This window comes from Xenopus laevis, chromosome 7L (assembly GCF_017654675.1).
Source record: "Xenopus laevis strain J_2021 chromosome 7L, Xenopus_laevis_v10.1, whole genome shotgun sequence".
Classification (NCBI taxonomy): Eukaryota; Metazoa; Chordata; class Amphibia; order Anura; family Pipidae; genus Xenopus; species Xenopus laevis.
This window is the reverse complement of record NC_054383.1, coordinates 65,451,438-65,523,526: the sequence shown is the minus strand read 5'-3', so window position 1 is coordinate 65,523,526 and position 72,089 is coordinate 65,451,438. Positions and strand designations below refer to the sequence as shown.

Below are 72,089 nucleotides of genomic sequence, written 5' to 3'. Positions count from 1 at the left end.
AAAAGATGTGGGAAGAGGAATTGAAGTGACGACATATCCGGGTCTTGTTAGTAACTGGAGGACAAAGGTGTTGCAAGTAGTTGTAAAGTGTATAAGAACTGGAGTATGTGGAAGGGAGCAGGGAAGAAGATATATAAATAGAATACTGACAATAGGACGGTTAAAGGAATTAACTACCTTAGGGAGCACTGTGCATGCAAACAGAGCAAAAACGATTAACTTTGCCATTGCAGTTCATAGCAGGTAGCAGTGTTATGTCCTCAATGGAGTATGACGGCAGCGGGTGAGTAGCTCACAATCAATGTATTCTAAGTTTGAAATTACTCAATTTACTGTTGAAAAAAAGAGTCTGTGCTGTCTCTCCTTGTAGCCCTCCTTGTTGAACTCTTCCAGATCACTTGTAAATGAATCACTTCGAAATGAAGCACCCTTGCAAATGCTCACCCCAGCAAATGCTCCCCCCTAAAGAGGTCTTAATAAATAGGGAGAGTAAAAGCTGGGAGCTGCTGCACACAGGTTTGGGGAGTTACAAATTCTACATGTAAATTTTATAAATCCAGTCTAACTTCTTAAATCCGGACATGCCAAATCCTAATCTGCACCAACAACTGTTGCTTGAATTCCTCCTTCAGCTCAGGCCTAGATATTTAAAACACCTATTTTTCTTTCAAATAGCAATTAGATGTAATTGATTAACAATTACATCTTTTGAAATGGATGAGCACTAACCTTAATCAACATTTTGCTTTTCTAGTCACTTCCTGTCCTATTGTTTTCATTCCTCCTTAACTTCAGTTCAGGCCTGTGCATTTAAAATACCTTTTCCTTCCAATAACCATTAGAGGCCAGCACACATCTTTTGAAATGGACGAGCACAGGCTAAATACAGGTTAAAATAATAAAGTCAGAATTAGAGGGAGTCTAAGGTATATGGAAGTCATTATGCTATTATTAGGAATGACCCTCTCCATAGAAGCCAAAAGTTTTGAATAGAAACAATCAATTAAAACTGCCTTTATTCACAGAAAATGTTGCTGTGCAGACCTCTGATAATGTACCATGTCTGTGCTGTTTAATCTTGTGACTTCTAATGATGACTGCAGGAAGGTGGCCAATGAGGAATGTGTACCAAGAAAAACGCTATTTTGAGGTAATCCACTCCATTGGTGCAGTCTTTAAAGCAAACTAAAATATGCAAGCATGTTAATTCTTTCCGTTGCTCCTTGTATATAACTGTGATTTGCTTTATCTAAAGATGGAATAAGTTACATCTCCAATGAGTAATGGCTCTTGTGTTTTCTCTTAGCAGTAAAGGTAAAAGGACCATCATGTTTGCTCTAACAAAGTAAATAAAAAAAAAATAGAAAAGTGAATGTCCCATAATGAAGGATAAAGGAAAAATAAAGGTGGGAGGGTTGGATGAGTATTTATATTTTGTACCACTGTTTTTTTTCACATGTAAAGAGCAGAATCCCTGCACCTATTGGTATCATTACCCAATTACTGGATTTAATGTCCCATAATGAACTGGGAACTCCCATGTTTTAAGGAAGGGTAAAGTCAGATCTGAAAAGCACAGGTGACATGTGGCAGGTTGAGCAAGTAACAGCAATGTTTCTGCCATGAGGCAAGAAGCTTCCTTCAGGTGGCAATTTATCAGTGCCTGCATAACTTTATGTAATATTTTGTGATAGACACTCTTGTGTTCTGAGTGGAGGTGTGACAGGGTGGGGTGGAATTAGGTCTGCTGCAGGCCAAGAATCAAGGTATATAGCCAGGGAAAGAAGGTGACTAACTACTTTGCTAAATGTCATATGGTCCCAGAAATAAACACCAACAGTTGCGTAAAGCAGTCAGATGAAAAATCTCTCTGTGGAGGAGGGCTTCAACTAGAGGAACAATAAAGGGACTGTAAGTCCTATAAAGTAGACTTTCCTATAGTAGCCCTAGGACGCTTAAATAATAGATAGCAATGGGTGTAGAGACCTCCAGTCCAGATTGTTATAGCCAGAGCTGCTAATATATAGAGATCACATGTTACATGACATCAACGGGAGCTGTGCTGGGATGATAAATCTCCCACAGTAGAGGTAGATTTGTCGATGTGCAACTAATCTCCTCTCCTGCCACCACCTTAAATGGATAGTATGACAGCCAAGAGAAGCTAAAGCACTGTATGCTGGATACTGTAGTAGGTAGAGTCGGACTGGGCCGGCGGTGAACCGTGGAAAAACCCAGTGGGCCCCTGGCTCTTGTCGACCCAGATCCGCTCCCTGCCGAATCTCCCTGCCACAACCTCCCTTTATCGGAAGGTTGTGGCAAATACAAAGTGCGCGCATGCACCCCGGGCCCCCCAGTCCGAACCTGGTAGTAGGAGATAGCTTTATTAGGAAAGATAGCCCATCATTACACACTCTATCAGTGCATTTCCACATGTCAGGGGGTGCAGTGTACTGAACAAGATGTTTATAATATGGCTCGATGGAAATCTGGCTATGTGAATTTTCACTGAACTGTAACCTGCTCTCCACAAAAACAGCTTCATTATTATGTATTCTACAGTTAGGAGTAGCAGTAGGATAGCTTACCCTTTACTTGCCAAACAAGAAATGTGCAGCTGGTAGCCTTGGTAGTTTTTTCTTTATACTTCTTATACAGAGCTCTGGGAAAACAACCCCCCCATCTGAGGGTATAACACTACAGGCAAAGTAAAATTTATTTACATTTTTTGTGCATCGCTACCTGTTCCTGTGGAGTGGTACTGAACCATGCAAGCCTGCTCATACCCAGTCAACAGGAGTTCCTTGGGGTTTAGAGCCATGCTGTTGCTGTAACCATGCATGCATCAAATAAAGCTGAGTATAATCTGATTTATTGCTGTGTTGTATAGTCTCTGTACACAAATACACGAGCTGTGGTAGAAGATAAAAAGATAATATTATATTCACTGATATCAACTGCCTTACCGTGCCAGTGGTTAGGGAATGGCAGTCATAACCAGGAAGGTCTGCAGTTCAAATCCCAGCAAAGCCTCACACTGGCTCTAAAGCTGGCCATAGACGCAAACATCCGATTGTACGAATCCTCAAATGATCGGACTTCCCCATCTCCCAATCCTGCCATTAACCATTCAGATCAAAAAAAGTAGAAAAGAGCAGATCAGCTGAGGTTCTGCCCCTGACAGCAATCGTACGATAGTTATGTCCAACAAAAGCTAGTGACAGTCTCACACTGAAAATTGTACGATCTGCAATACATGAAGAGATATTATTGGCAGCTGATTTTCTAACCTGTCCGATCGACCAAACGACTGATCTCCGCTGGACGAAAAATGCCGGGACTCTCCACAAACGGTCACAAAATCGTACGAATCATCGATTCGTACGATCGGTTCTTTGCGTCTATGGCCAGCTTAACAGGAGCAACATCAGAAGCTAAGAGACACAAAATTTAAGTCCTTAAGCTCCCCATAGACGCGACGATTCTTCTTGCCGAACGACCGATTTTAGGGAAGCCCGACCAATCCTTCGAAATTATCGTGCGGTTAGTGGGATTCGAAAGATCGTACATCTTACGATTTTTCGGACGACATCTGTCAGGAAATTGATCGGCCAGGTCAAAAAATCTTTGTCGGTCCCAGTGCAATATATCTATGTTTGCAGGGCCAAACAGGCAGCTCCCCTTTGTTTTCCTGGCAAATTGGTCTTTTTAGTTGATGGTAAATTCGTACGATCGTTCTGAGAAGATCGTGGTCTCACGATCAGGATCTGATCTTTTAAAAATCTCAACATCTATGGCCAGCTTTAGAGACTTGTATACACTTGCCTAGACTTTGTACAGTGCAGCCTGTATCTTGTGTTGATAACGCTGCAGCATTTTTAATTACTGTTTTTTTTTGACTGTAAGAGTAAGTCCACTTCAGCTGTCTGTCAGGTTTCTTAGTTAACAGACTATTATGGGTATATTTATTATGCTGTGTAAACTAAATTTGCCAAACAAATAGTATAAAAAGCTGTGTAAAGTAAATGGCGAATTTATCAAGTGTGTGTAATTTTACACAAAGCGAACGCCAGATTTGCCAGCATTATTTTATATTTCTTCCGGAGGAAGTCACTCTAAGAAAAAACACATAAGAATTAGACGCTGTTTTTTACACCATTTTTTATATGGCTAAGCCCGGCTATGTGTGGTATATTATCCTGCTGTTTTTACACAGCATAATAAACATGCACCTTACAGTTTATTGTGCAACACTGACAGGTGCAACTGAGCCCTGCACTTATTGCCAGTCAAAATCTCACAGTATATACAGTGCATTCTAGAGCAATTTACTCCCTAGCTGTCTAACTGTTCATCCTCAACGACACACAAAAAATGTCTTGACCTCCATTTTTTAATACTAAAAAACATGAAAAAACACTCTTGGCTCTTCCCCCCCCCCTTCAATGCACAGTCTGGCAAAGGGGAGAGGAGACAAAGAGGTCAGAAATCAGGAGACTCGCTGATTAATCTGGTATTTGAATGGACAGACCGATAGGGGACTTTCTAGCATATAGCCGCCACATGAGAAAGCATTGCAGAAATGCCGTGGTGGTAAAGTATACCCTGAACACCAATGAATGAATGTGGAATATAAAAGCGGCTAAAAATTTAGACCACAATTGTTAAAGCCGGAGAGTTGTTGTGTGCAACAAAGGAAGCGCTATTTTATATGTAAAGCTCCAGAATACATTGTTTCACTGTTTGTTCTCCTAACCATAACAATACTGTAACAAGAGCGGAAATGAAAAGTTACATCATTTAAAAATACTCCCATGTTAAATAACTGCCAGTAAAAGACATTTACAGACATGCAAGAACTTGCGATTATTGCCTTGACTTAGAGATATTGATTGCCAATTTGCTATTACCTCCACAAGTTGCATTTTTAACAAACATACAATAATAGTTCTAATCTAAATTATTTTTGAAAAACAATATTAGCAACTTATGTGTATCTATGAAATTCATTATTGGTTAATATATTAGTAGTTGATATATATATATATATATACATATACATATATATATATATATAATATATATATATATATATATATATATATATATATTGTGGGGATTTGCTCAATCGGTGGCTGCAGTGCTTGCATAACATGAAGGGAACAGCAAGTGGAGTTGTAAACAGGACTGGGCCTGCTCGTTTATTCAGCAAAAATAACACAGTTCAAGTGTAAAATGAAACAGCTTACTTCAGCATGGCATAAATCCAAACAGTCAGGAACTTTCAATGCCTCCTTACAAGCCCCAGTACTTCTCTCAATGAGTGTGGCTGGCTTGGTTTTAGGGATCTCTCCTCTCAGTGCTTCCCCCTTCTCACTGTTCTGAATTCTAACACTCCTTTTACCATTCAGTCAGCTGAACATGCTCCTGGCACAAAATCCGTAATGGACCTAGGAATGGAAGCTTCATCCCACCCAATGCTCTACAAAGCCTCCGGACTCCAGGACCCAGACCAGAAATTCAAAACAACTCAGAGAAAACCCATAAGCTGGTTTTCTCCCTATATCTATTCCCTGGAGCCCCTCACCATGTATAGGTAAGAAACCTAGGTGAAATATAGACACCATTTATAACTTTTCCAGCTGGTGTCTCACATACCCTCCCCCTCTGCTCAGACCTGTGGGGTAGATCACTTTTGGCCAACAAGCAGTGGACTCGGGATAAAGCGTCAGCATTTCCTTGCTGAGACCCGGGTCTGTGCTCTACAGAGAACTTAAAGTCTTGCAAGGCCAGAAACCATCTCATAACCCTTGCATTATTCCCCTTATTTCTAGACATCCATCTTAAGGGAGAATGGTCAGAAATCAATTTAAACTGTCTACCCAACAAATAATACCTCAAGGAGTCCAAAGCCCATTTTACGGCTAGACACTCCCTTTCTACTATGGAGTAGTTTTTTTCTGCTGGAGTTAACTTCCTGCTAAGATAAACTACAGGGTGCTCCTCTGAATTAACTGCCTGTGATAGGACTGCTCCTAGCCCAACATCAGAGGCATCTGCCTGTACCAGAAACTCTATCTTGAAGTCTGGTGTAATTAACACTGGCCTTTTGCATAATATTTCTTTTAACCTTTGAAATGCTTTTTCTGCTTCCTCTGTCCACTTGACCATGGCAGACTTTTTTCCTTTTGTAAGGTCTGAAAGTGGGGCGGCTATAGTAGCAAAGTTGGGCACAAATCTTCTGTAATAACCTGCAATCCCAGAAAGGCTCTAACTTGTTTTTTTGAAATAGGCTGGGGCCAGGTTTTAATTGCCTCAATCTTATCTATTTGGGGTTTTATAACTCCCCGTCCTATATTCTTCCATGCCTATTGTGCACTTTTTTGGATTGGCTGTTAACCCAGCTTCCCGTATGGAATTTAGAACAGCCTGTACCTTTGAAAGATGGGAAATTCAGTCCCTGCTAAAGATCACTACATCATCTAAATATGCTGAGGCATACTTACTATGTGGCTTGAGTATACGGTCCATCATTCTCTGAAAAGTGGCGGGGGCCCCATGTAAACCAAATGGCAGAACAGTGTACTGAAAATGGCCTTCTGGGGTAGAAAAAGCCGTCGTTTCCTTTGCCCTGTCTGTCAAGGGTACTTGACAGACAAGTAAGGTCAAGAGTAGAGATGTATCTAGCTTGGCCCAACCTTTCAATTAGTTCATCTACCCTTGGCATGGGGTAAGCATCAAATTTGGAGATCTCGTTTAACTTTCTGAAATCATTGCAGAACCTTAAGCTGCCGTCAGGTTTGGGAATTAAGACAATAGGGCTGGACCACTCACTGTGTGACTCTTCTATTACCCCAAGACTCAACATATTTTTAACCTCTGTTGAAATTGCCTGTCTTTGAGCCTCAGGTATCCGATAGGGCTTTAACTTAACTTTTACCTGAGGGTCAGTAATAATGTTGTGTTTTATGACATTAGTTCGACCTGGCAATTGAGAAAAAACATCTCTGTGTCTTTGTAGAAACTCCCTTACTTCCTGAGACTGAGCTGAAGACAGAGTTTCAGCAATTTTAACATCAGGTTCCTCTTGGGAGTGGGACACTCTAGGACATCCCACCGCTGATAAAACCTTGCGATCTTTCCAGGGTTTTAGTAAATTAATATGGTATATCTGAAGAGGTTTTCTTTTTCCTGGCTGATATACCCGGTAGTTTACCTCATTCACCTTTTCCCTAATCTCATAGGGTCCCTGCCATTTGGCTAGGAATTTACTCTCGACAGTGGGTACTAGGACCAACACCCGGTCCCCTGGGTTAAAGGCACGCACCTTAGCCGATTTATTGTAAACTCTAGCCTGCCCTTCTTGAGCTTGACGCATATGCTCTCAAACAATCGGCATAACTGCATTTATCCTCTCCTGCATCTGCATGACATGTTCAATTATACTTTTATGGGGGGTAGTTTCTTGTTCCCATGTTTCTTTGGCAATATCTAATAGGCCTCGGGGATGTCTACCATATAGCAATTTGAATGGGGAGAAACCTGTGGAGGCCTGTGGTACTTCCCTTATAGAAAACATTAGATAGGGTAACAAATAATCCCAGTCTTTTCCATCTCGGTCTACTACTTTTTTAAGCATGGCTTTAAGAGTTTTATTAAATTGCTCCACTAACCCATCCGTTTGGGGGTGATACACAGACGTACGAATGTGGGTTATTCTGAACAACCTACATAACTCTTTCATTATTTTAGACATGAAAGGTGTCCCCTGGTCAGTTAAGATTTCCTGTGGTATTCCCACCCTGGTAAACATTTGAAATAGCTCCTTTGTAATGAGCTTTGATGATGAGTTCCTGAGAGGGATTGCCTCTGGGTAACGGGTGGCATAGTCTAGGATTACCAAAATATGTTGGTGGCCCCCGGGCTGATTTAGGTAGAGGGCCAACTAGATCCATGGCAATCCGCTCAAAAGGAACCTCAATAATAGGAAGTGGTATTAGTGGGCTCCGAAAATGTGGTTGGGGTGCATTCATTTGACACTCGGGAAAGACTCACAAAACTCTTCAACAGCTTTATATATCCCTGGCCAAAAGAATCTTTGCATGATTCTCTCTTTAGTTTTTCTTACCCCTAGGTGCCCCCCCAAAATGTCTGAATGAGCCAGGTCTAACACCATTCTTACATAGGGCTGAGGTACCACCAGTTGTTCTAGCACCTCCTCCTGTACCTTATCTACTCTGTACAGTAAATCATTTTGCACCATAAAGTGAGGATACACTATGTTGGTCTCAGGCTCCTGAGGCACCCCATTTATTACCTTAACCCTTCTCCAGGCATTAACTAAATTGGGGTCCTTTATCTGGGCACTTCCAAAGTTGTCCCTTGAGACTGGCAAGTCAGGCAACTCTGTTTCAGGAGGGGGTTCCTCTGGGTCCCCAGCCATAACCTCTAAAGGGAAGTTATCAAGGAAACTTGTAAAGGGTGCTACCGAGTCACCTGTTCCCAGATTCTCCTCTGGGATAGGGCCATTACCAATATTTCCCTCCAACGTGTTTATGGGGGGTACTACCTGTGTTTTACCCCACAATTCCTAAAACATAGGAAAATCACATCCAATAATGGCACTGTGTAACAGGTTTTTAACCACACCCACTGCATGCTTTACAGTGCCACAAGGAGTCTCAAAAGTTAGTGTAGCCGTAGGATAATCTTTAGTGTCACCATGTATACAGATGACTCCAATCTGCCTTGGCTGAAGCTTTCCTGTGTCAACCAGACTGGCATGCACCAGGGTGACCAAACTTCCTGAGTCTAATAGAGCCCTCAGTGGATGCTCCTCTATTTTGATAGAGCACATTTGTCTGTCTATCTCGCATTCCAAGTGGGCTGTGCACACAGGGCTTGCAAACATCGACATGCGTCTGCCTAGTTCACACTCCATTGGCTCATGAAGTAAAGGACACTCAGCGGCCATATGTCCTAGTCCTTGGCACCGCCAACACACAGTTTGTGCCTTGTCTCTGGAAAAAGTACCACTTTTAGGGCTAGGTGCCCTTTTGGGCCTGACTTGTACAGGAGTCTTTCCCCTTTCCTTAGGAGCCTGCGCCACCCCTTGCCCAAAAGGAACAGTCTTACCAGAGTCTGTGGTCTTGCCGAACTTAGAGAATACCCTCTTAGAATACAGCTCCTGGACATACTCCTCTGTAGTGGTATAGCATTCCACAACGGAAATAAGCTCATCCACATCTTTGGGATCCGTACATCCAATGCAACGCTGTAGTTTTAGCGGCAGGGCTCTGATAAAACGGTCACAGACAACTCTCTCCACGATCTGACTGGAAGTAAGTGCCTCTGGCTGTAACCACTTGTTGGTAAGATGGAACAGATCAAACATTTGGAATCTCACCGGTTTGGTAGGGTTATACTCCCAGACATGGACCCTCCGGGCTCGGACAGCGAGGGTAACACCCATCCTGGCCAGGATTTCCCCCTTCAGCTTGGCATACACTTTGGCATCCTGCCAGCTAAGATCATAATATGCCTTTTGGGGTTCACCTGTTAGAAAAGGAGCCAGTACTTCCGCCCACTGATCCTCTGGGAGCTTCTCTCTCTCTGCGACCCTTTCAAAGATGGTCAGGTAAGCTTCAACATCATCATCAAGTGTAAGCTTTTGCAGGGAGGACTGGATCAACTTTCGCGACCTGGAAACTGACCCCACTTGTCTCTCTGCCATAACTTGAATCTGCTGCTGCAACGACTGATTTACCAGCTGCTGTTCTTTCACAGAGGCCTGATAAGAGTCTGATAAGTGTCGCATCTGTTCAACATTTAGTCGGTTGGTCTCTTGCTGCAGTTGGTTTGCTTGCTGCTGGTTAGCATTTGCCAGTACTAGCTGCTTTACTAGTTCCTCCATAATTGCTGAGAAATTCCCTTTAAGAGTACTGTCTCTTTAAGAATCTTGCCCGCATCCAAACACCATATGTGGGGATTTGCTCAATCGGTGGCTGCAGTGCTTGCATAACATGAAGGGAACAGCAAGTGGAGTTGTAAACAGGACTGGGCCTGCTCGTTTAGTCAGCAAAAATAACACAGTTCAAGTGTAAAATGAAACAGCTTACTTCAGCATGGCATAAATCCAAACAGTCAGGAACTTTCAATGCCTCCTTACAAGCCCCAGTACTTCTCTCAATGAGTGTGGCTGGCTTGGTTTTAGGGAGCCTGATCTCTCCTCTCAGTGCTTCCCCCTTCTCACTGTTCTGAATTCTAACACTCCTTTTACCATTCAGTCAGCTGAACATGCTCCTGGCACAAAATCCGTAATGGACCTAGGAATGGAAGCTTCATCCCACCCAATGCTCTACAAAGCCTCCGGACTCCAGGACCCAGACCAGAAATTCAAAACAACTCAGAGAAAACCCATAAGCTGGTTTTCTCCCTATATCTATTCCCAGGAGCCCCTCACCATGTATAGGTAAGAAACCTAGGTGAAATATAGACACCATTTATAACTTTTCCAGCTGGTGTCTCACAATATATATATATATAAATTACATTTTATAATACGTAACACAGCTAATTTTTTAATGTTTTGGTATAAAGATAAAAAACCTCAAATAATATTTTCTAATTAGTTAATAAACAATTAATAAAATATTTAAATTAAGTAATTTACTGTGTGCAAACAAGGAGATTCAGTCACTCTACCCATATTTGTTTACACCTGCCTGTATAGAGAGAAGTGAATGCAATTAATTTCTCCAACCTTTCCTACCTCCATCTTTATCAATCCTTTACTTTTTCGTGCCTACTTTTCCATGTATATAATGTAGTCCACTAACTATCCACATATAGCAATTACTTTTGCTCATGTTCTCCACTAAAACTATTGACAGACTGACTGCCACTTACAGAAAAGAAATGTATATTTGCAAGTACAGTGAACAAAGTGCAATTTGGGTTCAATCGCAATATTCGTTTTCCCAGAATTCCAGCATTACTGGGGTTGTAATGGGGCAATGCTCTTAAATCAATTATACTGCACTTACAGCAACTGTGTTTTTGTCTGCTTTTGAGTGTTTGATAGCGTCATTACTGGAGTTTAGCGTGCAAATGACGTGTGCCCTTTTCTGAAACTTGATGATCGACACAGGATCCTGAGGGAAATGTGGAGCAACCGCCTGGTCCAGAGGTGGCAGTAGCCCCAGGGTTCCCCTGAGTCAATAGGTTCTCAATAGTTCTCAATTTAGAATGGAAGGCAGAAATGACTGAGAGCAACTATACGGAAGTGTAAGGAACAAGTATTTTAGTTTTTGTCACTAGAAAATTTTTAGAGAGAAAAAAACTCAATTTTTTTGAGATGTATTATACCTCGATGCTGCAAAAAGCCAGAATCTGAAGATCTGCTATCTCAGACCTGTCGAGGTCCTGTATACGTCAATGGGAGAGGCATCTATATCAATTTGAAGTTTTCATGGTCTGCTCTGGGTTTATCCTGAAAATCTGACTAAAAATTCAAGCAATTTGGGGAAAAAACAACAATTCAAGCGATTTGGGTTTTTGGTGGATTTTATCTTTTTTCCACAATCTGATTTAATTGCGTTTTTTTTATTAATAAGCTAATAAGTTTGGTCATGTTTTTTTGTAATAAAATATGAGAAAAATTTAGGATATATTTTTTATTCTATTCCTTCACTTGAGCTACGTAAATGTGCGCCCATGTGTAGGTAATGTCATGGGCGTGGCTGGTGATGTTGGGGGAAGGGGTTGATGGTGTTGGGGGCAGGACTGATGACGTGGCGATCAGCGATTGGCTGATCAACATGCCATTCACTTTAATGTCCTTTAAGGATTTCCTAGTTTGGAAATCTGGACAGGCTGTTTTCACCGTTTTGCACCTTTCAAAAGCCGGGCTGTCTGGGTGAAAACCAGACAGGTGGCAACCCTATCCCAAATATATACCCTATAACCAACTAGTAAACACACATTTGCATACATATAAAAATAATGCCATTTAATATTATGCCAATAATGCCAATTAATATTATTATTAAGAATAAATGACCACAAAATGGTAAATTAGATTCAATGCTGCACAACATAGATTCATCCCCAATATTCAGTTTTCCCAAAATTAATGTTTTGTATATTGTAAGAAAATGTACTTCTATCTATATAATATGCTGTAATAAATATTTTAAATTATTTCAAAGCTATTTGTAAATGTTATTATTCGTAAATTGAAAGCAGTTTATGTGTCTTACAATTCTCTTCTTTCTCAGATTGCTCATATTATTGCAGGATTGCATCTGCCTGTGAGGAAGAAAGGTATTGTGGGAACTGGAGTGTTGAATGGAGCGAACTCAATAGATGTTTTTATAGTCTGAGAAAACTGAGAAGGCAAACTGAGAAGACAATAACATATGGATGGAGATAAACATCACTGATATATATATATATATATATATATATATATATATATATATATATATATATATATATATATATAGTCCCACTGTCAAATTCCAGCCAATTTATTTTTCTCTAGCCCCCGCTGTTGACCTGAACCTAACCTTAGTTCCTATGCAGGTACACTGGGGCACAACTACATTCCTTGCATGTAATAAGGGTTTTATTTTGAGTATTGCTTTGTTTTGTGTAGTCTCCTCAATTTTCGATTTTCCTTAATCTTTGTGGTATAAAAAAATTAATGACCAAAAAATTTAGCATGCTAAATGATTCCATTGTTACTTTGGAGAAAGGGATAACAAGAAAGGGATAACAAGCAGAAAGGAGTAGAACTAAATAACTAGATTTATTTCCCTTAATACAGTAATAAGTGTGCATGTATCCTCAGACAGAATCGAGGAGATAAATAATGGGTTACATTTTGTACATATGGCTTATGTATATTAAATACATTTGCATGCTTTGCTATATATGCATAGGCAACTGCAGTTTGGGAGTAAGAAGGTTAATACACACTTTTATAATGGTGCAGTGAGAAGGCGCAAAATCATTATCCTGAGAAAGTGAGTCGGTGATTAATCTTCCTTGTGTTCACCGGCCATGGTTCTCAGTGGAACACTGGCAGCCTTTTGATTTCTGCAAGCCTCGGATCCTCCCCAGGAGTGCTGATTCCTGCTGACTCCAAAGCTCTGGACCTTCAATCCCCCTAAAATCCCACCAAGGGGCCAATGTGCTGCTCTGTCAAAGATGTACACTGACAGCATAGGCCAAGTGTGGTACACACTACTCTTTATGATTCTTCTACAGGGACTCTCTGTAGATACTAAATTCTACTTCAGCAAAACAATGCACAGCAAACAGCCACAAAGTACAAACAATTCAATAATAGCAAGCAGATCACAGAGTCCTGTCACTCATAATAATGGGAATTCCAGAAATGGTATTGTTACTATATTTCTTTAATTTTACAGCATTACATGTCTGTTATAACAAGAATATTGTTGAGAGAATGTCCCTCAATCAGTAATTTTACCTCTTCATAACCACCTATGGTTGTACCTGGCCAATAAAAATGATGCTCCCCTATTAATAGGGAAGAAAAATATAAATAAAGGAAGGCTGTTTTTTCAGAAAAAGGTAGCAACCCTATAACTACTTTATATTTTGTATATGTATCTATTTTTCCCCTCTATTTCTAGACTTGTGCCTGACCCAATCTGTGGTGACATCATGAGGAAATGGAAGCCAGAAGTTTGAGGTTGTGGGTGAAGAGAGCGGAAGGGAGTGCTCAACCAGAAGATTTTTTGCTGTAGCTGACCAACCCGTGGGTCCTATGGGTTTCGGGCTGCTGCGCACATCAATAGTTTTTTAAGAAAACAAAGTGGACCAAACTCCCTTCCACGAATTGAACTCATTTATCAATAATTTGAAAAAACAATGGAGTGACAAAACATCGCGACAAAGTCAAACTTCAATTTGTGTGATTGATACTCTGAAAACACAATTTCATGTGCGAAAACTCTACTTTTCTGGATTATCGAACAAAAACCAAACAAAACCCCAGACTTTTTTTGGATTACCGAGCGCAGATCACTATGTCAAGAAACAACTGCAGCGAATTCTGTCATTGACTTCTACATGACCTCGACAGGTTTCAGATGGCGTATATTCTGATTCAGATTTTTAGCAGCTTTGGGGTATGATAAATCTCTAAAAATTCGAGTCTTCTATTTTTCCATGACAAGTTTGAGCTTTCTCCCTAAAAACCTTGACCATAAAAAATTAAGGTTAAATAGATGGACCGATAAATGTAATTCTTCTAAACTTTCAGGAGAGCTTCTATAGTCTCATTTCAGTAGGTGTTCTGCTTACATTAGTTTGTGTGATTCAGCACCTCATAGCACAAAAAAACATTTATTTGCAGGATTTTTAAAAATATCTGTGTAATTAATTTTATTTCTTTTATAATTTCTTTTTTGGGGCAGAAGAAAGACCCCCTTATAGTTTAACCTGAACCTTTTTTATTCCAATAGATTTGGTGCAAAGGTGGGACCTCCCCTATATAAAGTGAGTGGGGAGTGTTGGCTTATAAACATATCGTGCAAAGATAGTTTTTTTCAAGGTAATTTCAAGATAATTTTCAGGTAATTCAAGGTAATTTTAGTAGGCATTTATTTATCATTTATCTATTTAAATGCAGAGAGTGTATTATGGAAGCTCTTCTTTTGGACATTATGGTAATGGATCTCTAGTAAAATAACTCTGTTACAGACTTGGTAGGTCCTAATCAGAGATTACAAATGACTTTTAAGTGAAGTGTATAATTCTAAAATTGGGTGCAATTCACAAGGTGCACAGTGCAGCCATTCCCCTGGGCAGAAGTACTACCTAAATTAGCATGACAAAGTGTAAGATATAAGAAGGAAAGGGCAGGCTGAAAACTATTTATACAAAGAATAATAATGCATCATCATCAGATTGAATATTGCCCATTGTAGTTTATTTCTTTCCTGACCACCGCAACATTCACCAATGCAGCATTCAGCAAGGACTTGCAGTTACGTAAGACAAATGGTAGGGGTCTAAATGTAAAATATGTGTTAAGACAACACATTTTCAGTGGTGGCCCTGCATCTACATAAATAAATATTCTCCATTTCTATTAGCCTAGTTATGCTTTTCCTGCACACTCAGCAGCCTGAATTTCATATAATCACTGCTGATCTGTGAGCCAGGATGAAACTCCTGAGCCTTTGTGATCCTCTGAATTGGCTTCCACATCTCATTCTCAGTGACAGTTTAATTACTTGGGGCCTGTGCGCTGGCTTCAGAATAAGACAGGACTCTCGCCTTGCTCATTCATTAGTTTTTAATTAAACCTTTTAATTTTATTTATGTTGTCACTGACTGATTAACAGTCTGCCAGCTCTGAAAAAATAGACATAAAGTGCACCTGGAGGATCACCAGGACTCAGGCCATGTGTCACATTGCAGTCTACAGATAGAGGAAGAGGAGAAAAAAGTGCACTCCATAGATAGCACGACACACACCTACATCCCATATCACAATGTCAGATCTATCATGGAATGTCACTCTCACAGTCATATGGGGGTGGTTTAACTCACTGTATTAGCACAATTCTTCTTCTTAAGAAACAAACATCATTTATTAAAGTAGAGTTGCAGAAACACCAATAAATCCAAGATATAAAGTCTGGCTGACTGTTCTAGCACTGTAAAGACAATAACAAAGTTTTTCAGTGAGATTAACTATTTTGCATGCAGATAAAGAGGATAGCATAATGTATGGTGTACTGGGATTTCAAATTTTTTTTAATGCTAATACCCTTCAAATGCCTTATGCAAAATGCCCTGATGGTAACAGAATTTATAAATATAACCAGGAAAACTGTTGCACAAACAGGGTCTTGCAAAACTGTCTTATAAGATCAAAGTTTTATAATAAAGTTTGAAGTTTTAAAGTTTGAAGCTGTTTGTGCAACAGCCTTCCTGGTATATATATATAAGTATATATATATATATATATATATATATATATATATATACACACACAGTTATGGGACCTATTATCCAGAATGCTCAGGACCTGGGGCTTTCCAAATAACGGGTATTTCTGTAATTTGGATCATAATACCTTAAAACTGCTAGAAAATCATGTCAACATTAAATGAACCCAGTAGGCTGGTTTTGCTTCCAGCTTCCAATAAGGATAAATTATATCTTAGTTGGGATCAAGCACAAGCGACTATTTTATTATTACATAGAAAAAGGAAATCAGGTTTAAAAATTTTGATTATTTCATTATTATGGAGTCTATGGGAGACGACCATTACGTAATTTTGAACTTTCTGGACAATGGGTTTCCTGATAACAGATCCCATACCTGTATATAGAAAAAGGAAAAATAGCTGCACTCATTATTGGAGCAAATGCCTGGTGCAAATCACAGAAAAGTCACATAGAATATCATATAACGCAAGGCACTCACAGGACTTTACAATACGTTGAAAAGAGATAAAGTTTATTTATTATTCCAACGTTTTACCAAGTTTTAAAGTCCTTGAGTGCCTTGATTTACATGATATTATATGTGACTTTTAGTAAAGCATGTATATCCATACATATATAACTCTACATGCTTCACTAAATACACTTTTTCACTTTCAAGAATATCCCGGTGTTGCTGGTTCTTTTTGGAGATTTTATTTGGTCTTGTGCTTTTATACAGGTCATGGAACTTCTAATATCCTCATATTTTCCAACCAGGGGTACTTTATTTATTACGTTTTAGAGAGTCATGTGATATAAATGACATCACTACTCACCGTATATAACTGATGACATCACTAGTCACCATTTATAAGGATAAATTTTACAAGATATTGTGGCTTTTGTGTAATATATATATATATATATATATATATATATATATATATATATATATATAATTTCTTCACACATAATGAGTAGTCACTCCAGGAGATTAGATACAATTACATAGATTTTGATACATATATTTTCTTTCTTATCAGCGGCATAACTATGGAGGAAGCCGACCACCTTTATATAGACAACTTGCCTGGAAAGTGTATGCCACTTTTTATAGTTCTATATATTACATATATTACATTTGACCCTGTTTATCTGCTAAGGCTACTGCCACACAGGGATTGAAATCGGCCTGATGAAATACACAGGCTAAGAATCAGCCCCTGTGAGGGCATTAGCCATCTGTCATGCCTGCACACAGAACCATTGTATCGACTCAGGTGCAGGAACATGCAATGTATTTCAGCAGGCCAATTTCAGCCCCCATGTGACATTAGTCTAAGACTGCTGTATTCTACAGGGCTCTGATTTACAAACCCTATTTTAACTTGAATGGCTGCCACCATGGCTACATAGAAAACTTATTTATATAAACTATCTTTAAACCTCTCAAGCAAACCTGTGGTTTGTACCAGTGAAAGGTAAAACGTACATATGCTTAAAAAAATAAGACAGAGAAGTATAAACAAGAACAATTCCCATTTTCCATTGTACAACCATTCTTTGCTATAATGAGGGTTTTGCACATCTGCTCTTTTGCATGATGAACAATGGGGACCTGCCTTTTCCAGCAGTGTTTTGTTATTTTGTGCACTATGAAGGCAGAGGCTGCTCTGTTCCATACTAAATCTCTCAGTAAGCGTGAGACACCCGACTTTTAATTACCGGTCTGCGACAGGAGCATTAGCTTTCACCAAGCTGTTATCCAACTCCTTGCAGATCACACATCATCAGCAGCATGCCATTAAACCCAAGCTGCAGCTGCACTTCCATTGCCAGGGGGTTAGCCATGTGCCTGGAAGGGGTACACTTCCACTACTCACAATATAACATACAATTGTTGTACGATATAACATCCAGAAGCACCATACAGTATCTACAAATCTCAAAATGTTAAATCTTTAATGCTATATATCAATTTTAGTGGTAATGTACTATCCACCATTCTAGTTATACAGTTATGTATAGAGATTTGCATGTTTCACTGACACATCAAGCTAAATACACAAAGGGGCAAATTCACTAAGCGCTGAAGCGCCTAACGCTAGCGTCAATTCACAAATTCACTAACGAACGCTGGCGTAACTTCGCTAGTGTTACTTCACACATTTACGCCTAGCGAATTTACGCAACGGACGTAACTACGCAAATTCACTAACATGCGCATTGTGCATTGAACGCTACCTTTTACGCTAGACTTCCTTTGCCACCTCAGACCAGGCGAAGCGCAATAGAATAGATAGGGATTGCTTCAAAAAAAGTTAAAAATTTTTCTAAGTCCCAAAAAACGCTGGCGTTTTTTCTATATTATGGGTGAAAGGCTGAAAAAGATCGAAATTTTTTTTTGGGGCTCCCGTCCTTCCCCCCTACATTTCCTAACTCATGGCAACTTAACTATACAGTGGGCACATGCGTAGGGCAAAATAAAAATTTTATTTGATTTCCCAAGCATTTGTAGTGCTGCTACATATTCCACCATTGAAATTTGAATTTGCCGCCGTATGCAAATTAACCATTGCTAGCATAACTTCGCTTAGCGAATCAACGCTAGCGCAACTTCGCAGCCTTACGCTACCCCTGAGCACAACTTCGGATTTTAGTGAATTTGCGGAGCGCTGGCGAAACTACGCCTGGCGAAGTGTGGCGAAGTGCGGTGTAGTTACGCCTGGCGCAACTACGAATCTTAGTGAATTTGCCCCAAAGTGAATAAGACAAAGTCTCAAATTAACAATAATTTCACATGTAGAACCCTAGGGGGTAAATTTATCAAAGAGTGAAGTTCCGCCACTAGAGTGATATTCCGCAGCTCTCAATTCATTTCTATGGGATTTTGAAAAGCCTATTTATCAATGGGTGAAAGTGAAAGTTCACCCTTTGATAAATACGCCTTTAAAAATCTCATAGAAATGAATGGGGAGTGGCGAAATTTCACTCTAGTGGCGGAACGTCACTATTAACTTCACTCTTTGATATATATACCCCTAAAGGTGGCCATAGACATCACAATTCTTGGAAAAGATCTTTCCAAGACTGATCGTTCATTTCAAAACACACGTGTAGAGCTGATTCAGCACTAACAATGGGCAATGTTTGGGTGCCTTCAAAAGCACCCGACCAAAATTTTCCGTCCAGCCCGATCGATCTTCTGCCAATAACATTCTGCCCTTTTCCCCACCATACACGCTCCGAATATCGTACGAAAATTATCTGTGCGTCTATGGCCAACTTTAGTTATATTGAACTATAAATATAAGCCACTAAACAGCACTAATTTTGCACCACACGGGAACATTTTTCATGCTTGCTTGCTCTCCAACTCTTTTTACATCTAAATGTTGCTCACAGGTAAAGAATGTCAAGGTTTGGAAGGCTTTTTGCCGCGCCTGGTAACTGGCGGGGTGTTGCCGCCTGAGCACAACTCGCTTCATTGGTCAGCAACCCTTTTCATATTGGTATGACAGTAGCACTATTTGGTAAACCATATATTATATAGAAGCACCTCTTCATTAGAAGTTAAATCATTTAGTTCAACCAACTGCCTCTATTCATAAAATGATTCTTCTCATTATTAAAGCAAGTTTATGACTCCTGCTTAACTAAAAACTAAACTTGGGGTGCACGATGCACATTTTCATTTAATTACTAAAAAGCTTGAGTAATTCAAACCGTGTGTCAGACTGATGTACGCCAGATTGATGTACGCCAGTGGTAGCATTGTTGCTCTGTATCGTACTGCTTTCGTTTGGAGGAGGTATGACCAATGTACAAGTGACAGCCTTACTGCTTGCAGTTCCAGAACATTTATTGGCTATCTGGACTCCTCCTGAGACCATAGACCTTGTGCAGACAAGTTGCTCCATGTTGCTCCCCAGCCGCGCAGGCTAGCATCTGTGGATATCACATTCCATTCCGGTGTTGCCCAGAATTGGCCTCTGGACAGGTTGTTGGGACATAACCACCACCTTTGTCTGGGACAGTCGGCAAATCTAAAATAGAGATATCCCTTTCCATGCTGACAGGATGTTGCCCCGGAGGGGGCACAGATGAATTTGTGTGAATGGTACTGCTTTGATGGCTGACACCATGAGCCAGAGTACCCTCATAGTGAAGTGGACTGAGGCCTGCCGGGAGTGAAGAAGTAGATGAACTTGCTCCCTGATCAGCATCTGCTTGTCCCTGGGAAGGTGTACCATCTGTGGGAGTGTGTTGATTTTGAGTCCCAGAAATTTCATCTAATTGCTGGGGTGAAGATCTCTCTGAAGATGGCACTGGTATTATACCTCCAGATTCCTCCATCTTTGTGACGCATTCTCGGAAGGCCTGAGCTTTGATAGGGTTGGGAGGAACCCTGGACATGATGAATTTTCTGGGGGGAATGGAAAGAAAGTCTAGGTGATATCCCTCGGAAATGATTTTGTTGACCCAGGCATACAAAGAGTGGCAACTCCACACCTCCCAGAATCATAGTAACTTACCCCCTATAGTTTCCCATAACTCCGAAGGGGTTGACCCGTCATGCTGATGAAGACCTGTTGGCTGCGGGCTTAGTGTGAAGCTTGTTAGTTTTCCATGGCGGGCGGCCTTTTCCCCGGCTTCGACCGAAACGGCGAGCATTGTGGTGAGTTGCTTCGTCTTGCAAAACGTCCACTTTGGCCACGAAAAATGTTTCCCTGTCTAAAGGATGAGATGAATCTGCTTATGGACTGCAGAACAAATGTACTTTTTCCGCCTGTAGCCTGTGAAATTATCGTCTCTAGTTCTTCCCCAAAGAATCATTGGCTCTTTAAGGGAAGTGAGTTTAGAGACTTTTTGGAGCTAAGGTCTGCTGACCAGTTTTTGAGCTATATGGTTCTTCGAGCGGCTACCGACAGAGCCGTTGTGCAGGCGGTTATTTGGGCTGAGTCCAATGTGGCGTCACATAGGTAGACGGCTGAGTCCGTGATCGATGTAGCGGCTGATAGCAGGTTAGATCTGGGGACTCCATCTTGGATGTCTTTAACCTGGGATTCGGACCAGGACTGTATGGCCCTGGCTACCCAGGTAGAAGCCAGTACTTTGCGTATAGCTGATCCCAATAAAGAGTATATTGCCCTCAAGAAACCTTCCAAGCTCTGATTGGAGGGTTCCCTGAAGGCTGTAGCATCGGTGACCGGTAGAGCTGTATACTTAGATAGCCTTGAAACTGGGGCAACTACCACTGGGGGGTTAGACCATTTGTCCACCAGATTCGGGGTAGGGCCTGGAAAATTTCTTTGTGGCCTGGAACTTCCGTTCTAGGGCATTCCACGTGTCTTGTATTATACCAAGCAACTGTTCGTGTGATGGGAAGCTGGCTGAAGAATTGTGCTTTAGCTTGAACAGGCTGGAATTTTGCCCGTTGGTCTGGAGTTGGTGAAATATTCAGCACTCCCTTGATGATACTGTCAACATCATGCTCCCGGAGGGGGAACTGATTGCGGCAGCTCTCCCTCTGGATAATTGGATTGCCCAAGCGGGGGCTGGTGGTTCTGTGGAAAGGGCCCCCTCCAAGTCCTGGGAAGTCCCCTCAAGGACCAAGTCTTACATCTGAATGGTAGTGGGACTACCCCCTGGGGCAGCCACAATATCTTGTCCCTGGGAACAGCATCTGCAGAGTGGCTCGCTCAGGCCCCCTGGTATCTTATATTGGTATTTGGTGCATGTAAAATAAGTCACCTGTGCTTTAACTGGAGCTCCCCCCCCCCGGGGAATAATCCCCCTGACCTACCTTCTGCCATAAGTGAGGACCTGAATGAATGGGTAGGGGGTGGAGGTAAGATAGCTGTTATCGCAGGAATCCACCGCTGGAGGTGGTTTGACCATGCAAGTACCAGCAGAATGGCAGGTAGTTACTCATGGTTTTTTCCCGCCACTCGGCCAGACCCTCTGCCCTCCTACCAGATTGCAGGAACTGCCTGGTTGGTTTAGCCTGGAAGGGCTATTCGACTGAACCTGGTGGCCAGACCCGGAGTGGCTATCTGTCAGTTAGGGCAAATGCCCGATGGGCCTTTCTCTATGAAATTAAATTGGGCCACTTGGGCTGCTGGTAGCCATGCCCCTGAACACAACCAAAGTTAACTGCAGTTCACTTTTAAGCCCACCCTCATCTTACTAACCTGATGATAAAATGCTGGCCCGGCAGCGTGAGAAGGCACTTGCTTGTAATGAGAGGTGGCTGTGGAAGGAACAGCAGGCTGGGCCAGACAAAAGCAATACACAGATCAGCTACAAAGGTTTAGCTTAGCTGAAATGCTTTCTATATGAGCAGAGACTTCAACATGATCTGTTCTAGGTAGGGGAATCCCCAACCCAGTTGATACAATCTATTAAAGTTTCCAGGCCTGGCTGCCACATAAAAAGCAAGGGACAGCAGGGCTGGAGTCCTACAATTTCTTTAACAGAATGTAAAATCTTAGCCAAGATGATTGTTTTTGTTTTTATGCCACTGCTACTTAACTATTATTTTTTTGCTGTTGAGTTTTCATTTGGGGCAATAAATATACAAATCACCATTGTTTAGTTCCAACATCTCTAATACATCAGATTAGAGGACATTATAGACAAATAGTAGGGGACCTTTTTACCCATAAAGAGGATCACCGTACCAGAGGCCAACCCTTCAGACTAGAAGAAAAGAACTTTAATTTGAAGCAATGTAGGGGGTTCTTCATAGTCAGGACAGTGAGGTTGTGGAATGCACTGCCAGTTGATGTTGTGATGGCTGATTCAGTTAATGCCTTTAAGAATGGCTTGGATGATTTTTTGGATAGACAGAATATCAAATGCTATTGTGATACTCATATAGTTAGTATAGGTATGGGTATATACAATTTATCTGAAAGTACGGAGGGGTGTGCGTATGGATACTGGGTTTTCATTTGGAGGGGTTGGACTTGATGGACTTTGTCTTTTTTCAACCCAATTTAACTATGTAACTATTGTTTAATTATGATATTCTTTTGTTATCAACAATATTGTGAGCTTTCTAGACTGCCCATTTAATTGCCAATGAATGTCAACTTCCAGCACGTAGCAAGCATTGAGGGCACAGAGGGCCACAGTGGATCACTCTATACACTATTAACACTACACTATTAACATTAGTGTTTGTTTTAAGTGGGCTATAACAGTATTGTGTAAGGTAGCTGTAACGCTCATGTTATCTGGAACCTTGAACAGTGTTGGGTACACTCACATGCACAGGGAATCCCTGTGGATTCCGGTGTTCAACTACGCCCTTTTGGGGCCCCGGGCTTTCTGCTGCGTATACTAGTAACAAGTCTGTAAGTGAGGTACCAGCAAGGATTAGGCAAAACGTACTCGAAGAACAGGCAAAAGGATTGAGGCAGGCGGCTTGATTCAGAGTCAATAACAGGCAAAAGTCAAGATCCAGGAAATTCAAATCAGAAGAAATGCTTCAGAAGCCAGCTTGGGCACTGCATTTTAAAGGGACTCTTGGAGCCAAAAATTCAAAAATCACGATGAATGATGTCAACATGACGCACAGTGTGATGACGCAAGCACCACAACGCCACTTGTTTGTGATGTCAGCGCTGGATTCACCGCCACAACCTGGAAGAGACGCGCCGGGAGGTAAGGATGCTTGAAGATCTCCCAGCGCGTCTTACAGTATCCCCCCCGTCAGGAGTAACCTCCGGGGGCTCCCAAAACTTGTTAGGAAACTTTCTGTGAAAGGTCTTAATCAGTTGAGGAGCATGAGTATCCGAATCATTAACCCAAAACCTCTCTTTGGGCCCAAAACCCCTCCAATGAACCAGATACTGAACCTTGCCTCTCAATCTCCTAAAGTCCAGAATCTCATGCACTTCGAATTACTGATGATCATTAAGAACAATAGGAGCAAGAGGAATTAGATCATTCGAAAAAATATTCTTCACAAAAAGTTTTACCAAGGAGACATGGAAGGAATTCGAAATGGTCATGCTAGGAGGAAGATCTAGCCTAATGGATACAGGATTAATGATTTCTTTAATCTTGAAGGGTCCAACATAACGAGGTCCGAACTTGGGAGATGGCAAATTAAGTTTAATGTGTTTCGTGGACAACCAGACTAAATCCCCGAGTTGATAGGGAGGAGTAGCAAGATGATGCTTGTCAGCAGTAGCTTTCTGAGAAAAAGAGGCTTTGAGAAGAGATTGATGGGCCTGGGACCAGATGGTCTTGAAATCACGAACCAGTGCATCAGCCGCAGGTATCTCTGTCTTGAAAACATCAGGTGGAAGGGCAGATGGATTATAGCCAAATACGGAGAAAAATGGAGAGCACCACAGAGACTCATGTTGTAGGTTATTATGAGCAAACTTGGCCCAGGGAAGAAGTTCAACCCAATTGTCATGATTTTGGGAAATAAAACATCGTAAAAAATGCTCCAGGATCTGATTGGTCCTCTCTGTCTGACTATTGCTTTGAGGGTGATAAGCCGAGGAAAAGTTTAGTTTGATACCCAAATGTTTCAAAAAGGCGTGCCAAATCTGGATACAAAATGCACCCCACGATCGGACCCGGCAGTGGATAGACGTTTCTTCAACGGGATAAAATGGGCAATCTTGGAGAATCTACTACTTCTAGAATAGTAGTCATATCCAAAGACTTAGGCAAGTCCACAATAAAGTTCATAGGCACATCTAACCAAGGTTGAGTAGGTATGGGTAAGGTTTGAAGAAGGACACATGGTAGAGAATGAGGACTCTTCTGTTGTGCACAAACTGTGCAGGCCGAGATAAAGAGTTTGACATCCTTTACCAGTGAAGAACACCAACAATATCTTGAAACAAACTTGTGGGTCTTTTTGATGCCGGGATGACCAGAAATCTTAGAAGAATGAGCTCATTCAAGAACTTGAGCAATGCTTTGCTGAGGTACAAATATCTTCCCGGAAGGACATTCAGGAGGATGTTCCAAATTGGACAAATCAGACAAAGATAGTGAAGTAGGCACCACTACTAAATCAGGGGAGATAATAGGGGTGGGTGGGATCGGATTACCTTCTCTCTGCACCAGACATCTGGATAGTGCATCCGCTTTCATATTCTTTGAACCAGTCCGATAGGAAATGAAAAAATTAAACCTAGAGAAGAACAAAGACCAACGGGCCTGACGAGCTGAGGAAATGTATTCAAGTTTCTTGTGATCCTTTAAGATGGTAATAGGTTCTTTAGTCCCCTCAAGCAGATGGCCAAGAGTTCACGGTTACCCACATCATAATTCCTCTCAGCAGGAGACAGTTTATGAGAAAAATAAGCACAGGGATGAAGGGTCCCTCGGAACTCCACTCGTTGAGACAAGGCGGCACCAACTCCCACCTCAGAAGCGTCAACCTCCAGAATAAACTGCTGGCTAGGATCAGGATGAAAAAGAATTGGAGTGGAACTAAAAAGTTTCTTTAGAGTCACAAATGCCTCCTGCGCTTGAGCGGTCCAAGAAACTTTACAAGGTTTCTTCGTGAAAGCCGTAATAGGAACCACTGTCTGGAGAAAATTTTTATGAACTTGCAGTAGATATTGGCAAGTCCTAAAAAACATTGAATGCCTTTCAGACTCGTGGGAACGGCAGAAACTTTAGCAGGATCCATCTCAAACACAGAGGAAGAAATAATATATCCCAAAAAAAGAAATCGCGGACTTGTGAAACTCACATTCTCCCTTAACTAGAGTAGAACTGGTTTCACTCAGAAGATGATCAGACATTGAGGATGAGTAAACTAAGATATTGTTCAAATAAACTATGACAAAAGTCTGTAGAAACTTGGGAAGGACATCGTTAATGAGATCTTGAAAAACAGTGGGGGTGTTGCATAAGCCGAACGGCATGACCAAATATTCATAATAGCCATCCCGGGTGTTGAAGGCTGTTTTCCACTCACCCCCCTGAAGTATACGAATTAGATTGTACGCACCTCGCATGTCTAACTTGTTGAAGACTTTGGCCCCTCTCAATTTGTCAAAAAGTTCTGGAATCAATGGTAAAGGGTAACGGCTCTTTAACATTATCTTATTCAAGGCTCAATAATCAATGCATGGTCTAAGAGAGCCATCTTTTAACTGGAAAAAAAAGAAACCAGCTCCGGCTAGGGACGTAGCTTTCCTAATGAAACCTTTGGACAAGTTCTCCAGAATGTATTCTTTCATGGCTTTGGTTTCAGGTATGGCCAAAGGATATGTTCTACCCCTAGGAGGAATGGAGCCAGGGATTAAATCAACAGGACAATCGTAGGGACGACGAGGAGGTATAACTTCAGAATTCTTCTTCTCAAATACATCAGAAAACCCTTTATAGACATCAGGAAGAAGAGGATTGGATGATGGGAGCAAAGACGAAGAGGCCAGTGGAACCACTGAAGAAAAAATACAATTGGACAGACAAAAGGAACTCCAGGCCATAAATTCCTCAGACGATCAGTCAATGGACGGATTATGAAGTTGGAGCCAAGGAGAAACCAAAATTATGGGAGTTTCAGGACACTGAATGAGCAAGAATGAGATGATCTGTTCATGAAGACTGACAACCCGAATCAGCACTGGAGAAGTAGCAGAGGTGACGACACCAGGTGAAATCGGTCTGCCATCCACAGCCCAGGCAGAAAGAGGAATCTTGAGCGGCACAGGACTTAGGCCACATGATTTAGCTAAAGAATGATCAATAAAGTTTCCTGCCACTCCGGAATCCACAAAGGCTTGGCAGGAAAACGTACTAGACAAGGTAGAAAGGGAAGCAGGGAGAAACATACGAGAACTGTAGGTAACTGGGAATGCAGAAATCTTGCCTAGGGGAGACTCCCCCCCTCACACCTAGGCTAGAGTGTTTCCTTGATGCTGAGGTCTTGTAGGACAAGATCTAACAAGATTTCCAGCAAGGCCACAATACATACAGAGGCCAGCAGTTCTCATACGGGTTCTTTCCTCTGGTGTTAAACGTGTAGCTCCAATCTGCATAGGTTTATCACGAATCGGTGCTGTGGGAGCCAAAGGAGGAGGAAACTCAGACCTAACAAGTGTAGACAGCGAAGGTTTGCAGGCACGGAACTTAAGCAAGGACTTCTACCTCATTCTTGACAATGACGATAACGAATTCTTCAAAAGAAGTAGGTAGATCCTGAGTAACCATCTTGTCCTTTAGATCCTCATGAAGCCCCCCTTAGAAAGCTGCAATAAGCGCCTCGTTATTCCAAGATACTTGGCATATTCGGAGTCCGCATTGGATCCTTGATTGATTTTCATGAGCTGATCAGAGGCATTCAATTTCAGACCCAGAACATCAAAAATTTGGTGAAAGGTGGAAAGGAAGGCCGTGGAGTCATGAACCAGAGGATCGTCTCTATCCAGTAATGGAGAAGCCCAAGCAAGGGCCTTCCCCTGTAGAAAGGCAATAATATCCGAAGATCTCTCAGTTGTAAATTAGTCAGGTGCCAGATCAAACTGGATCTTGCATTGCGTCAAGAATCCTAGACAAGCATCCGGATCACCCCAAAACAAACTGGAGCCGGAATCTTGGGAATCTTTGCAGGTGCAGGGTGTGAAGATTGAGCTTCCCAGAAATTTGAAGTGCCTCTAGACGATATATAATGTGCTGCAATACTTCAGCAAGATGAGCCTGTTGAGCCTCCTGGCTGTCCAGACGTTTCATCATTACGTCAAAGTATCCCTCCATAGCCGAGGAAACAGCAGCCTGGGAAGTTTCCATGTTGGCCTAAGCAAATTGTAACCTTCATGTTATCTGGAACCTTGAACAGTGTTGGGTACACTCACATGCACAGGGCATCCCTGTGGATACCGGGTGTTTACTGACACCCTTTTGGGGCCCTGGGCTTTCTGCAGTGGAAATGAACAAGGAGTAAGTGCGTATACTAGTAACAAGTCCATAAGTAAGGTACCGGCAAGGATTAGGCAAAACGTAGTTGAAGGATCGAAGCAGGCGGCTTGAATCGGAGTCAGTAACAGGCAAAAGTCAAGAACCAGGAAATTCAAATCACAAGAAACGCTTCGGTAGGATCTGTAAACAGAAGCCAGCTTGGGCACTGTCCAAATGGCGAATACGCCTTTTAAAGGGAATCTTGGCATCAAAAATTTTAAAAATCATACCGAGATACTATTTACCTTGGTCCTCGACTTTTATTATATTAACTATAAGTGCACATGCATGCATATGGGCTGTTTTGCTTTTTTTCCAGGGCTGCTTTTTATTGCCAGTCCAGCCCTGCCAGTGGCTATCCAACGAAGGAGGCTAATCTTAAGGATACAGGGAGCCCTGTTCCCAATGTCGTCTCAAGTGTCAGTTCTTGCTGACAAAATCTTCAGTGAAGTAGTACATTGTCCATCCTCCCAGGAAGCAGAACACTTGAAAAACTGAATGGATGAATACTGTGCGGAGGGGTTAAGCCGGAGTGGCACGCCCCCTTAATTAATTATTATCAAGTCTCCTTCCTCCGGAGGGTTGCTGCTCCTGGGCAAACTTAGTGCCTTTTATTACTTTTGGGGGTATATCTGGGCGGAGAATGGTAGCCTGGAAGATCATACTTGAACAAATTGCAGACACCAATATCTGTGTTAAAGATTGTTTTATTCATATTAAATTTGTAAATAGAGTTTACTTAATGCCACACAGGAAGTTTTTGAGAAAAATAATTGACGATATTCTTCCAAGGCAAACATTTACTTATGAGGCTCGTGGATGCCCAGATAAATTTTGGGAAATTATGAGGCAGATGGTTAACTGACCTACAAACGGGTACTGCAGTCTGAGAAAGTCAGAGAAATCATAAGGTGTACACTATTTAGTAGGGATATAAGCATATACTGTATATAATACACAAAAGCTATGAATATCCTGTAAATTATATCCTTATAAACGGTGAGTTCTGATGACATCAGTTATAAACGGTGAGTTCTGATGTCATTTCTGTCACATGACTCAGTGAAAATTGTGTATTATAATAAATAAAGTACCCCCAGTTGCAAAATATAAGGATATTATAAGTTACCTCGGAGTTCCATGACCTGTATAAAAACACTCGGCCTTCGGCCTCGTGTTTTTATATGGTCATGAAACTCCTTGGTAACTTATAATATCCTTATATTTTACAAGAGGGGGCACTTTATTCACTATATAAATTGGAATGCCGATCATTGTCTTGTCTTGTCTTTCATTTCTTTTTTTCATTTCCCTTAATTTTTTGTTAAAATTAATAAATAAAACCTTTCAAAATTATGTAAAAACCAATCTAGTCTGCCAAAATACTTTAAAAGTGACAGCTCTAAGGCTTGCCTCAAAACTCCTACCTGCATCCTAATCCCCAGAATTAAGGAAATAGCTGTATATTTTAATGGCAACAGATAACAAAGTTTGCCCATGTAACACAAATGTTATTATGCATCATTTACAGATAAACCATGAAGCTGTGTTCTAATAATCCACTGAAAAGAATGACTGTCTATTAAAAACAGACACATCCAGACAAATTGCAACACTTTGTTCAGTGCTGGACTGTCCTACTGGGATAGTCCTTGGTCCCAGGTCACCAGCTACCACTGCGACTGAAACGGTTTCTGGAGTAGATGAAAAAAAAAATTATAGCTGCACATTCTACTGTGGAATGCAAGACCATCCTTATGATTCAGAGGGCAAAGTGAGGTAAGCAACATGGGAGGACTGGAAGAGAAAAAAACGTGTGGCTTGTGCAAGAGGGTTTAGTAATGCTTTCAATAGATCCTTTTTCTGCAGTGATTTTTCTGGCACATCTATGGTTAAGGTGCTCATTAAGAATTTTTTTACTAAACTAATTGTACTAGCAAATGGTCTTTTTGGTCAATTTTAACACTGCTAATCTGTGAAGGGTTGTGCCAGCAGGAGCACAAATGTGTTGTGCGGAACCGTGGGGTGGGGGTTTAAGGTAACACCAGTCTGCCACTATCTCTGGCAGCTCTCAAATCCTCCCATAACTCTCCCTGCAACCCTCATACAGCATATACACCTCCATACAGTTCTCAGCACCCCACACGTTCCCAGAAACCTCCCATTCAACTCTATGCAATGCACAAAACACCTGCTGCAAACTATTGCGATGAACACACATTACATGACCTGCGTGTGTCTGTCTTTCTATCTACCTATCCATCTATCTGCTCCGCAGCTCTGTGTATACTCCAAATGTATCTCCTTCGTTTGGTGAGACCAAGGAACAGTGAAACAACACATAATTACAAGACGCTAATACCCTAGTTTTACTATGTAGCGCGTGACGATGACGCCGTACGTCACGTGCGTGTAGCGTCACCGGAAGCCGACTTGCCACTGAGACGCGACTAAGACTGGACGGAACAGAGTGAGTGTGGGCCACCGGCGATTCAGCCATTGTGTTTAGCGGATCTTGAACGGGGGCTGCGTATATATAAGTGCCCACCGAGGGAGGTTCCGAGGTGATCATCGCGCATTCCAAAATCACTTTTTTATTGCTAACTACAATAAAACGTGAACGCTTTCTTTGTATTATGCATCATTTATTTAGTGCAACTGTGGTTGGCTTCAGCGTTTATGCTAATATTTTTTGTTTCAGAGCAATGCATTTATCTTACCGATAGGAGCTTGTTTTAGCTGGTGTGTTTGTTTCGTCAAGCGTATGAGGAATAAGTAGGGGCAGTGATTGACCTCCTGTACCCCAATAGAAATGCCATCGCGGTGATAATGTAACCCAGATAATGTTCCTGTGGCATTTATTTACTGCCTGATGAGATGCTAGAAACATGTGGCCATTCTTAACGCTGAACAAAAATGACTGAATAGAATAGATGTTATTAAAATTGAAGACCAACTGCATATTGCCTTTAGACCACCACTGTCCACATAATAGTAAAATTCATTATAAGGTGAGCTACATCTTTAACAACAGGTATTGTTTTCACTAGCTAAACTCAACTTTTATAGTATTTTCACAACTTAATATAAAGATCTTTTTCCTGTTTATTTAAGTTCAGGAGTAGCCATACTCCATCAACAACATATAAGGTGGGCTTGAAAACATGCTTTTGTTAGTATAGACTGTGGTCATACTACCTGGAGTCAAATAAGGAGTTTTGTACTTTCTTATACATTACTGTTTACTGACTATATGTTCCGTTACGATAAATGAAGTTATTTTAGAAGTTCCTACATATCCTTTCTTAACTATATCCACTATGCTCTCAACTAGAATACACCCACCAAATAAATACCGAAGGCATACATTTTTATTGCTACTCTTGGCTTACATCTGTAATCTTGTATGTTTAACAGAATGCCTGGGGAAGTCCCCAGTTTCACAAATCAGGATGAAGGTTTGGTGGGATCAGTTTCAGAGAATGATGCTGATGCTCCTGGTCCATCATCCAGCTATGTCCAGCACTCTCTTCCTCCTGGTGACATTGGACTCAGGAAAGCAAACCCTCTTCTTCAGATTGATCGTCAACAGATTCAAGCAGTGCAGTCTGAGCAGCAGGCTTTGGAACTGCAAGGATTGGGATTGGCAGTCTATGACCAGGAAGTGCTTGAACAAGGTGTCCTACAACAGGTGGATAATGCGATCAATGAGGCTAGTCGGGCTTCACGTCTTGCAGAGACTGAGCAAGAACTCCAACAACTTGTTGATGAACTTCGGTAATTAAATGGTTGATAAAGTCATAAACCTTTTTTAAACAATTCTTGAAAATCAATCTGATTTTTTCTGATTTAGAAACACAATAGCAAATATAGTAGTTTTATGCTAGAGTAAAGAGTCGTTTTCAGAAAAATGTTAGGAAGATTCAAAATCTCTAGTGTACCATTAAAAGGAATATTGAGGGTTTGCAAAAATACAAAATGTATTGGCCATTGTACTAAAGGCAAGTTGCTTGTGTATTGTAAAAGTTAACCCCCTTAAATGGCAGTGCAAATTACAAAAACAACAACAACAGAACAACATGGCACGTTAAATGGTGAAGTGTTTGCCAATACCAACTTAAAAATCCAACAAAGTTAGAATACTGTAGCACGCCAGGTATAGGTCAAACCAACTTTATTATTACTTATGGCACGATCAGAGTTGTGATCCTGTTATGAACAGTAATAATAAAGGCAGTTCTAAGTATAACCTGGAGTGCTGCAGTATTCTACCTTTATTGTGTCATCATCTTAGCCCCATTGTATTCTATAGAACTTACCTACTATAGTAATGATTCTTAAGCAAACAAGCAATTTTATGTTCCTGGATATATCCATCTTTACCATTCACAGCTCTTGTGTTACCTCCCTTCGGCAAATTAACAAGATCGTTGAACAGCTTACACCACAAGCAGCTAACAGCAAGGAGATTGGACGGAAACTGGACTCTGTTAAACGGCAAAAACATAATAAGGTAGTTTTTTTATATTTCCACATGATCATCATATCAAAAGCTTTAGCAATATATGGCCTTACTGACATTTGTGTTGCAAACACAAGTTATTATCATCATATTTGTTCTGGACTTTCCCTTTTCTGTTTGTCTGCAATCTGTGTTTTTTTGTATAACTACACAACTGCGAATTTAAGCAATTGAATTCTGCAATTTTTTTTTAAAAAAAGTATTACTTTAATAAGGGGAACAACTGAATAGTGTTTGAGATGGATTAAGAAATAATATAAATTGTTGATAAATTATCTAAACTGTAAGATTTCATTCTTCTGTCTGGAGCAGACTGGTCAAAGCTAATTACTGATTAGGTGCTATTGGTTACTGTACTGGTGTAATTTAGATCTGAAAAGCTATATCCGGAAGCTGTGTTACAAGTAGGAAACTACTAGTGGGAGTAAACTACATCCTGTCAGTGTTTATGTCATACACTGGCTTTCAGTCGGTCGGTATATTCCTAGCAGTCTCTGTTTCTGACCCTTAATTAAAATTTTACAAGTTGTTGCTTGCTGTTTTTGTTACTGCCAATAAAAATGTTAGAGACATTCAAAAAAGTAAATCTGTTTAAGGACTAAAGAAGAATTAAATTTTATCCAGATTTTAAGTTATGATCAAGCAAAATGGAATTAAATGCACATTGATTTGCTTATGCATATTTTATGATGAGGACTGAATCTACAATTTTTTTTTTTATAATCTTACTTGATACTTTATTGTTAGGGAGCAGCAAGATTTTCTTAGGATGCTGGTCTACTCATTTTCCCATCCTGTCTAATATTTTAAAAACTATAGCCAATGTAATATATACCTAAAAAATATATTAAAAACGGTGACACTGGCATTTTAGAAGCCGTTCCTTCAGGAATCTTTTCAGTCTGACTTAATTGAATTGAGACTCACACTCATCTTGTGAAACTGTTTTTATATGACTTTTTGACATGAACAATAATATATATGCATAAAATATTTGTCTGAAAACACACATCTGTTTTTATGGTATGGGTATGTTTCTGTTCCTTTTGCAGATTTTGATTTTGTAAGATAATGGTTCAGCACTCAGTATTATTGTTCTAGGCACTTCCTTCTTCAGAACTTGACCTTGTTAGTTTTCATTCTTCCACTCAAATCATTTATATAATCCTTTTATTTTCTCTCGACAGGAACAACAGCTGAAGAAAATCAAAGCAAAACAGAAACGTCTAAAAGCAGTTCTTGGTGGGAACCAGGAAGAACCTGACATCGAAGAAGAGTTACAGGCATATCAGGAAGAGGGTGAGTCAATTAAGGAGCTGTGTCAGGTCATAAATGAGAGAGAAGTGGAGAACATGAATTTACTAATCTGCATATCGCAGGTTCGAGGTTACAAAGAATATTCTCGAGTATGTTCATACTCGTGTTTTTTCACTGCGTTTTTGCTTGAATCGTGATAAAACGAAAACTAAATTTTTGATAAATTGGCCCCTAAATGTGCTAAATTGATTTTCCAATAACAGGCACAGGAAAGCAAGTACTGACAACTGCACTTATACAGCTTAATGTCTATGTCATTAAACAAGCCCTTTTATTTTGCTATCATTTGGATTATATTTAAATTTCATATGGATATTGCAGACATGTTAATATAGGCTTCATACAAACTATTGAATATAGAAATAGCAGCATGTCACCTTACATATAGATTGACTTTTTTTTCTTTGTCTGTACTTATAGTTTATACTGAATTATAAGAAATACATGTATCACTCATTTATCACTGCTAGAGCAATATTTAAAAGCAGTATTTATAAAATTTATGCCAAAGTGAGACTATTCAATACAGGTATTTGTGGCCACAGATCCTTCTTGCACTTTTGAATTGAGCACCAATTCATCCGCTTAGTCTCTTCTAATGAATAGTGCACAAGTCTTATATTGATGCTTGGAACCATGGAATTACTGCCCACCTGGATGTGTCAGTAATTCCAAGGTTTCGACACTGAGATGCATCTGTAGGCAATTGCAGTAGATGAACTTGGTGAGTGGTTGCAGTTACTGCATTGCTTTTGTAAAAGGCTATATATTCAGTATCTTCCATCCAATGAGATGTCTTTACGTGTTTGAATACCAGATATATGCACAGGTGTGAAACGTGTTACTCTTTTTACAGATGCCCTGCCTAGCTCTCTTGGAAGCATGTTGATGCCATCCCAAGACCAAGAATGGGAAGATTTAATCCGTACTGGTCAGATGACCCCTTTTGGCACTAAAATCCCCCCAAAGGAAGAACGTCGTCCAAGGAAACTTATGCTTAATGAGTCTTCAGATTTTGAAAAGTATCTTGCTGATCAGGCACAGATGGCTGTTCAGAGAAAACGTTCACAGACCCCAAAAAAAGAGAAAAAAAAACCTTTACTTGTTAAGGGTCCATCATCGTTGCCTTCAGTGAAGAAGACTGATACCTCATCTACAGGAAAAAAATTGCAGAAGAAGATGAGAAAGCTGCAGAGTAAAGCACTCCAGACACAATTTAGAGTTGGTGTTCCTACAAAACCCAACCCTGTGCCTAAAAATGAAACTGAAAAAGGGGATGAAAGTGAGGGCTCTGTTTATACACCAGAGGAAAAAGAAGAGAGCATGGAGGAAGATAAGGAAGAGTGGGTGCATGACAGCCCAGGATCTGAATATGAACTAAAGCCTTTGATTCAGAAAACAAATGGAAAAAGACCTAGGAACAAGGGCATTGACCCAGAATTTTTGCCTAGTTCTGATGAGGATGAAGATCATCCCCCTAATTCAGGGAAAAAGCAAAGATGCAGAGATGATGGGAATGCCCAATTTTACAAACAAAGACTTAGGTATGTGTCCTGTGAGAGCTTCCAGATGTTTAAAGAAATAACTAATTGGCATCCACTGCTGAAATTTGACAACAAAGTTTTTATAAAAAAGACTTTGCTTTAGGTTTGCAATGGGGAACTAGACTTAAAATAGCTGTCAGCATACTTATTTAGCATTGCATTATAAAGCATTGCCCCAGCTTCTGGCCCTTGAGAATTGCAGTACACTTGCCACAGCAGAAATTAATATTAATAGTACAATAATTTTTCCAGCTTCATCGGCATGCCTGTAGTTTCTGTCCAAACTGTATAAAAGTATTTTGACATTTAAATCCTTTCTTTAAATCCATTCTTTATGTTTGTAAATCTTCCCCTTGTAGCAGCTATGTTTGTTCTCTTGCATATATACATCTGCCCTGTGTTTTTTTTGTTGTGAAAATTTTGTTAAATATCTTTTATAATTGCACCCATCAGAGTTAGGTGCAAATCTTTGTGTCTGACAATGAATGGTACTCAGACAGGTGCTAGATTTCCTGTAGGCACAGATCACATTGGGTGCCCTATATAACTCTTGCTCAAGAAAGGCGGTAAATACAGGTTTCTCTTGTTCAGTGTACTTTCATCCTTAACATCTTTACTTTGTGCCATTTTATTTTCTAAAGAAGTTAAATGGTGCACACCCAGGAATTAATTAGTTTCAGATCCACAGGAGACACTCCATGCAATGACTCCAAAAATATCAGTATTATAGTAGAAGGGATTACACAATCCTATATTATAATAATGTTTTACCATTAACAGGTTGCATAGCAAGAAAAGCCCAACACATTTTGACTTCTAAGGATCTTCATTACATGCAAAAAATGAAACACAGTCATAAGTAAACAGAATATATACCAAGTATAACCATTTTATTTTCTTCCTGATGGTTGCAGCGATTAAAAACCCCCATGTGTCAATAGCCTAAAAGTTAAAAATAGTTTAATTCATAGTTTGGCTGAATGAAACTCCATTTTCTCTGTAAGACAATTCCATCGCATCCTGACTTCAGTATAACCTTATAACATTCACTTTAATTGTAAAAACACATGAAAAGATTATAAATTATTGAATAATAATTGAATTTTTGAATTCTGATTTTCATGCCTTTATATAAAGACACTCAAAAAAATAGATCAATATAGCCATTTTTAGCAAGAAGTAGAACTTGCATTTCTGTATTTTCTCATGAAAAAACAAAATATTTTATTTTAAAATTGTACTAAGTTGCTGTACATAGCAGCCCTATGTAATATACTTGCTTAAAAGAACTTCAGTTGAGTGCTTTTGCTAACAGGAGCACCAGCTTGGGGTATCAGGTAAGTGATTACAGTCACTGGGGTTTTAGAAGTTAATTTTCCTATGTACCAAACAGTTACTTTAAACTAACCAACTCTTAAGTGAATTATCTCAAGATTCACATTTAGTCATTGTAATGCCCCCTTAAATGCTCCAATTCTAGGTGTTGGCATAAACAACATGAAAAGGAGAAGGAAGAACACACTGCAGCTGAGGAGTCCGAGGACAGTGATGTGGAGTTTGATGAAGGTTTCTGCGTACCTGGCTCACTTTGGAAGAAGCTGTACAAGTACTGAGTTCTAATTATATACTTATGTTTTTATCCTCTCAGGGTACACAATACTGTGAAAAAACAATCCCTATTGCCTTTTTTTATATATAAAAACAAGAGAGATAACAACTTTTCCATTTTATAAGTATGATTTTTGTACTAGACCACTTTTATGTAAGTCTGAATCTGATCTGCCCAGAGAATCATTTTCTGAACCAAGTTCTTTTTTTTTTTTTTTTTTTTTTTTTAAGCTCCCCCACTCCCCTCACCTTTAGGTTAAACTTCTCAGGGGGCTAGTTTCTTCCCCTTGAATATTTAAAAAAAATATTGCCTTTCCTATACATTGCAATTTTAGGGTTTTGTTATTAATAAACTTAGCGCATCTCTTTCTCTAACAAGTCTCTCACACAATATTTTAATCTATTTTCTCGTCTTAGTTGTTTCTCTTAAAGGTCCAGTAACAATTTTTTTTACACCAAGGCAGTTTTAACTTTAAATTTGCAAAGTCTTTATTAAGAAATTACTTACCCATTCTCTGCTTGTACCCCTCTTCAGAAACGGCGACAGGGTGACGATTCATAGTGCAGCACTCGATTTCTCCTCCCTGGCTATCTCCTATAGAAGGCAGGAGAAATCAAGTGCCTCTTGATGGATCGTTGTCCTTTTGCCATTTCTGAAGAGCAGCTCAAGCAGAGAATCGGTAAGTAATTTCTTAATAAAGACTTTGCAAATTTAAAGTTAAAACTGCCTTGGTGTAGAAACTAATTTTTAAAAAGAAAAAATTATGTTAATGGTTTGTTAAATTTACTTTTCTATATTCTCTGCTTGTATCACTGTTTCTTCTGTACCTCTATTTATTAACATCTACTAGTGTTTCCCTGTGAGTCCTATGTACTACTTTCTGTCTCCTACAGATACCAGCAAACAGGTGTTCGATGGCTGTGGGAATTGCATTGCCAGCAGGCAGGCGGTATTCTGGGAGATGAGATGGGATTGGGTAAAACCATCCAGATAATTGCGTTCCTGGCAGGCCTAAGCTACAGCCGGATAAGGACAAGAGGCTCTGATTACAGGCAAGTGGCTGCCCTGTAGACTGCAAGTCTGAGCCACCTATGAATATTTCATCAGCCTAATTACAAAGAGGAGGCGGACCTGCTGAATTATTTACATCATTTCAATTAGATGGTTCCTTTAATTTGTTTAGTGAGGGGGTGGTTCTTAAAAGTCGGATTGTAACAAGGAGGGGTGCTGCAGGGCATGGAAAATTAAAAAGCTAACACTTGTAATGAAGTCTTGGCTTCTGTATTCATGTCTGGGATTCTGCAGGGCTTTTTCTGATGTACTTTTTTTATGAGTCCACATACAGCCAAGGAAATGAGAACATGGCACACACAGGGGAATGAGGGGAACTTAGATAACACTCTGAAGCATGTAAAATGTTTAAATGTTAGGACATGGGAGAAATGCATTTAATTTGAGATTAAAAGATACCAAACAAGTGTCGTTGGGAAGTTTAATCATGTTGGAAATTTACAGGAAAGGAAAGGACATTGCTGTACGGGCTGGGTGTGTGAGGCCCTACTAGGATATTTAATAGGAAATTGTTGAATAATAAAAAATATATTTGTAGGCATCTTATATTGCTATAGAGGTTGTTGTTAAACTCATATTGAAATGTGTCATAAAATTTGGAAGCATACATCTTAGCCTCACTCTGAGGGAAAATAGAATAAATAAATAAAGTTGAGATAAATGCCTAGCACAAAACTTTGTATTTGGGAACACACCAGAAACCAGTGATTTACAAGCTGTTAGATTTAGAAAATACATGTATAATACACATAGTTCTACAGTAGCTTAAAAGCAGCCAGTTGCACATCTCTGCTGTATTAACTGGCCTGAGCTCTCACGCTGAGTTAAGATATTGCTATGTAATACTTCTTTTCTGAATAATCCTTTGTCTTTAATTTGGTTAGTAAAGCATAGCCACAAAATCCTTCTGTATTATTTTATGTTTTTCTTTACCCCAGAAAGTTTTTATTGTATTTGCAGAAATAAAACTGTAATAACTGAAACTTGTTTGGTAAGAGTTGATACAACTTTGCACTGTATTTATGGCTCAAGTAGTGCTGACATGTTTCTGTAATTAAGAGGAATGTGTCACCATCAAAAGTAAAAGAGGGCCTCCAACCCTCACCTTCATTAAGCTGTTTTTGGACTTTTAACCGACACCGAACTGAATGTGGCTTAGGGGGGCTGTTTTAGTAAAAAGTGATGAGGCAGTTATCCTTTACTTGTGAGCGGGTATTATAATATGTCAGTATTACCTAACTATGTCTCTGGTAGCAGCAACCAAAACAACCAAAATATCTTCTCATCCTTTGCAATTCCTGTATGTAAAACTATGTATGCTGTGGAATTTTTAGGTAATTGCGCAATGATTTTCATGCAGTTGCAATCCCAATAATGATGGATAGGAAGGTATTTTCAATCACTATGTCTTCCCCAGGAAAGGCTATTTTCTGTGGTCAACAAAGCACCCTTGTGTGTCATTTCTCTTAGGAAGAACAATTTTCCAAAAGGCTTGGAGCATACATTTTCAAAATAATTGTTGTCTCTTGCTGCAGGTATGAAGGGCTTGGTCCTAGTATTATTGTGTGCCCAGCCACTGTCATGCATCAGTGGGTCAAAGAGTTCCACACGTGGTGGCCCCAGTTCCGTGTTGTAGTTCTCCATGAGACTGGAAGTTATGCTGGAAAAAAGGTAAGCATTGTAAACAAGGCTTTGCAATATTATCTAGCTAATGTTCACTTTAATTTAGCAATCAATCTATATTAAAAAAAAACATTTTCTAGCAGTGTTTGGTAGCCAGTAAGTTAAAAATTGAGAACTGTAAAATAATTTCTGTGAAGCTGCAGCAACAGTTCTCCTGAGTTTGATGCCTCAATGTATATGCCCTGGTTTGCTCTCCTTTTAATTGGTGCTGAAGGTGTAATTAAGGGCAGTGCGTGCAGGCTTTCCGTCCCGTGAATGTGTGCATTACTGCACTGACAGACGGATTTATCTCTCCTGACTTCTTCGGGAGCTCAAAATGGTCCCCTGGGCCCCAGAAAGAGCGAAGAGCTCTCTACTGAAGAGCCAAGCCTGCTGCGTCAGGATAATTACAGGCACAGGCCAATTAATCTTAACGAGAAGAAAGACGGACGAGCTCTGTCTTACCGATGTTTTACAGGAAATCTGCAGAGAGAGGTTTATTATGGGCCGGCGTACAGAAATTTATTAGCGCACTTACAGTGACACTGTTTTACTTGGGCAGCACAGTGTGCCGTTATGTATTATGTAAAAGTTTCACAGTGGTAATTATTACTTTTACTTTGCTAACATGGCTTGTTAAACCATGCATTTTTGGTGCAATGCTTCAATACTGAAGCAGCTGGTATCTTTTTGGCTGCAAAATGGCTGGGGTGGTATCTTGCACCCATTCTTTTATATAATGTAGCGTTTGTTGTATATTATAAAATGCAGTTTAAATGTTGCATTTAAATTATTTTTTTTTTGTTCTCAGAGCCAGTTAACCTAAAGTTACAATAACACCACATATTTCTCTCCCTGCGATTTTTAGAACTTAACTATTTATCTGATGGGTGCAATGTGTATTTTAATAGCTCCTGCATTTGGTTAATGTGGGGATTAACAATATTAATAAGGCTAATGTAAAGGATATAAGTAGTCTTTCCATTAAGTAAAGGGACTCCCTAAAAATGTCTAATTGAAATGCTTCATTTTTTGCTTGTTAAAGGGGTGGTTCACCTTTAAACAACTAGTTGGTTTCAGATAGATCACCAGAAATAACGACTTTTTCCAATGACTTTCTATTTTCTATGTGTGACGGTTTTTCTAATATTGAAGTGTAAAGTGTCATTTCTCTCCTTCTGAATCAGCCCTGGGAGGGGGGGTCGCCGACCCTTTAAACTGTTCTAAATGGATACATTTAGTTGATGCATTTGTAATTTTTGTCCCTGCTGAGCAGAATCTCTGGATTTCATTACAGGTAGCTGTTAGAATTGATATAATAGTTGCTAATACTCCAGAAATGCTGCTGAGAAATGTATCAACTAAATGTTGCAAAATTGTAACAGTTTAGAGTCTGCACCGGAATTACTGAGCTGCCAGAACACCAGAGACAGGGACATTCAACTTCAAACTTAGAATTTGGAAAAATAATAAAAAATAAATAATGGAAAGTAATTGAAAAAACTCCTTATTTCAGGGGAACAATCTGAAAACAACTGAATTGAAAAAAGAGCTTGGAAGGTGAACAGGGAGTAGATAGTAACATATTAGGGATGCACCGAATCCACTATTTTGGATTCGGCCGCATCCCCAAATCCATCTTGGAACATTCGTCCGAATACCGAACTGAATCCAAATCCTTATTTGCATATGTAAAAAAATTGGTATGCTTCCTTGTTTTGTAACAAAAAGTCACGTGAAATCCTGCTCTCCCCACAATTTGCATATGCAAATTAGGATTCGAGTTCACTGAAGTATCACTGAAGTCACTGAAGTTTATCAGAGCAAAAGTCACATGACTGGGGGCAGCTGGGAAACTGACACTAGGGGGCAGATTTACAAAATTCGAGTGAAGAATTCGAATGTAAAAAACTTCGAATTTCGAAGTATTTTTTGGGTACTTCAACCATCGAATTGGTTAAATTCGTTCGAATTCGAACGATTCGAAGTAAAAATCGTTCGACTATTCGACCATTCGATAATCGAAGTACTGTCTCTTTAAAAAATACTTCGACCACCTACTTCGGTAGATAAAACCTACCGAAGTCAATGTTAGCCTATGGGGAAGGTCCCCATAGGCTTGCCTGTGATTTTTTGATCGAAGGATTTTCCTTCGATCGTTGGATTAAAATCCTTTGAATCGTTCGTACGATCGCAGGATTTGCGCAAAATCGTTCGACTTCGATATTCGAAGTCAAACGATTTTAGTTCCCAGTCGAATATCGAGGGTTAATTAACCCTCGATATTCGACTATTGATGAATCGGCCCCTAGGTCTAGCCCCATGTCAGATTTCAAAATTGAATATAACAATCTGTTTGCTCTTTTGAAAAATGGATTCCAGTGCAGAAGGCTGCTGGAGCAGCACTATTAACTGATGCGTTTTGAAGAAAACATGTTTTCCCATGACAGTATCCCTTGTATTAGAATCAAGCATATTCCTGAGAGTTCATACACCCCAATTCAGCCTTTAGCAATGATGATCAGCTACCAGCAATGACCTTATTGGATATTCCCTACCGTAGATGCTTAAAACTATAACTATAACGCTCTAGCCAAAACAGCAGTTGTCATCATAAATTTTTATCACTGCTAACACTGATGGATAGTTGGGTAGAGTAAATTTCCCCTGGAATGGGGAATGTAGTTTTCATGGTTTTCTTCCAAAACTGGCCTGATTATGTAGTGTGTCTGCTGCTAGCAAGGTAAAAAGCCAAATATACTCTTTAGAGAGGTATATTGTTAACTTTTGTAAGCTCAGGAAAGACTACTGTAATAAAACAGTAAAACAGAGAACTAGGTGTAATAGGCCAGGTATGAATTTGGTCATTACTATATTTTAAGTTTATCATATTCTTTAAAATGATTGACTATAAAATGACAAGTTGCTATATTTACTTTGTTATACAGGTAAAACTGATTGGCGAGCTTGGAAATGGGCGTGGTATAATCATTACCTCTTATTCCTATGTACGCCTTATGCAGGAGGAACTGCAAAAGTACCACTGGCATTATATTATTCTGGATGAAGGACACAAGATCCGTAATCCTAATGCAGGTGTAACAGTTGCCTGTAAACAGGTAAGTGGAAAGTAGGAAGAAATGCCATTAACAGATACACTTACACAGTATGGCTGCTTTTAGAGCATGCAGGTATAAAGTAGCAATAATAAATAAGTTTTGGTTTTATGATAATAAGTATTTGATGTCTAATACTAAGCAAATGGTCTGCAATGTTAACATTAGTTCTGTATAACTGGTTTTGCAGCAGTAGTAGCTATAACTGTGTCTGTACCTCTGTAATTATCTGTCTTTGATAGCTCTAGCATACTGTAGATGCTTGTAGCTTATGCCACTTAACACACTGTGTACATAGCCCTGATTTGTCAGCATTGTTGGGAGTGTTTGTATGTGTAGAAAATAAGATGGATACATAGATATGTTGGTTATGCGATTGTTTTGGGGATCATACCTCCGATAAGCATTCCAGATTACCTTGTATGCATTAAAGATAAGCAGCCAGAGAAGATATGAGATGCTTAACAATCAGTAAAATAACTGAACATGGCACTTAAATTAAAGATGTATAGGCAAAAAATAAAATCCCGTTTTTACTTTCTTTAATGAAAAAGAAATCTATCTCCAGTATACTTTTATTAAAAAATGTGTACCGTTTTTTATAAGAAATCTGATTGTATGCAGTGAATTTCCCCCTTCGTTTTACTTGCTCGGATTGCTGCAGAAACTTCAGACGGTCCCTAGCTGCTCTGCAAGGAAACTGATCATACTTTTAAACAGCAGGGGGAGCCCCCCCAACCTTACTTCCCTGTCCTAGAGCGGCTTTGTTTGTTTCCCTGTAAAGCAGCCGGTGACTGTGAAGAGTTTTGTATCTGCAGACCCAGTGCAGTCTGTATATTGTTTATTAATCAGTCTTGCTGTATCGGCTTCTATGGCAGGAATTATTTGACTTGTGTTGTTTTGTTAATTTATGATGATTCCTAAGCTTAACCTTCCAACTGAAGTCCAGACTGCACTATGCATGGTTAACAAAGTTACAAGATGACAGCCCCCTGCGGCCAACTTTGAAAACATAAATCATTTGTTTAATTAGGCTTCTGGTGCAGTAAGTTCATGTTTATCTTTAGTATACAGCATTTCTAGCATTATTCTATTTTATACTTGAAGACAAGCTACCAGTTGCATTGTAATTTGCTGGTAGAAATAACTGGGCACTTTTCTCTTACCCTCCGATCATTTTTGGCAGTTTCGCACACCTCATCGCATCATTCTGTCAGGGTCGCCTATGCAGAACAATCTGCAGGAGCTTTGGTCTCTATTTGATTTCGTGTTTCCTGGGAAACTTGGCACATTGCCTGTCTTCATGGAACAGTTCTCTGTTCCAATTACAATGGGAGGATACTCCAATGCGTCACCAGTACAGGTATGTAACATTAACAGCTCTGCCATGCAGCGAATAGCATTGTGCAGTTTTTTTCCCATATATATCTATGTGACGACATATGCATCTCTTTACAACTTAGAAAGCCTTAGTGGTCTGGAGAGTAAGCGAAGAGGTAACAACCATCTGTATGCATAGATCTGAGCATGGTTTACTGTTTCTATTTAAAGTGGTTGTTCACCTTTGAGATAACTTTTAGTCTGCTGTAGAGAGTGATATTCTGAGACAATTTGCAATTGGTTTTCATTTTTTATTATTAAAAGTTTTTGTGTTATTTAGCTTGTTATTCGGCAGCGCTTCAATTAGCATCTTAAGCAATCTGGTAAATAGGGTTCAAATTACCCTAGCAACCTTGCATTTATTTGATTAAGAGACTGGACTATGAATACTAGAGGGCCTGAATAGAAGGATCAGTAATAAAAAGTAACAATAACAATACATTTGTAGCCTTACAGAGCATTTGTTTTTTAGAAGGGAGTCAGCGACACCCATTTGAAAGCTGCAAAGAGTCGGAAGAAAAAGGCAAATAACTATAAAACTATAAAAAATAAATAATGAAAACCAATTGAAAAGTTGCTTAGAATTGGATGTTCTATAACATAATAAAAGTTACCTTAAAGGTGAACCACTCCTTTAAAAAGTGACTTTTGGAGCCTAAATTACAATACATGTGAGTCCATTACAATACATGTGAGATACCCCGAAAAAATAGAAAAATATTGTTGTTACAACCTGAATATTGACCTGTTACCAATATGTGTTTTCAGTGATTAGTTATCAGTTTTTTAAGTCATGCCCTTACACACTGGTGTTTTTTTGTCATGTTCCTTTGCAGTGAGCTTTCTCCTCATTCTACAACACAGTAGCACAGGTGTTAGAGGACTATTATTTCTGGGGACTGCACCAAATGCAGGTGAGACACAAAATGTAGTGTCTCATTTGTGTTCGGCTGTTCAGTGTGGCCCCATCAGTACAGCCTCTATTGGAACAAATGGGTTACATTAACTCATGCGTTCATTGTGGTGGAACACATGAGCAAATGCTCATACAGTATGTAAGAACCTTTATAACACTAGCCTATAGTGTGGTCAGGCAAAATGATTGCAGAAAATTGGAGAGAGTTCTGGGAGTCACTTGAATTACCTGTAATGGATCGTTTTTATTTCAGAAAAAAATGTTCTCTTTTTGCACAAGTGGGTTCTTGCCAAAAATAAAAACCTTATTTATTTATTTTACAAAAATCCATTTTAGAATTGATACCTGTGTACCAGTTATGTCAGTCATTAAACCCTCCTGTTATTATTGTACTAGAACTTCCAAAGAAGCCCCTCTGTTCAGCAACAACAGCAGGGTCCAATTTCTGACATACCTGACACATTATCAATATAATAATAATAATTATGGTGCAGTGATACATAAGTAAAGTATGAGAAGTGTTTTTAAAAGGCTTAGGTATAAATCACATGGCACCATGCATTGTGTAGTGTGATTAAATTACAATAAAAATAAAAAAACTTTCCCTCATCTTCTGTTTTGATCAAAGGATTAACTGCCTTATTTTGTATGAGCAGTCGATAAAGGTTTGCAGCTTGAGGGCCTTGCACAACCATATGAAACTTTTATAATGCATAAGAATTCCCTGAAAGAAAATGGCTGCAGTGACAGGAAAGTGCCGAGCCTGACAGCTGTTGGAGCTTGTGTGTGTGTAATTAATGAGGAGTGCACCTCACAGGGTCTGGACACACAAACAATTAGGGATAATTAGCAGTAGAAACAGCTGCCTGCATCATTTAAAGAAATAGAAGGCATATCATTGTCTTAGTGTTAATCCAAAATTGTGCAGTCTAAAAAGGGTAAGCTGTTAACACTATGGTGTGTTTTACTGGCAAACAGTAGACTTGGACTTGAAAGGAGGACGTGTGTAGGACAGAAACGTTGCGATTTGTCATAGATCAAAGCCATTTCTTTTCAAATTTATAACATGGATTGGGCTGTGTTATCTACTACAAACTTGTGCTCTCTAAATAAGAGAATGCAGAACAGCTTGGAAGAAATATTTCAGCACTGTTGCAGCTTCCAATATGGAAATTAAATGCAGATCTTCAATGAATAAATAGCTGGTAGTACATATCAGGGGTTATTTATCAAAGGTCTAGTTTTAGAGGTTTGTGAGGTTTTTTTATAACTTGAGTGAACTCACAACTAAAATGTTATCCGATTTAAGAAAAAACTTGCGAGGAAAAAACTTGAATTGCTCAAATTAATGGCGTTTTCGAGCGAAACACACCAAAAAAACCCCATCATGAAGGCTATTAACATATTCAAATCGTTCAAGGAACCGCTGCCATTGACTTCTACATGAGCTTGACTGGTTTTAACTGGTGTATTTTCAGATATGAGCTATTTCCAGCTTCGGGGTATAATAAATCACGAAAATTTTTTTTTTTTTTTTTTTTTAGAAAAACCCAAATAATTCCAGTTGTTTTTTTTAATAAACCACGAAAAATTCTAGTTGTTTTTTTTAACCTGAAAATTAGATTTTTTTAATGAAAACTACCCTTGAAAAACTAATATTTGGGGAAAATGCAACTCGACCTTAGATAAAAAGATGGATGAGCAATCAGAGGGTCAGGGATGATTTCCTGAAAATAGGACTTTTACAGACTTGCATTCGCTTACTTTTCAGGAGTGACAGATATCTTAAGTACTATGCTTACAATTTAGCTTGTATTGCTGTGTCTTCTAAAGTCCACATGCATTTTTTCCAGGTGAAAACAGCATACAAATGCGCATGCGTGCTGCGTGACACAATAAACCCTTATCTTCTACGTCGAATGAAGGCTGATGTTAAGATGATCCTTGCACTTCCAGAAAAGAATGAACAGGTAATTCTAGCCACGTGGGTTAAAGGAGAATTCAACCCCCATGTAATGAAACCTACTACCCCCTACCCTACATAGTCCCCTCTCCCTGTTCCCGCCCGCACAGGTCATAACTCAAGTAATTGCCCATAATCTTGTAATTACCCCTCATTGCAGAGTAAGCACAGCAGAGCTCACAGGCACCATCTTCGGGTCTTCTTCCGGATCTTTGCTATTTACATCACTATCGGCACATGCGCAGTTGTCAAGAACTGGAATATTGCTTCAACTGCACATGCGCCAATACAACGCTTACTTTCTGAAGATTACCGAAGAGAAGAAGATGGCGCCCGTGAGCTCCGCTGCGCTTACTCTGCACAGAGGGGTAATTACAGGATTAGGGCCAATTACAGGAGTTATTGCCTGTGGGGGCGGGAGCAAGGAAGGGCACTATGTAGGGGGTACTGGGTTTTATTATATGGGGGGTTTAGTTCTCCTTTAAGGGGATAAAGTAAGTACTGTATATATTTAAAGAAAACTTTACCCCCAAATTGAACATTTAAGCAACAGATAGTTTATATCATATTAAGTGACATATTAAAGAATCTTGCCAAACTGTTATATATATATTTAAGTAAATATTGTCCTTTTACATCTCTTGCCTTGAACCACCATTTTGTAATAGTCTGTGTGCTGCCTCAGAGATCACCTGACAAGAAATACTACAACTCTAACTGTAACAGAAAGAAGTGTGGAAGCAAAACACACAACTCATGTGACCTACGATCCCATGGAGGCCCTTATTTTTTAAAATGACAATTTATTATTTAGTATTACCAAATGGCACATACTACTAAAAAAGTATATTATTATGAAAATAGTTTATAAAATGAAGCAGGGTTTTACACATGAGCTGTTTTATGCAATATCTTTTTATAGAGACCTTCATTGTTTCGGTGGGTATATTATCAGAAGGGTGCCATAAATATGCATTTGGTAGTAAATATGTTATGGTAAAATTGCAGTTTGAATCACAATGTCTTCTTCAATTTCTGCTTGGCGTAATGTTTGCTCTCCAATTCTAGGTTCTGTTTTGCCGCCTAACAGATGAGCAAAGGCAAGTTTACCAGACTTTCATTGATTCTAAGGAGGTTTATGGAATTCTGAATGGAGATATGCAGGTTAGATCTACTATAAATATACTTGTTGGGGTCTGCACAGATAAAATTGAAAACCTGGTCAGACATTGACTAGTATTGGTCAATTTGAGCAAATGTGTTCAAATTGGCTGCAAGTAATGTTGTGCAGCGGCATGTAGAGAGAATTAACTGTTTACAAAATACTTAGGGACCTGTTTATCCTGCTTTATAAAACAGTGGAGAAAAATCACTGGTGATGTTGCCAATAGCAACCAATCAGATATTTGCTTTTGTTTTCTATCTTTTAGGTGACTGTTTAAATCTAATTGCTGATTGGTTGCTATGGGCAACATCTACTCTTTTACACAGCATGGTAAAGAGGCCCTTTAATGTAAATTTCAATATGATCAATTCAAAGGGGATGTCCAAACCAAAACATTTTTTTGGCATAATGAAAGAAAATGTTTTCACAACTCAGCTGGCTTATGCTACATTGTTTCAGGAGTCAGAACAAGTAATGCAAAGAATAGGAAGGATCAAATAGACACTTTTTTTAGTAGCAATCAAATTAACAAATTAGTTCAAAATCAGTTAAAGTTTTTAATGAAACTCTCTTACAATTACATTTTAATTGTATTTAAAACTGTTTTAGGTAGACTTGACTTTATTATTAGTATCACAGAACACTGAAATGTTCCAGGGTTATTTGTATAGTATAAAAAAAGTAGATAATGTTGCACTTACTACTTTAAAAATTAAAAATATCTGTGGAAGTGCTCATGTTTCTCTGTGGTATGGCAAGGATATTAAACCCATGTGTCTACTTATGATCTTCTCACAGGTGTTCCCAGGACTCATTGCACTAAGGAAAATCTGTAATCACCCAGACCTGTTTTCTGGAGGCCCCAAGATTCTAAAAGGCACTCGGGATGAGGATTTGGAGGAGGAGGAGCAGTTTGGGTTTTGGAAACGCTCAGGAAAAATGATTGTGGTGGAGGCACTTCTGAAAATTTGGCATCGACAAGGGCACAGAGTTCTGCTTTTCACACAGTCCCGTCAGGTCAGAAAATGGCTCACTTGAATTGTTTTGAATATGCATGGCAAAAAGAATTTAAATTATTTGCAGGGACATCACATGTAAGTTCTAGACTTTACTATGTGCTTCTAGATATAGTAGCCCTTCAATTGAAGGCATGCGATATATATAGCGATATATATATTCATGGTATGGTGCTATATTTCAGATGATTCAGATAATGGAAGTGTTTGTGAGAACCAGGGGTTATTCTTACGTCAAGATGGATGGCACTACAACCATTGCAGCCAGACAACCACTAATTACAAAGTATAATGAGGTATGGCAATATCTACACAGTATTTAGTGGTGCTATCTGTGCTAAACAGCTTTTATATCAAAATTTTCCTAACTTACAAAATGTGACATTTCTATTATTGTTGCTGTATGAGTAAAACAATATATCATTGCTTCAGAAGAAGTAAAAAAATAAAAATAAATAAAATTATGGTTGGTGTATTTTATGTTGCCCAACTATGTGTGTTACAGGATCCCTCGCTCTTTGTCTTCCTTCTCACTACCAGAGTGGGGGGGCTGGGTGTGAATTTGACCGGAGCCAACAGAGTGATTATCTACGACCCCGATTGGAATCCTAGTACCGATACTCAGGTACGAGTCAGCTAAATAGTTTATAGTATGGGGAGAACAAAATTTTTACTAACAACAGAAACTGCATTTCCTTTTGATATCCTATAATTTTGTCTTCAGTCTAATTTTCACTGCATTTCTATACTTCCAAACTTTTTGAATATCCTAGGCTCGGGAGAGAGCTTGGCGAATTGGACAGAAGAAGCAGGTCACTGTTTACAGACTACTTACTGCTGGTACCATCGAAGAAAAAATCTACCACAGGTATAGCTTACAGATTGGCGGGAAAACATAGAAAATACAGCCTCTACACAAATATCAAACAACTAGAAAATACGACCTCTGCACATGTGAGACTGGCTTTTCTCTGGCACAGCAGCATGTTCATTTTTTAAGGATGCATGCACAGCTGCCGTTACAGGATTGATAATTAACTGGTCTGTGCTTAACAAATTGAACCTTTAAACACTTAGAATCCATTAACTAAAATCTTACCAAGGCAATTATGTGCTTATTTTGTGAAAATATTGTCTCCAATATAGCCACAAACAGATTTCTTTACTACAGTAGGATTAACTATAGATACATGAAAAGATGTTCAGTGGTGTTAGCATTTTAAGCATTGCATTGTTAATGAAACACAGTACATCCATCTTCACATCTAGTCGGTGATTTGTTGTGTATGGACATTTTAAGATTTTACTGCCTAGGAAAGAGACACCAATTAGTAACCCCTCCTGTTTATGTGTCTCCTGTGGGTGTTGTTTCCCCATTCCATTTTTATCCTACCATTTTCAGAGAGAGGATGGATAATGCTCACCAAAGCGCATATATATTTTATTTATTTTATTGGGTAGGCAAATCAATCTTTGACTGTTAAAGAAGCAATTAATATAAGCCCATGGCCCTCACACAGGCATACTGAAAAGCTAGATCATGATCTACCAGTAGGTGATGTGACCAATAGTTAACATCACAACTGCTTCATTTGACAGACTTTATGAATACTTGCGCTTTAGATTTTAAAAACGATTGCTTTAGACAAGTGTTTATTTGAATGCAATATTGTCTTTCTGTACTTTTGTGAAGTTTGATTTTCCATAGCAGTTTAATAGCTTAAGATGGTAGTCCCTGAATTTGATTACTTCACTAGAATAGACCCTTCATCAGTAAAGCCTGGCCACCACTGTCCTGGCCACTATTCTTTATGACATTTAGACACTTTGTTTGCCTAGGGAATTTTAGATTTTTAGCCATAACTCTTGGTTCTCTCAGCTCTTTCAGATTCTTAGGCTTGTTTAAAAAGATAATAGGTGGCCTTTTTAGTACTCACAGAAATGTAGAGATAGGTACTCACAGCTTCCGCCCTCTTTGGAAGTATCTTTGAAGCCAATACCTCACAGAGAAGCCTTTCTAGTACTGGCTGGCTGGCTCACTCTTTTCGGATTCATTATCTGATATCCCACTTTCCTTTTTTCACCAGTTGACCTATTTAAGCAAAGGGTAGTTCTAAGGCCACAGTCCTTTTTTAGTAAAGGTGTTTTAGAAGGTCTTCCGTACACCTTACAAAATAACCAAACACCCAGAAGACAGTGTGCTGAAATCAATGCTTCCTGTATCTGCATTTAACAGTACAGTTTGAATACCCTAGTGTGCCCTCGCGAAAACACAAGTGCGCCTTCTGTCGGGCCGCCATTTTGGATGCGCATTATTCAGAGCACAAGTTACCGGAGGGCACAGGAAGCTCAGGCAGCCAAACGGGGACAACATTCCGCACCCCGCATACAGGCAGGAGGTTGGCTGGTACTGCTACTACCAGCAGGCATTACGGGGACTGACTTTTTCCCTATCCTGCCATTACCACTGCAAGTTAGTGCTCAGCTGTGTCAGCCATCCATTAGAGGCTGGCCTGCTACTCTGGTTCTCCCTAAGTGACCGCCACTATGTCTGAGGGCACAAGTGACAGCTTGTTTTCCAGGGCTGCACCTTCAGCCTCAGTCAAATACTTAACTTGTGCCAAATGCCGCAAACGATTGCCATCAGGGCACAAAGACCCATTATGTACTAGGTGTAAATCGGCTGAACAGGGTCTAGAACTCCCAGAGCCTGCTCCTCCCCAGGTGAACCAAGCTAGTCAAGGGGAACCATCAGGGACACCTCACCACCTATAGAGCATCCCACCCCAGAGTGGGCATCACAACTGGCCACTGGCAATTTTAGAATCCCACTTTCATTAGACAAACTACTCTTCCGTCTGGAAAATCCTAAGGAGAGAGCTTCTAAACACCTGGGCCCTTCGGCCTCTGACGAAAAGTATGATACTCCTCCCAGATTTTCTTCATCACCTCCACCAGATTTTGGCCTTCCCAGATCAAAGAAATGAATGTTTATATGTGTGAGGCCTCACTAGATGCTACTCAGGTTATCAGTAGATCATCCGCAGTGGCAGGCCTATCTTGATGAAATAATTGTCAGCAGACCTCTCTGACTTCCATTCCTTTCAAGGGTAAGCTACTCTTTGGCCCTGACCTGGACAAAATTATCAGCCAAGCCACGGGGGAAAGGTTACCTTGCTGCCACAACCAAAGGCACACTCCTCCTTTGAATGGGCAGGTTTTTACATGGCTCCCAAGCCAAGAGTACAAGATCTGCCCCAAGTCCTTTGCGACTCGAGGACGCTTCGGAAATTAGCAAAGACCCCCCCTGGCTGAACCAAAAGCATACTCCCAAGACCAGGGACAAGCCGGCTTCGGTATGACAGTGATCTCACGCTGGCAAGCACAAAGGCAATAGGTCTCTTCGCCAACATGTGTCTCGCATCTATTTAAGAAGAAAGTGGTAACTCGAGGCTATCGCATAGAATTCTTCTCACCTCCTCCCCATCGCTTCTTGATGTCCAGATTTTCACAAGAGCCAAACAAACACACAGTATTTCTGGGCATCATTTCCAACCTCCTCCTATCAGAGGTGATCCTACCCGTGCCTGTGGAAGTATCCTTCAAGGGATACTATTCGAACCTCTTTGTAGTACTTAAAAAGGACAAAGAGTTGAACAAATCAAACTCAACCTGTCGGTGGAAAATCCATAGATCCCGCCTCCACTTCCAGACATTCTAACCCAAGGACCAATCCTACAACCAAACCCAACAAATTTCAACTTGATGAGGTGGCTCTTGCGCCGCCGGCAAAACAGTGTCTGCCAAAGCTTATCACAGAGTCCAGTCCACCTATCACCAGTGGTGCATCTGTCACAATGTAAGATTCAAGCTGCTACCAGTTCCCAATATCCTAGAATTCCTACAAGAGGGCCTGTCACTAAGTTCACTCAAGTCACAAGTCTCAGCTTAGTCGGTCCTTTTCCAGAAACGCCTGGCTCCTCTGCCCGATGTCAAGACGTTCATGCAGGGAGTAGCACATGTGGCTCCCCCAGTACGAGCCCCAGCTCCCCTCTGGGACCTCACATGGTGTTAAGCGCTCTACAAAGACCACCTTTTGAACAACTAGATTCAGTGCCTCACCTAGAAAACAGTCTTTCTCCTAGCAAATGCCTCAGTGAGACGCGTCTCAGAACTCAGCGCCCTGTCATGCAGGTGGTCCCTTCTCGTCTTTCTCCATGATAGGGCGGTCCTCCGTACGGTTCCATCCTTTTTGCCTAAGGTAGTTTCAGAATTCACCTGAACCAAGAAATTACCATTCCGACCTCCTGTCCCTCGCCGGGAAATCCAAAAGAAGCTGCACTACACACCCTGGATCCTGTATGAGCACTGAAGTTCTATCTGCACAGAGTCCATGACATTCATAAGGCAGACTCACTACTGGTCATTCCTACTGGGCCACACCAGGGAGCGCAGGCCACCAAGTCTTCTATTTCCCGCTCACTTACGTGGCACAAGGACAAATGCCAACAGTCAAACTCACAGCCCACTCCACCAGGGGGATGTCCTGGGCGTTCAGAAAACCAAGCATTATTAGAGCAGCTGTGCAAGGCAGCTACATGGACCACTCTTTTTCAAAATTCTACCATTTCGACACCTTTGCGGCTTCTGACGCTTGCTATGGCAGAAAGGTGCTTCAAGCCGGAGTGGCTACTTCCACTTTGGCTTCATTCTCCCACCCGGGATTCTAGGGGACAGCTTTGGTATGTCCCCACTGTCCCTGTGTCCCCCAAGCTGACTTGGAGAACAGGAGATTTTGTGTACCCATCGTTAAATCTCTTTATCTTTAGTCGCTTGGGGGACACAGGGCTTCCCTCCTTGGATTGAGGCCTCGCTGTGTCAGACATGAAACAGTTGTTACATTAGTGTTCATACGTTATATAGTTCAGTTTACTTAAATTGTTATTGTCCCTGTTGACTACAAACGGAGTAGAGATTTGCCTGCTGGGTATATAACATGTGGGGGAGGGGCCAGTTCCATTTTTATTGTTGTTTCCTGCCCTCCTAGTTGTATCAGCTATACCCACTGTCCCTGTTTCCCCAAGCGACTGAAGAGAAAGAGATTTAACAGGGAGTACACAAAATCTCCTTTTTATAATGAACTCTAAGGGACCATTACCCGTATTTCTCATTATTATTATTATAAAACTCTTGAATTGTACTCTGTGAACAACTAAAAGCTGGTGTTTTTTTATTAACATGTGGCACCTTGTTTACTCAGTTGCAGGGTGAAATTATTTATTTATTTATTTTGCAGGCAAATATTTAAACAGTTTCTGACTAACCGTGTGTTGAAAGACCCAAAACAGAGGCGTTTTTTCAAATCTAATGACCTGTATGAGCTCTTCACTTTAACTAGTCCAGACACCAGCCAAGGAACCGAGACTAGTGCCATTTTTGCAGGTAACATCAATAAAAGTCTTGCATTCCACTTATAGGCATGCATACTTTTGCAGCAAGTAAGCAAGCATGACTTTGTGATTGCATTCGGTAGTTATGACTTTTTATCCCTGGTATACAAGATCCACAAGAATTCTATATAATGTTGCCTATAGCTGAGACCTGATTGTGGAGTAAAAAAAAAAAGTCTGACTGTGAGCGCATGACATCAAAATCCATTTGAATTTATATGGGTTACCTTTTTTGGACTATATACAGACCAAATCTGGACATTGCATTTAAAGTACTATTTATGATTTCTTTCAGTCAGGCGGCAGGAATGCTGTAAAATTATGCTGTGTGCAAAAAAAGCACTTCATTTGTATAGCAAATGTTCCTGTTTTTGTAACTTATAGCACATCGAAATTAGCACAAACCATAAATATTTTTTCCATTAAAGGAAACTATACCCCCCAAACAATGGTGGTCTCTATAAAAAGATATTTCATAACACAGTTCATATGTAAACCCCTACTTCATGTAAACAAACCATTTTCATAATAATATACTTTTCTAGTAGTATGTGCCATTGGGTAATCATAAATAGAAAATTGCCATTTTAAAAAATAAGGGCCGCCGCCCCCCTTGGGATTGTACGATTCACTGTGCAAACAAACATACCAAACAAACTATATTTCTTAGGTCACATGAGCCAATTAACTGACAGTCATGTCTTTTGCTTCAGCACTTCTTCCTGTTACAGTTAGAGCTGCAGTATTTCTGGTCAGGTGATCACACAGAAATGGTGATTCAAGGCAAGATATGTAAAAGGGCAATATTTACTTAAATATATATTCCACTGAAATAAAAAGCCAGCGCCGAAGGCGCGGGAGACAGACAAACAGGCAAAATAGGGTAATATTGTTTTACAATGTTGCCACCTCTTGTGTAAGAAACAAACCAAATTGTTTCACCTTATAAGTGTTACCCTCATTTAGTATTATCCTCCACCAAGGGATTAAAAAGCTTTCCTTAAGTGCTTGTTTAGGTGGGTACTCACAAACAGGGAATATCAGCTTGCACGTAAAAAATCATGAAGCGCTTCTCCTGGTATGAACTGTAAATCAACATGCAGCAGCGAATAGTGTAAAAATACCTCTTTAATATTTTTAAAAACAAAGCTTAAAATGCACTCACATGGCAAAAGTTTCTAAAAAGCATATCTATGCACCGTCCTCCTGGAAGCTCCCCCTGTATGCAACCGTCCGCACAAAGAAAGTCCCAAAAGATCGAAATGGCTTGGGAAGATGGAAAAGCGGCTTTTTGCGTCCGTTCCTCGTGTGCGATGCTGGGCGCCTTCCAGTGACGTCACCTGCCTTACGCGTTTATTCCAGTTTGGCAAGATTCTTTGATATGCCTTGATATGATATCTGTTGCTTAAGTATTCATTTTGGGGTATAGTTTTCCTTTAAGTAGGCTACTGGATTGATATAAAACATATACTATATATCATGTATGCTATATAGCATCTTTTTTATGTTAACGTAATATTGAAAATACATTAATTAATATACTAATTAACAATACATTTTGTGCCTTGTTAATTATGTCTCCTAGGTACTGGTTCTGATGTTCAAGTTGTAAAACGCACTGCAAATCATCTTGTAACACATTCTCAGGCTGCTTCCCATAAAGAACTGTCTGATTCCATAACAATTCCCCCTTCTTTACCCAAGGAACCATTAAACCCTTGCAACAATGTCCTTCATCAGTCCAAAGAAAATCCTATGCTTGATGGTTCAGAAGGAAAGTCTACCTCCAGCACATCCATAAAAGTTGACTCAGGGGAACACTGTAAACAAGTAGCTCTGACTGAGGTGCCTGAAAACGGCCATCGCAAACACAAAGCAAAAACGAAACACCAAAACAAAGAAGGCAAAAGAGTTAAGAGGAAAAAAGATGCCAAGTATGAAGGTAAAAGAATTTCCCATTTAGTGAAACAAAAGGCATTCCTTAAAGAGGAAGATGATCAGCATGAGGATCGAAGAAAAAGCGATGACTATGTCCTGGAAAAGCTCTTCAAAAAATCAGGTGGGTAATCCTCTACCTGTCATAATACATATGTTTCAACAGGTATTAAATGTTGTCTTTATTATGGATGTGCTTCCTGGATTATAGATATTAGAAGACATTAATTATACTGCAATGAAACAATCTTGGAATTGGCTCACTTAAGTTAGAGGCATAATAATTAACCTATAGTTTTGATATCCCATATTCAACACTAGTAATGTTCAACTCATTATACAGGTTGTTCACCTTTGAGTTAACTTTTAGAATGATGTAGAGAGAGACATTTTGCAATTTCTTTTCATTTTTTATTATCTGTAGTTCTTAATTAGCTTTTTATTCAGCAACTCTCCAGTTTGCTGTTTCAGCAATCTGGTTGCTAGGATCCAATTTACACATGCAACCATGCTTTGATTTGAATAAGAGACTGAAATATAAATAGGAGAGGTCCTGAATAGAAAGATGAGGAATAAAAAGTAGCAGTAACAATAAATGTGTAGCCTTTGTTTTTTAGATGGGGTCAGTGACCCCCATTTGAAAGCTGAGAAGAGTTTTTAAAAAATAAATAATGAAGACTAATTGCAAATAGCTTAGAATTGGCAATTCTATAATATAGTAAAAGTTAAAAGAGGAAAGCACTCATCACAATGATGCATTGTGGTACGACCTATGGGCGGAGATAGTCCTGCAATGCACAGTGGGATATAAATCGATTGGAAGACAAAAACGCTAGGGATCTTCGTATGCAAAATAAGCTAGTGACTTGTTGCCTAGACTCACTTTTTGAAAACGTGGGCGAAAAATCTTCCCGAGTGTCTCTACCCTAAATGTTAGGCACTCCCGTGGAAAAGCTGTCAGTGCTCAGTCAGCATTTTATTTACTTTTTTCATATGTTCTAGGAGAGCCTAGCACAGATTCTTATTCACACATGTACAGTAGAGAAAAAACAGACGTTTTACATTACTGTACATGGACTATGATGACCTGGAGGGTGCCTAACATTTTTGCACACCCTAGTAAAATTAGCTTTTCTTGTCCTTTAACTAAAAATCACAAGGTTATAAGACTGAGCATTCCTATCCTACAGAGTGTGTTGCTACACACTACAACTTCCAGAATCTTAACAGTTAAGGTAGGATATGATATGAATAACAGGCAATAATGTAAAAGATGTGTAAAAGATGTGTATCATGTAGTCCTCCTGTTGCTAAAACACAAATGCCAACTGAACAAAATTTCAGAGAATCTTAGCTCGATTTAGAGGACAACAGACATTGCTGATTTAAGAAGTCACCTCAGAACCATGTAACTGTGTTAGAACTGCTCTAACTGTAAATGCATGTTTTTTAAACCTGCCCCAGGTGTGCACAGCGCTATGAAACACGATGTTATTATGGATGCTGTAAATCCGGATTTTGTGCTAGTGGAAGAGGAAGCAAGCCGTGTAGCTCATGAGGCCTTGCGAGCATTAAAAGTCTCTCGCCAGCGTTGTTATGCTGCTTCTTCTGGAGTCCCAACATGGACCGGAACTAACAAAGCGCCACCTACAGGAACCAAGTGAGGAAGCAGAACTATTTAAAAGGGTTAAAGGAGAAACAAACCCTTAATGAAAAAAACCCTGCCCCCCCGGAAATGCCCCTAACTCTTTAATTACCCCTCCGTGTAGATTCTGTCCAGCAGAGTTCACGGCAGCCATCTTCTTCTCTTCGGTAATCTTCGCAATGAGAGCGGCACATGTGCTGTTGGAGCAATTTTCCATTTTAGCGACAACTGCGCATGCGCCGAGACTCACGATGCAGCTGAAGATGGCGCAGGTGAACTCCGCTGGACAAAATCTACACCGAGAGGTAAGTAAATAGTTAGGGGCATTTGCCCGGGGGGGGGGGGCAGCTAGGCTGGGGGGGGAGAGGGAGGGGGGTCTATGTAAGGTAGGGGGGGTAGTGTGTTTTTTTTTTATTAATGGTTGGTTTCTCCTTTAAAGGGGACCTGTCACCCTAATAAATAATTCCAAATCCTGTTATAATGTTAGTTAAGCACAATAAACTTCACTTACACTATTTTAATTATTTAAGTCTTTAAGTCAATCACAGCAAGCAGGCAACTGCCATTTTGTGGACACTTGTTATTAAGGAAAGTTTTTCATCATGCCAAAATCTTGTTTATTCTGCAAAATATGCACCTGATGCTGAAGCCCATGCACTGGCTTCACAATTAGATGGTGAGGAGGTAGGGGGAATGTGGGGAGTGCAATGAGTGACATCTAGTAAGTGCTGAATAGAAAGTGAAAGTAATTACCTGCCCCGCCTCTATGCCTAAATCATAGAGGAGGGGAAAGCAAGATGTGATTGACAGCTAAAATTTTTAAACAAGTTTGACAAGTATAGATGTTTTAATGAAAAAAACAATTTAGGTTTCATGTTTAGTTTTAAAAGGACTTTTATTATACAGCTTTTTATGTCTGGGTGACAGGTCCACTTTAAATGTTGCAATTAGGTGACCAGGGTTCTGAAACAAAAATTCATAATGTACTCAGCTATATACAGTAGCTATGACTAAGTATTGTAAACCTAAGCCGTATTAAGCTTGCCCGTACAGTGGCTCACTGTTTGATGTTTATTAGAAAATTAGTTTCTAACAATTAATCTTTGAAAATAACAACAAAGGGAAATATAACAGGATTTTATGTTTACGGTCTATATTTTTTTAAGGCGCAGATTTGGCCAGAAAAAAAACCCTTTGCTACATCCTGCTGATGCCCCAGGCAAACTTTCCCAAGACAAATGCAAGGTAAGCATGAGTTATGTACAAGTGTGTACTTGGCTAATGGCACAAGTTGTCAGTTTGTGCTTGCATATTTCAGCCAGCAGAAAAATTTCCGAAATGCTGCTTCCGATTTAAAGGAAAGCAATAACTTCATGATGCATACATAACACATAATGTATACTATAATTAATGCCCTGTTAAAGAATCTTACCAAATAGACATAAACGTATTGGAAAAGATTGCTCTTTTAAATCTTTTCTCTTGGCCACCATTTTTTTTTTGTTTTTCATAAGTCCTGGGGGACACAGAAACCATGGGTTTAAATCCCCTCCCATCAGGAGGCAGGACACAGAAGCAAACGGATCCTCTACTCTATATAGCTTTCCTCCAGCTATTCAGTTTTTAATGTGTCCTTGCAACATCAGGAGGTTCTGGACAAGGCCCCCAGGGGGACCCATCGCAAGGATAGTTCTGTCCAGGATTAGCCTGGGCATCTGGGGCAGCTCTTGCTGTACTCTGTGAGTCAGCCCTCGCCACGGGATCCTCACCGGGAGAATAAAAGGCCCAGAGCCATCTACAAGTTAGCGGACAGGTGGGGCAGGTAGGAGCGTGAGGTTTCCTCTAGTCTCTACCGGATACAGACAGGCGCAGCAGTGGAGAACCCGCCCGTCCCCAGGTACCTCTCTATTGGGTGTGGGCCGGTTCATGGCAAATACCTCCCGCTCTCCCCATGGCACGGGCCACATAGTAGGTTACTGCTGAGGGGGAGGGCGTGGGAAAGGCACAAAGCCGGTGACGCTGTGGAGGACACTGCTTATCCAGGGCTTCCAGGAAGGATCCTGAAATGAGGGGCGGAATTTCCGGCGCCAGGCACGTAGCGGAAGCTCACTCCCTCAAGCCAGCCACATTCAGTAGAGACCTTCATGCAGCCTGCTCACAGCATCCATTGCACTCTTCTCTCTAGTGGCCCTCCTCTGTTCCCAAGTATAGGGGTTACAGGGCAGGGAGCTTCCCTTACCAGTTTCTGGGTGACACCTAAACACAGATTTCCTATAGGAAGACTAACTTGGAGGGGATAGGAGATGCCATATTTACCAGAGGGAACAAGTTGGTAGCCAAGGTCACCTTCTTTGCCTGTGCTCAATGCAAGACAAAATTAAGTGTGGTCAGAAGGACTCCCTTTGCTCCTCCTGTACACCTGCTGCACATGCAGAGCATACAGTACCTACACCTAATGTAGGGCCTACAACTGCAGCCCTGCATAGCCATGTACAGCGGCATTCACTTCCTCAACTGGTTTGGTAGCAGTTGGGGGTCAGGAGACACCGGCTTGGGCCGTCTCTCTTTTTCAATCCCTCTCCTCCTTGCAGGGAATTCCACTCTCGCAGCATCGCTTGACAAAATACTAGAGAGGCTATCTGCCCCGGTTTCCCTGAAGAATCGTCAGGATCTATTGACCCTACAAAGCACTCTTCCCCCCACTGCAACTCCTCACTTGAGTGCTCGAATGAGGAATCCCTTAGCGAAGGGGAATTATCCCCTTCCGAATCTGAGGGGGAAGAAACCACCCTCTCCCCAGACCATTCCGCAAAGATTGATGACCTGATTGCGGCGGTCATTGAGGTACTCAAGATTGATGAGTCTCCGTCCCCAGGCAAGAAGTCCAGTGGTTTGTTTTGCAGACACTCAGAACGTTCTGTGTTTTTTCCCGCCCATGATCGATTGCAGGCAATTGTCAAAAAGGAATGGGACATCGTGATCACCAAGTTAAGGTCACTAAAAAATTTGCGAAACTCTACCCCCTTCCTAAGCAAGCATTGGAGATGCAGAGAACCACACTACCCATTCCTGAAGTCAGCCTTTAAAGATGCCACTGACAAGAAACTAGAAGGTTTCCTCAAGGCAATATTTTCGTCAGCCGGATCAGCCTTTAGACTTATTCTGGCCTCGGCCTGGGTCAGCAGGGCCAATGTGGGTGTGGTTGGGCAGCATGCGGCCCCCCTAAGATCCTGCCACCCTAGGCCCGGACCTAGGTGGCCTTTTCACAAATCCGGGCCTGACCACGCCGTCTGTTTCACCCAAAAAAAAAAAACCCTTCTCCTGCACTGGTCAGATATGCTCATTTCAGGCATTCGTGAAGACCTGCACACAGAGTAACTTGAATCCATTGCTGTTAGAATGCAGAAGGCTCGCGCTACCGCCCCCTGTGATTCTTTCTCAACCTAAAGTGCCTAAACATGTGCATTACGTACCATCATTTCAAAATGGAGTCAGTCGGGTCAGTCATACAGGCCATGAAACCAGGAGAATTCCTAGCATCCTTGGATGTCAAGGACGCATATTTGCATGCTCCAATTTTCCCTCCACACCAACAATACTTCCAATACGCCTTCCAGGAATACCACTTCCACTTTGTGGGACTGCCATTTGGACCCCCAGAATTTTCACAAAGATAATGGCCTCCATGGCTGCCATCTACCGAGTCCAAGGAGTATCTATTACTCCATACATGGATGACAAATCCTGTCTTACACCATCACAGCGAATGACCTTTCTAGGGCTCGTCTTCGACACTTCCCAGGGGAAAGTTTTCCTTCCTGAGGAGAAGATTTGGAAGCTGGTATCACTGGTCAGCAGACTTCATTCAATGGAGAAACTATCGATTCGGTTCTGCATGTGAGTTCTGGGGGTGATGGTGTCATTGACTGAAACCATACCCGTTGCTCAATTTCATCTCAGACCATTGCAGAAGTGCATCCTCACAGCTTGGCGGAACAATAAGTGCCTCAACCAGAGGATTTCCCTCTCCGTCTTAGCCCGGGATTCTCTGCCGTGGTGGATAGACCAGACACCCCTAACTCAGGGACAGTCCTTTCTAGAATCTGTATGGCAGGTGATTACCACAGATGCAAGTCTGTTGGGTTGGGGAGCAACCTTCAGAAATCCGACTGCTCAGGGAGTATGGTCACCAGCGAAAAACAGGCTTACCAATAAACATCTTGGACATCAGGGCGGTATTCAAAGCTCTTCTTCATTAGGAATTCCAATTAATCGGTCTAGCTGTCCGGGTCCAGTCAGACAACATCACGACGTTGGCATATCTCAACCGTCAAGGAGGGACACGCAGCTTATGAGATTGACTAAAGGGCTGAGTTTGGGATCCATCAAGGTCCAAATTTCAGCCCTTTCATTACTGTTCCAGAAGCGATTTGGCTTACATAAGGATGTGCGCCTTTTCCTGCAAGGGGTGGCACATGTTGCACCACCGTTTCGCTCTCTGGTCCCTCCATGGGATCTCAATGTGGTCTTATCAGCAATGCTGGGACCCCCCTTTGAGCACATCTCAATAATCGAGATGGTATGGCTTACCTGGAAGGTGGGGTTTCTAGTTTCTATCTCATCAGCCCAAAGGGACTCCGAACTTGGGGCATTGTCCTATTCACCACCGTATCTGAATTTTCATGAAGAAAAAGCTTTGATGCCAACAGTACAATCCTTCCTTCCTAAGGTGATTTCCGCTTTTTCAGGAGATTGTTATTCCTTCTTTTTGCAGCTCTCCTAAGGAGGCGAGGTTTCACATTTTGGATGTGATTTGCATGCTATGTACATACTTGGAACGCACAGCTACATTCCGAAAATCTGACTCTCTTTGTGGTGCCCTCTGGCAGTCGGAAGGTTTTCCCAGGCCTTTAAAGCTACCATTGCAAGAGGGATTAAGGAAGCGATCCGCTGAGTGTACATCTCTATTCAAAAACCTGTTCCATTTGGCATTAAGGCTCATTCCACACGGGCGTTCAGAACTTCATGGGCGTCGAGAAATATGTCCTCTGCTAAACAGCTGTACAAGGCAACAACGTGGTCCTCAGCCCACACTTTCACAAAATGTTACCGTTTTGATATTCTTGCGTCAGTTTAAGCTGTTTTTGGACACAAGGTTCTACAATCTGCTGTTTCCTAAATTCTGTTAGAAGGTTCCTTGGTTACCGGCTTCTCCCTCCCTAGCATGGGACAGCTTTGGTATGTCCCCATGGTTCCTGTGTCCCTCAGGACGTATGATAAAAAGGGATTTATTACTTACCATTAAATCCTTTTCTCTCTATGGGGGACACGGCTTCCCACCCAGAAACAGGGGATACCTTCGCCCCATACCTTTTCTCTCTATGGGGGACACGGCTTCCCACCCAGAAACAGGGGATACCTTCGCCCCATACAGTTCGGTTCTTGTTGCTCGGTTCTTTGTTACATAACTGAATAGCTGGAGGCGGAGGTAAGCTATATAGAGGGGAGGATACGTTTCTTCTGTGTCCTGTCTCCTGATGGGAGGGGATTTAACCCCATGGTTCCTGTGTCCCCCATAGGACTAGAGAGAAAAGGATTTAACGGTAAGTAATAAATCTTTTTCTTTTTTTTTTTTTTTCTTTTTTTAAATCTTACATTTTACATATTTTACACGAATAAATCAATTGGAGTATTTATATTTACATGGTTTAAATATTAGAGAAAAAAAGAAAAAAACATGTACATGGTTAAAATGAAACACCGGTGATACAGATGTTATAGTTGACATTTCTAGAGGTATCAATTATATTCCCTGAAAGGAAGATATAGTCAGTGAGTTTTGAGTTAAAGGAGAACTAAACCCCCACAATGATAAGTCCCCACTGCCCCCCCTCAGTTGGACCCCTCCCTTCCTCCCCCCTGTACAGTCTTACCCCAGAATTCTGTCTCTTCTTGAATTAGTGACTGCACATGCAGTGAGCGCAGTGGAGCTCACGGACGCCATCTTCTTCTCTTCGGTAACCTTCGTGATGTGAGCGGCGTAATGGTGCATGCGCAGTTGTAACAAACTTCTGCTTCACGACAACTGCACATGGACCGAAAAGTCAGAAATTGCCAAAGGGGTGGGGGGGGGGAGGAAGAAGACAAGAAGATTACCAGAAGAGAAGAAGATGACAAATGTTGCTGACAGTTTCTCCATGCTCGCTCTTGGCCATCATTTTGTGATGTTAAGTGTACTGCCTAAGAGATCACCGGACCAAAAATAATGTAGCTCTATCTTTAACAGGAAGACATAACTGATATATCTTAGCATGTTTACTTGCACCCTTGGTTTGCGTCTGAGCACAGTGCCTCATATAAGCCAAAGGGTTGAGTTTAGTACATAATGGCACGTCTTCTGCATGGGATTATCCAATTCTATGTACTTCTAGAAAAGTATATTTTTTGTCAAAAGACCTTATTTACATGAAACAGCACTTGATATATTGACTATTTTATGTAATTTGGTTTTATACAGACCTGCAATGTTTAGGATATTTATTGCTCCACAAGTAAATTGCTGAACTCTGTTATGGCACTGCACTGGTAAAGCATTATTGGATCTTAAGTACATTAACATGCAGATCCATTAGTGCTTTAGATTAAAGTTTTAGATGTGCTTGTATTACAATTAATTGACCCATAAAGACAATGGCAGTCAGTAACAGTATTTTATATGCAGTGATAACACATAAACAATATTTTCGGATTTGGCCGAACCCCAAATCCTTTGTGAAAGGTTCGGCCGAATACGAAGCGAATCGGAACTCTAATTTACATATGCAAATCAAGTTGTTAGTGTGCCTGTGCATCCCTAAACTTTGTTGTATATAATGTGATACCAGTATCAGTATTGCATAATGAGGTGCTGCTACATTACTTAAAGGTAGAAAATTTTACTTTCCTTTCTATTCCTTATATAGGACTCTAATATTGCAAAGCAGGAGGATCAATCTAGCTCTGGTGCCCCCTCACACTTTAGTGGAGATAATCAGAGTGCTGGCTCTGCCCTTTCTTCATCATCACTTCTGGCACGGATGAAGGCAAGAAATAATTTGCTTTTACCACACCGTGATGAAAATGAAACAAGTTCAGGAGTGTCCTCGGTAGATCCTACTGAGCATGACGAGTTGCTGGCAGACATGAGGAACTTCATTGCTTTTCAGGCACGGACAGATGGTGAAGCCAGCACCCAGGAACTGCTGCAGGAGTTTGAGAATAAATTATCTCCGAAACAATCGTGTGTCTTCCGCGAACTTTTAAGAAAACTTTGCACATTCCATAGGGGTATTGATGGTACTGGTGTATGGCGACTAAAACCTGAATTTCACTGAATGGTCTTCTTTTGGCAAGGCCAAAAAAGAAGTTCTGCAATTTCTGGTAAAATAATATTAACCCACGGTCAATTTAAAGCCAAAATACCAGTGTCTTTTAACTTCGAAACCTGCCATATCTGTGAAGCTTTTTTTATACTATGTACTACATATTGTTTTAGATGTCTTCATTAACAGCAACCAACGCCATGTATATTTATTTGTTTTCTCCTTAGGCTGGGACCAGAAAACAAACACATTACATTATATTTGTTGAGAAGAATCTGTAACAGACAATTTTCCCCGGAAATTCCGGATTAAATACCTCACATTGTAATGCTATGTTGAGAAGAATTATTTATTACATATCTGAATTTTTTGATGAATGACTACATGTTTAAAAAAAAAAAACAGTTTATATCATAGTGTATATAGAATATGATGGAATTTCATTTTTAATTAGATTATTCATACCAATAATTCATATAAGTATACTTGAAATCTTCCTAGTCATTCAAACATTTGCATAACCCAGACAGCTAAACTACACACATACACAGAATAAGATAAGCTTTTCTCAGTAACATATACGGTTGTAAACACACAAAGGAATGGATATTTAAAAAGGAAAAAGGACTGAACTCACAGGAGCTTACTCAGACAAAAAGTTTATTTACAGTTCCAATGTTTTGAGCCAAACTCTGCTCTTCCTCAGAGACAGACCAACACCCTTGTTTGAGCAAGCTTGTGTGAGTGCTGTACTTTTTCCTTATCTATAAATCATACATTGCCGTTTGACAGACTGACAGTGAGGACCTTGCAAACAAAATACAGTGACCACATGTTATGTGTAACAAACGCTGCTAACAGTAAGATAACGTAACAATGTCATACTTCCAGGTAAAAGTGTTCAGGATAAATGTCTTTTTAAATCTTTACTAAACTGTGTTTTTTTACTAAGTTTTTTAAAAATCAGCTCATATGCTGATGGTTACAAAAATAATTTGTTTAAATTTCATGGCTATCATGGTCGCTGAAAATAAAACATTTTATGATTTTATGTCACGAATACCTGTTAAAGTGAGGCAGTTTCACAGTGTCATATGTCCAAGGAAGATATCATGAAGAACTCTCACTATTGTACTTGTGGGCAAAGGTACACATGCCCTAGACCTGCATCAAGGGGTGAGTATTCACAGACATAAGGGAGTAGATCAACCAGCATTTAAAATATAAAATAAAAAGTTTTCAGTATAGTTAGCTTAACATGCAATCAGTAAAGGCTGCAGTAAAAGGATGTTGTCTAATGTAACCAAAACACTACTTCCTGCTTTGCATTACGTCTAACCTGGTGCCTGTCAGTAGCCAATCAGTGACTTGCCTTTCCACTTCTCCAAGTACATCCATTTATTTTTGATCTTCGGCTGCTCCTTAATATTTTAGCTCCCATTGAATAGTTTGCAGGAAGCCACAGGGATGATTCTCAGGCAGAGAGCCTTTTCTAGTCCTCCCAGTTCATTGTATTTTTTTTAGAATTCCCATTTGGTTCAGACTCTAGTGGTAGCTTTCTGGTATACCCTGCATCATTCATCACTTCAGATACATTGTTGAGAATGCACTGGTTCTTGTGCAGCCTTACAGAATGCATCTAAACTGCGTATCAGCCATTAAGCATGTACATTTTACATGTTATCAAATTAATTAAGTGGAAATTTAAATTGCACTCTAGAATATCTGTCTGCCCCAATATCTGTCCAAATATCATTAGGGTGACAATAAGATAATAATTATTGGATCAGGCTAATTTGAACCTGCAGGTTAGTGAGTTTGTTGTTTGTTGACCTTTATTGACAGCTTTAGTAAACACTTTTTCTCTATAATGTGCTTGCATAGGACAAACTCTACATTAGGGTTCCCCAACCTTTTTTACCCGTGAGCCACATTCAAAAATAAAAAGAGTTGGCTGCCAAATAAGGGCTGTGATTGGCTAACATGATTTTTTATGCAACTAAAACTTGCATCCAAGTCTGGAATTCAAAAATAAGCACCTGCTTTAAGGCCACTGGGAGCAACATCCAACATGTTGCTCGCGAGCTACTGTTTGGGGATCACTGCTCTACATGCTCCATAACAGTGACTGCATAATAATGCCCCATTCTGCAGAGTTCCTTAGGGCCAGATTTACCTTTCTTACCCCCCATTTGCTTAGAACCTTTTTAGTTCACATTAGTCAGGATTTAACAGATTATTTGTATAATTAACCTACCAATTGAATTTCCAAGAAAGAAAGTACAATTCTGCTCTGTAACTGTTTTCCTGCCTGTTCTTTTAAATAAATGTTTTACGCAACATTCAGCTGAGCTGCAGGTCACAGCAAGTATGTTCAGGTTTATACTACTAGATGTTAGGGGCACTTGCTTGCCACACCTAAACATCTTGCCGCTCTATGCCCGCGTCTTGGAGGTCTCTCACAAAATCCGGGCCTGTTCTTAGTAATCCATTCAGATGGGTGCTGCTTAGAAATCTGTGCTCTCAGCATGCATCTGTGCTGATCACTGATTGGCCAGTAACATGGATTTAATTTGTTCAAAGGGATGATGTAGAAAGCCTAACCATACCTGAAGCTTGACAATTTGAGAATATACAACAATTGTTAGAAATCATTTTAAATGAACAGCTTTGCTTCTCCAAATGTAGCGCTTGCTTTCATTTATTATTCTATAACCTGACAGTGCAAAACAGTATAGTTAGTTGTGGCAAAACTGTGTATGTTTTGCATAAGTTTTGGCTGCTGTGATGTCATTTACATGTGGCCATGTAGTCATCAGTTATAATGTGACATACTCTTTAAGTTGATCAAGTAATAGCCTTGTCTTGTCAAAGTAAAAACATACAATATATTTTAGCAGTACCTAATCTTTGATTTGCAATAGGTTCAAATTGGTGAATATGTTAAAGGGGTTGTTCACCTTTGAGTTTTCTTTTGGTTTGATGTAGAGTGATATTCTGAGAAAAATTGCAGTGGGTGCTCTTTTTTTATGTGTGGTGTTTGAGTTATGTGTTTTTTTTCAGCAACTCTCCAATTTGCAAATGTACCAGTCTTGGGTCTAGGGTCCAAATTACCCTAGCAAGTATGCATTGATTTGAATAATAGACTGCAATATGAACAGGAGAGGGCCTGAATAGAAAGTTGAGTAATAAAAAGTAGCAATAACAATACATTTGTCAGTGACCCCCATTTGAAAGCTGGGAAAAGTCAGATGAATAAGGCAAATAATTAAAAAAACTAAAAAACATGAAAACCAACTGAAAAGTTGCTTAGAATTGGCCATTATATATAAAAAAAAAGTTAACTTAAAGGTGAACCATCCCTTTAAGAGCCCTATTTATGGTTGTAACCTAATGAGAAGGAATAGACAATCTATTTTTTATTCTATCTTTATTAAAAGACAACTTTATAACATTTGATCATAACTAATCAAAGCTTTTCTTTCCTATCAAAAAAGGCTGACTTGATTGCACATTATTCATATGTCCTGATCTGTTTGTCATTAAAATATGAAACAACGTAATACAAAATATTGCTTAAAATAAGATTTAAGAGAAACACAGTACAGTATCTTTATTGATAGAATAAAAAAACTAGTATTAAACATTGTGTGTATTGTGGTACCTTTTTATCCAACACCCTGTATCGCTGCAGATTTATTTTTGTCATTTAAATATCTAATTGCATTGTGAAAAAATCCTTTTGGTATGCTAAAATGGCCTTATTCATTATAAAGGGTGTCAACATTTAACACTAGCTCCACCCAGTATTATACCCAATACTCACAAAGTGTGATATCAGTGAATGGGGTAGAGCCCAACACGTCGAGAACAAGTATAGTAATTTATTCCAAATTGGTTGTTTGGAGACTAGCCATTTCTGTGCACTATTTTCCTCTTACCTACCTGAACAGCTGGACAACTTCACTTTTAATTGTTATGATAAAGCCAAATACACTATCTAAGGCATCATGAAAGCCAAAAAATATTTTAATGCAGGGGGGCCATTCAACCTACAGCTCTCAATTGTTCAGGGGATTCTGGGAGTTGTAGTGTGAATGAGACCAAGAAAGTGGATTTAGTCCGTATTCTGCATCAATAGTCATGGTTTTTACACCATTTTTTGCCTTCTGTCCCATTATATGCAACTCAACTCTTCTGCCGGTAAGCCCACCATGAACTAAAAAAATCCATTGCACCAAAAAAAATGGAGCAAATGAAATACATAAAGGGGAATGTTAAGATATGCAGTTAGCCTTGAAACCCTGAATTAAGCACATTGTATACCTGCCACATAATGTGACAAATTGGTAAAACTATTTACATACCACAGACTGACTGCAGCAAACAATAATCAAGCAAATGGACAGGGTTAATACCATTAAAACAGAAGCTAAACATTGCTATTTAAGAAGAGTAACTTAAAAATTCATGTAAATATGCATAAATTGCTAAACACCTTTGCAGTTAATTTACATTTTTTAAAATGTAACATTTTTGAGAAAACAAAGCTACAAGGGCCCTTATACACGAACATTTCGCCATGCATTCTCCTGCGGTTCACCATAGAAAGGAAAGCAACTCATTATTCTCTATCCGCCTGTATCCGGCTATACTCAGAATGAATGAACACAAGTGTGTGATAAGAAATTTTAAACCAGAGGGGAATGAGGAAAGTATAAAAGAAAGTATAAGAAAATAAAATTAAAGGTAAAAAAAAGACATTGCTGGATAAACATTTCAGATGGCAGATCTTGGAGGTGGTGAATAAAGAAGTAGCTAATGTTGGTCAAAGGTCTTTGTTAAAGGAGAACTTAACCCTAAAAATCAAGATGTCTAAAATGCTGTATTTTATATACTGAACTTCTTGCACAGCTTAAAGTTTCAATTGCAGCAATGATCCAGGACTTCAAACTTGTCACAAGGGGGTCACCATCTTGGAAAGTATTTGCGACACTCACATGCTCAGTGTGCTCTGGGTAGCTGTTGAGAAGCTAAGCTGGCTTTAAAGGTGTTTGTGTTCTTCATTTTGAATCCTGAAACATTCATACTTTGGTGATTTAATAAATGGGGTAAACTCCCCAACTGCATAACATGAGTTTGTGCGGCTCTGTATATATTGTACAATATTAATGTGACCAAGCCAGGTCATCGGAAAGCCTGCACCACCAGAGCAGTGTATGGTAAAAACAGGAGTGCGGTGGATCTACTACATTCGTCAGTTTCCCAGTTGCCATCAGCCATCTGACTTGAACTTTGATAAACTTCAGTTAATCTTTACTGTTTCACTGCAAGTTGGAGTGACATCACCTCCTCCCTTTCTCCCCCAACAGCTCATCAGCAGAATAAGAAGGTAATGATATAACAGTTCCTTGGCAACTGCATTACTAAAAATTGCTGGAAAGAATGAGAGCCAATACCTTTTTAATGCAGCAAACAAGGTGATCCCAACTGTATTTCATGTGTCCACATCTAATATTATGCTTTGCAAAACATGCTCCCATTTCCCACCTAGTGGTAAATATGAGAATAGTACTCAATAGTTAAAAATCCTTCAGTTACAATGAGTAGGAGAAATAGCTAACCTGAAAGCAGTTCCATTGTGAAGTGCAGGCTTTTTCTGAAAGCACAAGACCAGGCACAATGACGACACGCCAATATTACAGCTAAAAGATATGTTTATTGGTTCAAGAATAACATTTTAAATAGTATAATGAATTACGTGCAATATAAGTGTAATTTAGGAATAAAAACTATACAAGTAAAATCATTACAGAATCCCTTTAAACGTAACGTATCTTTTTGCATCCAAATGTTTTGTTGTATTGTATGTTTTCAGGTCGACTTCCTCTCTGTGTACCTGCACCAAAGTGAAAGCTTTACTTTTCAGTGCAGACACACAGAGATGCAGTAGAGATTGGATCCACTTCTCTCAGACTGCAAAAAAAGGCAGACTGAAAGCAATGGAGCCAATGCTCCTTGTGCTCTCAGCCTTATAGCACAGCACTGTGGATGACTACAGCCACACTGTGCTACATTTATTGTAGTGTCGGCAGACATCCAGAGAGGAATTTGCATGTAATTAGTACAAATGTGTACTCACATAACATTTAAAGCAAAATACAATATATATAATATATATATTATTTTATATAGTATATTTCACCTTTTCATAAGGTAGGTAGGAGTACAGGAGTTTAAGGGATCCCATGCACAACACTGGACCTAAGTCTTTGCGGCTCAGCTGTATGTAAAAGGTACTTATGAAATATAAATATATGTCTGTGATTGATCTCATTCAGAGTATTTTAAGATTGAGTGGATAGTGGTATAATAAGAAAATTTGAAATTAGTCTTCATATTGTATCATATTTGAATTTTTTGTATATTTAATTTACCAATTTATTAGCAATTTCATCTGCTATCTGGTTGCTAGGGCTTAACTACCCTAACAACC

The 72,089-nt window shown here is 40.0% G+C and overlaps 1 protein-coding gene across 3 annotated transcripts; it reads left to right on the top strand.

The window, feature by feature from the left end:
• The first annotated feature begins 30,240 nt into the window (after nt 1–30,240).
• ercc6.L (excision repair cross-complementation group 6 L homeolog) lies at nt 30,241–66,668 on the top strand. 3 transcript variants are annotated; one of them, XM_018225619.2, is made up of 21 exons: nt 30,241–30,391; nt 31,339–31,698; nt 32,314–32,434; nt 33,631–33,742; nt 34,617–35,304; nt 36,785–36,910; nt 37,807–37,965; nt 39,520–39,655; nt 42,595–42,765; nt 43,949–44,125; nt 46,912–47,028; nt 48,090–48,185; nt 48,985–49,203; nt 49,388–49,498; nt 49,708–49,827; nt 49,976–50,070; nt 54,499–54,644; nt 56,238–56,711; nt 58,052–58,247; nt 59,399–59,477; nt 65,195–66,668. In XM_018225619.2, the coding sequence occupies exons 2-21, from the start codon at nt 31,340–31,342 to the stop codon at nt 65,603–65,605; spliced, it is 4,113 nt and encodes a 1,370-aa protein (XP_018081108.1). In that variant the 5' UTR covers nt 30,241–30,391; nt 31,339; the 3' UTR covers nt 65,606–66,668. The 3 variants fall into 3 exon arrangements, with proteins under 3 accessions (XP_018081108.1, XP_018081109.1, XP_018081111.1); XM_018225620.2 differs by having other exon boundaries at nt 30,334–30,485; XM_018225622.2 differs by lacking the exon at nt 30,241–30,391 and adding an exon at nt 30,544–30,932.
• The last annotated feature ends 5,421 nt before the right edge of the window (nt 66,669–72,089 follow it).

Bases quoted from the DNA above. Each gene is read 5' to 3' on its own strand.
- ercc6.L (XM_018225619.2), top strand. From the start codon at position 31,340: ATGCCTGGGGAAGTCCCCAGTTTCACAAATCAGGATGAAGGTTTGGTG. The intron at 39,656-42,594 runs GTAAGCATTGTA...TTTGTTATACAG, and splicing joins GAAGTTATGCTGGAAAAAAG to GTAAAACTGATTGGCGAGCT. The intron at 56,712-58,051 runs GTGGGTAATCCT...AACCTGCCCCAG, and splicing joins AAAGCTCTTCAAAAAATCAG to GTGTGCACAGCGCTATGAAA.